A 72,089-nucleotide genomic window follows, 5' to 3' on the forward strand; every position below is an offset into this window, starting at 1 on the left:
AATTTCTACACTTCTGATTCAGAAAAAAGTAACCCTCTCTCTCTCCCTATCTTTGGCCGAACCCACTTTCTCTTTCTTCTTCCTTCAATTTCGAAATTCTTAGTGTATGAGTAGTGCCCACACACAGCAAGTGATACCTCAATCATAGTGAGGAAGATCGTGAAGAAAGACTTTCAGCAAGAAGGAGGTTTCAGCATCAAAGATTCAGAGAAAGAGATCCAGGTTCAGATATTGATAATGCTCTGCTACAGAAAGGAATCAAGGGCTAGATATCTGAACGGAAGGAGTCATTATGTTCCGCTGCACCCAATGTAAGGTTTCCTAAACTTTATATGTGTTTATTTCATCGTTTTAGAAAGTTCATATTTAGGGTGTTAATCAACATAGTTGTGAGTAGATCTAAGATCCTGGTAAAATAATTCCAACAATTTCAGCTTATGTGAAATGAGATCTCCACCATTTATTTTCGTTTGGTCAAGCTCGAAGGAGATCATCCTTTACTTACTATTTGCCAGATAGAAGCTATAGATTCCATGTTTATTTGGCGCTCCCACTCAATTGCACTACCGTGTTCCCAAAATGTACGTATCACCCTGACCTAAAAGTAGGCTTAACTAACAAATCAAAGAACACGAATAGCCTTTCGAGATTGAGCCTAATCATAACAAGATTAAGATCATTTGATCTAGGATCAACTAGGCGATATTGACTTGAATAGATATTACGGTAAGTTTAATAAATCTAAGTCAAAGTTCAATATCGGTCCCTTCCGATGCATACTCCATGCATCCAACCTGAGCTTTACTTTAACCAATGCTCTGGAAAGAACATAGCATTTCTCCAAATGCAAGTAAACTCTTGTTGTAGATTATCATATCAGTAAAACCCTGTGTTTGATAAATCTAGGAAACTTTATTCACATAGTCATGTTCACTTTCCAATGTGTTGACAGCACAATAAACAGGATCAAGTATGTGAAAAGGGTTTCAGACGAATTCATACATTATGTACATATAATCATGAAATAAATCATGTGAACCATGCAACATTAAATGTTATTTCTGATCTATATTAATAAGCGAATCTGATTATATTGAAATGAGTTTTATTTAGGGCATAAAACCCAACACCCACCCTATTAGGAGCCAGTCGCCGCGGTTACCCATCCCCACGGTATAAATTTCCATCTCTAGAAATAGGGTCATTTACTTACATTTCTTATATGATTTTTTCCCATATTTTTATGTTTTTTTTTTAAGAAAAACAAATACCATATTTAGTATAATCTCTCTCTCTTTTTTTTTTTTTTTTTTTTTTTTTTCCATATTTTTGTAAATAGCCCAATGTATCCCTACTGCTTAATTAGCTTCAGTTAGTTGTGAAGATCTAAAGTATACCCCTGTTGAACACAATGAATCAACACACGGGTGGTGATTGAGCTTTGGCTTCCCATGTAACTCTTAAAGTGGTTTAAGAGTAGTGAGCTACTACCTCGTCAAAGTTCTCCACAATCTGAGCTTCCTATGTTCAACCCTTCTCTTCTTAATGCTTGCATGAAAATAAATAAGAAGGTGGACCATTTTTCTGAGACAATAATTAATTGTTATAATAAAGGCCCCTATAACTAATTTTGAGTTTTGAGTTTCTTTATCTGAAGTTTAATTTGATTAATGAAGTGAAAACCCCAACAACACCCACTTTACCGACTTAGATATGTGTACCTAAATCATGTTATTGCCGTAGCGTGTTAGGTTTTCTAGTGTTACCCATGTTTTTCAATTCAGCATACGAAAGATCCATATAATATATATAAAAATACATTGAATTACGTAGATCATGCCAAATGTTTAAATCACTCTGCAGCTCCTATATAAAAAATAGATACGAGTACAAAACTCCTATAAAAAATTATGAAAATAATCACATGTAACCCTCAATAAAAAGGGTTAAAAGAATGAAGTCATAAATATCTTTTTAGTATAATTGAATCAGGCTACAAAATTTGGAATGAAACATGATGATATATCTGCAACCCCAAGATGAGTTTGAACCCGAGATTCTAATCCTGAAAAGGAAAGAATAAGAGAAAAAACAACAAAAACATATTTAATTCATCTATAAAAGTCATCTTTAACTACCAACTAAGTTATTCAAGATGAAAAAGAAAAAGAAAATATTAACATTGGCACATAAAATGCTACGAAGATTTCAAAGTTGATAAGTAGCCTCTTCTAACAACACAAAGGTGTTGTGAGAAAAAACATATAAGCTTACTGAAAAAGCAATAATGATATTTTACCAATAATTTTTTATAGGCTAGAGGAAAGCAGCTTGTACCTCATGATAAGATGACAAGACCCAAATACATTGATCCACAAAGAAATGTAAATGATATCATTCCCCTGCAAGTGTAGTTTATTGCATTAATATTAGTAAAAAATCATTTTACAATGAGAAAATATACATACTCTTTTTTTGAAATGCAATCACAACTATTAAAATTGATTTTGCTACCAAATATTCGCAATTCAGATTAACACCAGAGTTTCCATCAAGTTTGTTGTTGAATTTAAAATTCTGAAGCAACCTAACTTTTGAAAAAGGTCTAGAGAGCAACAAAAGATTAATATAAATGAGTTTTAAACAACATGCTCACTCACCATATGACTCCCCATCCAACACCATTGCAACAAGGACAAATTTCAGCAAATTTCTCAGCATCACTGGAGTTAACTCTTCGAGATATTAAATCATCATATATATCTGTCATATGCCTTTGAATATCAAACACAAGTGTAGAATTGGTAATCAATAAATCACTTACTAAAAAGATGAGTGTTGGTACATACCATATACTGAAAACAAGCTGTTCATCACACCTGCAATCAACCAAATCAAACATAAAGTAGCTGTAAATTCCAATCCAATAGATGTAATAATACATGTAAAAAGTAATAGAGGAGTTTGACCACATAAATAATAAGAAGAAAGTACCTATGAAAAGAATAACGTAACGAAGGATGCGAACTGTTGTCATTTCTTGCAGAACCCAAATTAAGGCAAGAAAAATGATGAATCCTGATAGATTTTCAACCAGTCAGCATCAGAACATAACAAGGAAGCATATGAATATCTAGTATTGACCTTACTTTCAAATACTCAATAAAAGTACATACCGATACAAAGTCCACGGAGTGTCCACTGTGTGAAGAATAAGATAGAAAGGAAAAATTAGTATGTCCTCAATTTAAAGTAGCTGAAGAAAAAAATATGCAATAATGTTTGCATGCGCTGAAATATGTGAATTAGCAATCTTACATTTTTAGCAATACAGAGCACCACAAACAGAGCAAAAATTAAACAACCAGCAGCAATTCTTGCAGTGAGGAGATTTGTTGATGCAAGTATCAAAGTCATTCCCCAGAATGATGAGCCAAGATCTGACAATGTAAAATTCATGCATTTTCAGTCAAAGATAAAGCATGAAATGTTTCACTTGCACTTTACAAACTTGATAGTGGGATGTGGACTATAGAAAAATAGTTGCCAGGGAAAAAAGTGCATTACATCCTGCAGGCAATATCAGCCAGTATACACCACCACGCGTTTGTGTGACACCACCCTCATTTGCATGGACTTGGATTCCCTCCACCTGCACATGAGGTCATATTAGTTTGCGCGACTTACTTCAGGAACCATGATTAAATAACTTCACATTATATGCATTGAGTAGAAAAAAGATCTTCTAACCTGACCACACGTGAGTTTGCAAGCAATAGCATGACTTGCTTCATGCAAGAACACTGTGATGAGCTTAAAGGGTGTGAGGAGTACTGTTCTCCAGAGCTACAACATGCACAACGACAAAAATAATATCGTTAGAGCTGCCAAATTAATATCATTAATATCAATAAGACTATCATAAGTTCAGACATCTTGGCTTTTACAAGTATCACTAATAAATAGAGGAAAGAACACAGGAAAAGAAGAGGCAGAAATAGAAAATCAGGAAACAATAGGATTCATATGCCTTACAGATAATCCTAAAATATCTACTGAATCTGATATTATCCTAATCATATTAGCATCCACATAAAAATTTAGGTTAGAAATATCCAGTTATTTACAATTTACTTTTTTGAAAAAGAGACAGAGGTCAAATGTCTTAGACTCTCCTAAATTTATTAAGGGGTAACATAATAAAGCATTAAAGAAATAGCTATAAGCTATAACATATAAAGCCTAATCTCTGCTGAGGTCTTGGAAGGATAGACCATCAAATATACAGCTGTTTACAATAGCCCAGTACTATTTTAACATTTCCTGTCATTTGTATATAATTAATAATTCTCTGGGGTTGGTACGTTGATTCTTCTTTATAGGATCACACTCCTTATGACAATTGATTTTTCCTTTTTGAGGTAGCTAGGTTAGTTGTATCTAGTATGTCTGCAAACTTGGAAGTCATTTAAAGGTGGATTGGTCAAACCAACTTGTTGAACATGTTAAACTCAAGCTAACCTAATAAATCTTTGCAACCATCTCTTTGTCAAATTTCACTAGCCTCTCTATCATTTGATTTGGCTTAATTCTTATCATTTTGATCCATGTTCCCTTGATAAAAACTCGTACACTCAGACGCACCACACACCCTAATCAATGCAAGCTCAAAATGACCCAATAAATCTTTAAAAAGTAGCAATTACAATTTTCCATTTCTGTCTATTTCCATACTTATTTGACCAAGTGAATTTCATTGTGTTAAAACCAATATCAAAAGATATATACAGAGGGCCACAAACAAAATCACTTCTAATAACTTCTATACATATAACCATGTCTCGATCATCCCAGTAAGATTAATCTCTAACAAATTAACTCTATTATCAAAATGTCTGCACTCCATTAAGCAAGGCTAAAACTTGCCTGTTTAATCAAGCAAGTTCTAAATGACTGACCCAAATACTAATAATAGTTCTTCTACTATATTTTGCAAGTAAATCTAGCCAAGATTTTACCAAGAAAGAAAAAACTCTTCAAAGAGCCCACAGTTTAACAAGTTCAAGATCACAGAAAATGAATAAATTAGATGGAGAGTCTTAAACTCAAAAGCTCATGATTATTGAGAAAAATGTAGGAGTAATCAAAATCATGGGCGAGTGAGTCCCCTTTCATGGTTTCGTTGACTCCATTTTATTTGTCAAAAAAAGAAAGAAAAAAGTTTTACCAAGAGGATTACGACGGTGAAGACTCCAATAGTTGCCAAGAAGACAACTTGGTTGTGCTGGCAACAGTTCGTCAAGGCCCAATTCGGCATTCTGAATCTTCAATATCCCAGAAATCAGAAAAAAGAAAGTGGAAGAGAATTATTGGGAGAAAACTTTTAAGAGAATAATTAAAAAAGAAAAAAATGGAAACGAAAGCAGTTGGGGCTCTCTTAACGTAACATATAACCAACCAAAAAGGGCAATTGCTTGGAAGCAGTAAACGTGAAAGAATTAACAATTGTAATTTGAAACAAATAGTTGTCGTTTATTGCTGTTGAAAATATAAAGGCTGTTTGTTTGAATTTTGAAGTGGGAGACTGGGTTATGATTAGAGGAATAGAGAGAGAAGTAAAACAATTGGCTACTGGGGTAGACCACATAACCACCAACAGCGCGTCTCGTTTCATCCACTCTGGATCGGATCGGATCTGATCGGGTTTGGACTAACCCACCCGGATTTGTGTTTATTATATGGCCCAGACCCATGTCGTTGTCAGAGTAATCTCGAGTCGAGAGCAGTTCTTGTGCTTTCTTTTCTTAAATAATAATAAAATTATAATGAAAGGCCTAACTCCGGTCAAAATCAAACTCTTTCTTATTTCTTTCATATTTTTAATTATATGTTATTTGTCTTTTTTGTTTCATGTCATTGTTAAGGAGAAAATGCAACAAGAGAACAATTCTCAAAAAGTTTAGAGCATGTTTGGTATTGTTTTCTGTTTTTTGTATTAAAAAATTGTTTTTAGAAATGAGAACAAAAAATAGTTTTTAAAGTTTTTAAAACACAAGTTATGTTTGGTTAGTGATTTTTAAAAACAATATTGACCAAAGGTGGATTGGTTTTTAAAACAGAAAACAACATTTTGTTGTTTTTAAAATTCTTGTTTTTGTAAGCTTTGTTTTACGAAAAGCTTGTTTTTAAAAAACAAGGCCAAACAAGCCAAATTGTTTTTAAAAACAATTTTCTGTTTTTAAAAACAAAAAATAGTTTTTTAGTTATGATACCAAACATGCACTTAGTTTTCCCCGATAAAAGCTAATTTATTAGTCATTAATTAGTTGATCAGGTGCAAAAAAGGAAGTCTTCAAAATTGTAGAACATTGAACCATTCTTTCTTTTTTACATCTTTGATGAAATTATCAAAAATCATTAAAACGTTGTTACATTATGAAATAGTGTAGGGCTTATTAGTAATTGTTAAAGAGTGTGAATTACTATAAATATGTGATTGTGAGGCTATTGTGAGATATGAAATGAGTAAATAGAACTTTGGTTCAATTGGGAGATGGACACTATCTTAAAGAGTGCATTTCGGAGATTTGTCATGTCTTGAAGAGGATTATTAACTAACAATTGGTGCTTTCATTGAGAGAAATTACAGTGAAAGATTCACTGCAAGAACTCTCAACCATGGAAGATGAAGAGATTGTTCAACTCTTCAAATCTATGGAGTCATTTTTCAAGCAAACTTTGGATTCTCAATTTGAGAAGATTAGTTCTATGCTTGAGCAACACTTTACAACTATTAACGATAAATTTGATCAATTATATGTAGCGGCACAACCTACTCTGAGATCCACTCCTGCAGATGTGGAGGAATTCGTGGATGTTGAAGAACTCATTGAAGACCATGTGGTACCTTTAGCATTGGATCCAATGGATGTTTCTTCAGTCGATCATATCGGTATCATTCGAGATGGCTGCGAAGCATTGCCAAGGTTGAATCGCAGTAGAGGAAAAGCTCTCTGCTCGAATGGAGATTGGGGATCTGAGAATCTCGCCACCTCTTAAGCGAGCAATGAGATCATCTTGCGTGTACATAGAAGAAGGTGATGCTGGTGTAGTGTTTGTGGATCGTAAAGTGGTGCTACGAGAGATTGTTTTTCAGTGTTGATGCAGGCACACCATGGGAATGGTTCCACATGCTACTGACAGAACGGAGGTGGATCTTTGATCGAGGACGAGGAGCAAAATTGATCGACGATGGACTGAGCAGGGCAGTTACTGGCGGGCGGAGAGAGGCATGGTCGCGCCGGATTGCAGAATTACATTGGAGAGGTGGAGTTGACGACGATCCCTTACTCTGGATTCATTGGTTTGCAGAAAAAATATATATACATATATACATCTTTTATGGGTTAAGTTCTGCAAATATATATGGTTCAGAGTGTGGATGAAGCTTCAAATTGATGAGAATACATGGAGGTCACGACTCCAAGGATAGTGGTTGTTGTTTTCAAAAAAAAAAAAAAAAACAAAAGAAGCTGAAGGAGAAGTAGAAGGCGGCACATTATGAATGACATGGAGACTCTCTTTGCCCTATGAAGTTTGGGCCTGGGCTTGAAGCTAATTTTTTTAAAAATAAATAAATGTGGGCTTGAAATGTTTTATACTTTGTATGTTTTTGCTGTGCTTGTTTTTTTTTTTAGTCTTCTTTTTATTTTTACCACCTTAAGGACAAGGTGATTTTGAAGGGTGGGAAAGTGTTACATTATGAAATAGTGTAGGGGCTTATTAGTAATTGTTAAAGAGTGTGAATCACTATAAATATGTAATTGTAAGGCTATTGTGAGATATGGAATGAGTAAATAGAGCTTTGGTTCAAATGGGGTTTGACACTGACTCGAAGAGTCAATTTTAGGAGATTTGTCCTGTCTCGAAGAGGACTATTATCTAACAAACGTCCCTTTGACAAAGTAAAGCACATATTTGTCTCAAGGCATTAAAAAATAATGCTGAAATTAATTAGTTTAGCAAAGCTTGATCCCATTCATCACCAATACCCTATTATGTTGCTTCATCAATCATCGGTCGATTTAGTCAGTTTTTTTCTATATAAAAATTTAAAATTTGGTTTTCGATCTGGATTGATGCAATCTGAAAATCGACCGACCAATCCAGAACCTGTCTTAAAATCGACCGTTTTGAACATCAGTTTGGTCGGTTTAAACTGCCCAAACTGAACTTTTTTTTTCTATAAAATATGATCCAATTTATTCTATAAGCACATTATTCTACATTCTACAACTATAACGATATAGATTAATTATTCAAAAACTAATTATCTTATTCTTTTAACTTTAATATTAATAAAATAATAATATATTATTATATATTATTACTAACTACAATACATAAAGAAAAAAAAACTTTATAAATTAATACATATGTATAACGGTCGGCTTTGATTTTTTCGGTCGGTTTATTACCCAAAAAAATCGACTGTTCAATGGCAGTTTTAACCGTTAGCAATTTTTTTGGTTTTTGGTTCCGTCAGTTTTGGTTCCAGTGGTGTTCGGTAGGTCAGTTTGAATGGTTTTTTCGGTTTTCTGTATTTCATGCTCAGCCCTACTTCATCCTTTAATTTTTCATCTTCATATATCATTGCCATGTATCATGGGCTCACCTATTCAGGCAGTGGAACACCCGTGCAGCACCTTGACTTTTCAAGCCAAGGTCAGCTTTCCAACCATCCGAGTAACAATGAGCTCATTTTTTGCGCGACTGTGCCCCTCGTGCACACTTCTTTGTCTCGAACAACTCCCGTCGAGTCATGCTCGCAAGCATCCATGAGTGCATCCATGCATTGAGGCTCTCTAGCCAAGATACCCGTACTATCCATAGGTTGCCACTATGATAAGGCAAATTCCAACACCATCGCTCACCTAGTCACTCGTGACCAAGGTAGCATGTGTGGCAAGATGCCAAACCCAAGCTGACGTGCCAACGCTTTTAATCATGCTCCATTCGATACTGTCTGAATGGTCCCCCTCATCGTTCAAGGATTCCCATACGTCCATGGTCCAATCCTTAAGGCACCATGGGTAATGCCCTAATCTATAGCGACGCCACGTGTGTGATTTTGTAAACTAGTTTAATACTAATATATTAATTAATTATTAAAAAAAACATGATAATATTAAAAACTTGACTAAAATAAAATACTAAAAACGTGATAATATTAATTATAATGACATAAAAAGCGTGTTTCGGGGATCCCTATTATAAAAATCTTTACGAAAGAACTATATACTGTTGGGTTTTATGCCCTAAATAAAACTCATTTCAATATAATCAGATTTACTTATTAATATAGATCAGAAATAACATTTAATGTTGCATGGTTCACATAATTTATTTCATGATTATATGTACATAATGTATAAATTCATCTGAAACCCTTTTCACATACTTGATCCTGTTTATTGTGCCGTCAACACATTGGAAAGTAAACATGACTATGTGAATAAAGTTTCCTAGATTTATCAGACACAGGGTTTTACTGATATGATAATCTACAACAAGAGTTTACTTGTATTTGGAGAAATACTATGTTCTTTCCAGAACATTGGTTAAAGTAAAGCTTAGGTTGGATGCATGGAGTATGCATCGGAAGGGACCGATATTGAACTTTGACTTAGATTTAATTAAACTTACCGTAAAATCTATTCAAGTCAATATCTCCTAGTTGATCCTAGATCAAATGATCTTAATCCTGTTATGATTAGGCTCAATCTTGAAAGGCTATTCGTGTTCCTTGAATTGTTAGTTAAGCCTACTTTTAGGTCAGGGTGATACGTACTTTTTGGGAACATGGTAGTGCAATTGAGTGGGAGCGCTATCATAAACATGGAATCTATAGCTTCTATCTGGCGAATAGTAAGCAAAGGATGATCTCCTTCGAGCTTGACCAAACGAAAATAAATGGTGGAGATCTCATTTCACATAAGCTGAAATATCATTTATACGGGGTCAAGTGTTTTAAGGATAAAATACATAGTAGGGTGTTACGGTAATTTAATCCCTTTACTGTGTAGATCATTCATATAGAGGATCATTGATCACATTAGGATTATAACAATGGATAACTAATGATGTGTCTATATGGTGGAACATATAGAGCATTCTATATACTGAGAGTGCAATTCTAAGTTCTATGCGTGGATTCAACGAAGAATTAATAAGTTAGTGAATTTTAGTGCTAAATTCTTGATCTACTTATTTGAAGCTCGGTTATATAGACCCATGGCCCCCCCCACTAGTTGAGATAATATTGCTTGTAAGACTCATGTAATTGGTTTTGATTAATCAATTATAATTCTCAAATTAGACTATGTCTATTTGTGAAATTTTCACTAAGTAAGGGCGAAATTGTAAAGAAAGAGTTTATAGGGGCATATTTGTTAATTATGATACTTTGTATGGTTCAATTAATAAATATGATAAATGACAATATTATTTAATAATTATTTATAGTTATTAAATAGTTAGAATTGGCATTTAAATGGTTGAATTAGGAAATTGGCATTTTTGAGAAAATCAGATACAAAAGGTGTTAAAATTGCAAAATTGCAAAACCCAAGGCCCAATCCACTAATGCTTGGCCGGCCACCTATTGTAGTTTTTTAAGTTTATTTTTTTCATTATTTTAATGCCATATAATTCAAATCTAACCCTAGTGGAATGCTATAAATAGATAGTGAAGGCTTCAGGAAAAATAGACTTTTCTTCTGACACTTTCTGAATCAGAAAAACTGAGCCTTCTCTCTCCCTATCTTTAGCTGCCACTTCTTCTTTCTCTTCCTTTGAATTTCGAAATCCTTAGTGATTAGAGTAGTGCCCACACACATCAAGTGATACCTCAATCATAGTGAGGAAGATCGTGAAGAAAGATCATCAGCAAAGGAGTTTCAGCATCAAAGATTCAGAGAAAGAGATCTAGGTTCAGATATTGATAATGCTCTGCTACAGAAAGGAATCAAGGGCTAGATATCTGAACGGAAGGAGTCATTATATTCTGCTGCACCCAATGTAAGGTTTCCTAAACTTTATATGTGTTTATTTCATCGTTTTAGAAAGTTCATATTTAGGATGTTAATAAACATACTTGTGAGTAGATCTAAGATCCTGGTAAAATAATTTCCAACAACTGGTATCAAAGCCATGGTAATTGATTTACTTGCAAGAAATTTGGACTTTAAAACGATTGTTTGTATGTTCTTTGGATGGTATCATGTTGTATTGAGTGTTATTTGATGATTGATTGATGTTTGTAAATTTTCGTGAAAAATAATTGCGATTTTGTTTATGGAATTATTTTTATTGGATAGTATGGGAAAAATTAAGCAAGTTAGCCTTTTACAGAACTCAATTTCGATTTTATTTGAATTAGTTATGAATTTTTGAAGATTTGAAAAAATCGAGTACATGTCTTTGAAATTTCCCTGCGATCGCGAAACTGTCCGTACAGTTCACAATTTTTTTGTTTTTCTTCGATTTTTCATGTTTTTTCATGGAATTAACTTCCGATTTTTGGTATAGTTTTGTATTTATACTATTACTATTCCTAATTCAATTCTAATTATCTTTTTGAATTAATTTAATATTTTTTAAATTTAATTCAAGATATTAGTGTAATTTGAATTTGAATAGAATTAGTATCTATCTTCTTGCTTAAAAATCTATCTTATTTTAAAATTTGATTATATCTTATCTTATTTTAAATTTAAAAATAAGATATTTATAATCATGTAATTTTTAAATGATATAAGATATTTTGCTAATTTTTTAAATTTTGTTATTTTATTTATTTAAATTACATTTAAAATTTGAAAAAGATATTTATTTATCTTTTCTAATTTTTTATTTAATTTTTATTTATAAAATAACATTTAAAATTTAAAAGTAGTTAGCAAATTTTTGAAATGATATTTAGGTTGGTTGAAACCTAATTTTTCAAAAATTGTAGGTTTAATTTTAAATTTAAATTTTTTAAAAATTTTCGAATTTTTCAAATTTTTTTTAAATTTTTGGAATTTTTTTTTTATTATTTAATTAATTATTTTTGAAATTAAATATTTAATTTAAAATTTAATAAATCCTACATCCAACTATCCAACTAACCTTGTTGCAGGAGTATGTGTTTTAGCTTATGTGTAAGTTTTCAAAACCTATTATTACTTGATTGCAAATAGCCATGGTTACTTTTTGCCAGATCTAATGATCTGATGGCTCCCTTGGTCAAGATAATAATTTGTAACAGGTATATTTACAATCTTCTTTCATCTGTGTATGACCTAGCAACATGATAGGACCCATCCAAAGTGTGCATGTGTGAGCCTATGTGTTTAATTTGATTATAGATACATATAGGTTGTTGTTGCTAAAATAAATTATCATATTTCTTGATAGAATTTATTTAGGCCCATTTAGTTATTGGGCTTATTCAATTAATAACAGTTGTTCTTATTAAGGTTAAATTCCTCTCTTTTGGGACTTGTGTGAGAGTTGGGAGCCATAGAAGTGGGTACGACATACTGAACCCAGCACCCCCTCACACAAACCACCCCAATTGTGAAGGCCCATTTGCCTGATTTGAACAACTGTACTAGGTTAATTAAACTAGTTTAACCTAATAAAATTGATTAGCAACATAATTAATTTCATTTATTTTGAAATTAATTTAAGAAAATTATAGTTTAAAGAATTCTTTATTCTAAGCTAAACTATATGTATTTTCTTGTATTTAATTAAATATAGAATTATAACCATCTAGATTCTTTCTGGAACTTAATTTAAATTTTTCATCAAATATTCTTATTTAAGTTGGTTAGTTATCTATAACTAACCAACTTAAATCTGAATATCTTTTGAATTTCAAATTTCAAAATTAAGTTGAGGAATTTTAGGCATTGGTTATTAAGATTCTTTAGATATTTTTTAAGTTAATATCTTTTCAAATATTAACTTAAAATGGAATATTTTAGATATTTTTTAAGTTAATATCTTTTCGAATATTAACTTAAAATGGAATATTTTCAAATTAAGTGGTTACAACTTAATTTTTGATATTTAATTAAATTTAAATTTGAAAATATTTAAGTCTAGATTTTTCTACTACAACTTAAATTAGATATTTTTTCAAATTTTGTGGAAAAGATACTTAGTCAAATAAGATATTTTCTAGATAGTTATTTCTAGACTACTTATTATTTCTAATATTAAATAGGAAATATTATTTATTGTGAAATTAATTATTTATTAATTAATTTTGGTACAATTTATTTTAAGTATATTTTTCCTAGTATTAAACTAGAGATTAATAATTAAGCCTTCTCTACACTTAATTATTTATTTCTTGAATTTAATACATTTAATTAATTTGAAAATTAAATATCTAAGTTGATTTTTATCATCATACTTAAATATTTCTTTTTCATGACATTTAATTAAATAGAAAATTATTTTTAGTTGAAATTTATTTTTTCAACTAAATTTAAATAATTTTCAAAATATATTTTTTCTTTATTTTATTAATCAATTTTCGAAATTTCATTTCTTAAATGCTAGAATTTCGAATTTTATCTTGAAAAATAGATTAAGTTGTAAATTAATTATTTATTTTAATTAATTCTTGGATCAACTTAAATCAATGATTTTTTCATTTATTGATTAATTTAAAATAAATTGAATTAAAGTATATTATTAGAAATTGAATTAATTAGTCAAAGGAAAATCTAGATAGATGATATTTTTGCTTGAAGTATTTTTCTAGTGTATTTAATTAAATAGAAAATTAATATTTAAGTTGATATTCACCATCATACTTAAATATTTGAAATTTTTCTTATATATTTAATTAAATAGGAAAATTATATTTTTTGTTGTAAATTAATTTTATTAATTAATTTTGGGCCAACATTAAATTAGAATAATTTTTCCAGGATTTATTTTTTATTTTAACATGCATTTTCGAAAATTGTATTCTTAAATACTTTAATTTTTCGAAATGCAATATATATTTATAGAAAATAAAATTTTAGTTGTAAATTAATTTAAATTAATTTTGTAACAACTTAAATTGGTATTTTTCTAAATATTTATTGGAAATTATTACTAAGATGGAAATAATTCATGTTATTTCATATCCATCTAAGTAAAATTTATAAATATTAAATTAAAATTTATATTTAGAATTTTTCATTCTAAATTGGAAATTTTAATTAAATAAATATATATTTAAAATAAATAGAATAAATAAAGAGATTCAAAGAAAATACAACTCTTATTAAATAATGAGCTTTATTATTAAGACATTCGATCTCCATTGTGGGTTTTACACCGCGTTTGTTTTAGTGAGTAATCCTCCCTAATGGAGGAACGTTCATTAGCAATTTCGCACCGTTTAACCTCGCATGATAAGTAGTTTGTAAGTGTTTTGTATGGTATGGATCACCCTAATGGTGGCGACCATACTTGACTTGCAAATTATGAAACAATGGTGGAAGCTCATAAGATAGAATTGCCTTGACTCTCGCCTAAACGGGACAACGCTGAATTCCAATCTTGATCGAATAAAAGGTTGCTAGAATGGTTATCATTTTAGATGAGCTGACAACTCTATTCAATGGATGATGCTTTGACTCTCGCCTAAACGGGACACTGTATCAGTTTGTTGAAAAACCTTGGAAATTTTTTAGGATTGTATGTTTTAGTATTTTCACTTGTCATTCCTACTTGCTATATGCTTATAATTTCTGAATTGTGTATGAATTTATATTGAACCATGTTATTTTCTGTTATTAAGTTGTAGTTTAATTTCGAATCTTCATTGTTGGTCCAACATGTTTGTTTATCTAATGAGATAAATCCCTAGTGGATTTTCACCATTAGACATACATAATAGTGTTAGATCTCGAAAGATAAATATTGTAGATGCGACATCTAGCTGTTCATCAATTGATGACACCTTAGACTAGTATTTTTACAATATGAAACAAGAAGATTACATAAATAAGATTACTTTGTCTTTCGCTAATCGAAGCATCGTTGGATTCTTATTTGTAAACGAAATTATCCTAATTCCTCTTCGCTTATTCATTTCGAATTAGCTCAAAAACATATCATTGGATGAATGGTCTATAAATCATTTCATGTCATTCTATATTTTCTCTTAAGAAATTAAATGACACATATGATTATAATCCCGAAATTCTATTCCCAATTGATATAAATCCTCAATCTTAGAAATCTCCTACTTGTATGGGCAAATCTGACTTAGAGTTTGTATTAGTAGTGCTGGTCCAAGATAGAATTACTCATTATATTTGGTATAAATTTAAGTCTTTGACTTTAATTTTGATTCCAAATAGAAATTTTCTTATATTTCTAATTCTAAAATACAATACAGTTACACTTTCTCAAGTGTTTAATATCCATCTTCTATTAATGGATTAAAACTGTATGGAATATGAGTTAGGTATTCTGTGACCAGGATCCACTTGCAGTATTCTAAGAACTCTTTGATGTAACTAAACCTATGTCATCAATAGACACTACCACATTTTTTTTAATCTATGGCATTTGTATCTTGTTCATAGTGGATTTGACAAGATCAATCTCTGCAAAGAGTTAATATGCCTATATCCACTGAAATTAGTTCATCTGATTCGCAGATGGATGTACATTCAGGGGTGGATATGAGTTTTTCGTTGTATTCTTAAAACGATAACTCTAGATTATACCTTTTAGCAAGAAATTTGAAATGTTTAAAAAATTTCATTAATTTCTAGCAATGGTTAAAACCATTAAGGTAAGTGGTTAAAGATCTTGCGAACTGATAGGGGTGGAGAAATAGTTAGTAGATATGCAGTTCAAAGATCATTAAATTGATTTTTGAATTATATCCAAACTTACCTCCCCAGAAATTTCGAGTTGCATATTGATGATTAGTTACTAGTCGTTGCCTAAATCCTTCTATGGTAATTCAATTTCAGAATGATGTAATGGTTGGGTACTTAATGTAAATCATTACTAGATTCATGGATGACCTAATCAAAATCTTAAGAAAAGCTAGAACTGTTAACCATGGTTTGTTAGCTATTCTAAGTGATTAGGGGTGGACCATCCCATTGTCAATAGATAAGAAAATGTTTGTTCAAACAAATACTACTTTTCTAAGATAATGACTAAGTTTGAAAACAAGTAGCAAATAAAGGAGATATTTTTCTTGATTCCAAAAGTGTTCTATCATCTTATATAACATATGATGATCCCACTGCCTCTGTTGTCTTGTCACAACCGAAGAGATCAATACCATTTAGTTTTCTTCGACATAATTCACGGTACCTTGTCGTAGTGGGAGAGTTTCTAGGAACTCACCTTCTTATGACTTGGGAGACACTAATGATTAAAATCCATTGTGAGTTTAAACAAGTAATGGATTGTCAAGATAAGAAACTAAGAAGAAAAGCCAATAGAACTATGGTTTAATCCATTCACATGGAACAACCTAAAGTTTTCTATTATAAGGACATAAAAGGAAATTTCGTTTATAAGTCTATTCAATGGACTTAACAAAAGTTCCTGTTCCTAGTATTATAGGTTTGAGTTTATCTAAACCTATGGCTTATGGTATACCTGGTAATTACTTACTCTAATGCAAGCAACTTACTTTAGTAAGATCTTTGAGAAGCATTTTCTTTCTAATGGCAATCTATAGAAGCTTCACAACTTCTTAGGCATAGATTTTATTTATCTAAGGAAAAGTCTCTACTATTCCAGAAAAGATAAAGCCATGAAAGAATTTCTTAAATCAACAGTGAGAGGTCTTAGATATGCTTTTGTATGCCTTAGACCAGACACATGCTGTTGAGTGGGAGTAATGAGTAGGTATCAGATTAATCCAGGAGAAGAACATTGGAAGACAATCAAGTAAATCTTAAGATTAAGAAGAGGAACTATATGTTAGTCTATAAGGGTGTGTTTAAAACTCTTAGACTACACCATATCAGATTTCAAAATTTGCCTTTGTGCTAAAAAATCTTTCTGATAAGATGGTGGTTACTCTGGGGGTGGAATAGTGATTTTGGAGAAGTGTAAAAACCTATCTGAAGTCTCTAGGTCTACCAGAGAGAGACTGAATGTTAAAGCTGCAGGAAAGGTACTTATTCAGTCTAAGGAAAGTTTTATACATCTTTGGCACCATTCCAAATTGCCTTAAACTACTGGTGTTAATTCCTCGATTAACCAAAAGTAGTTGCCAAAGGTATAGAATCCAGTATCCCAAGAGAGTAGACATATAGAGAGGAATTTCACATTATCAATGATTTTGTGATTAAAGGAAGAGTAATGGTGGAGAAAAGGTTGTGTTTAATTCAACCTTTCAGATCCTATTACGAGGAGTTTACTACTACTACACTTGATTTGTATATCAAGGTGTTGAGATTATTTGAAACGCACTTTTTGTTTTATATTAGTGCAAGTGGGAGTTTGTTGGGTTTTATGCCCTAAATAAAACTCATTTCAATATAATCAGATTTACTTATTAATATAGATCAGAAATAACATTTAATGTTGCATGGTTCACATGATTTATTTCATGATTATATGTACATAATGTATAAATTCATCTGAAACCCTTTTCACATACTTGATCCTGTTTATTGTGCCGTCAACACATTGGAAAGTAAACATGACTATGTGAATAAAGTTTCCTAGATTTATCGGACACGGGGTTTTGCGATATGATAATCTACAACAAGAGTTTACTTGTATTTGGAGAAATACTATGTTCTTTCCAGAACATTGGTTAAAGTAAAGCTCAGGTTGGATGCATGGAGTATGCATCGGAAGGGACCGATATTGAACTTTGACTTAGATTTAATTAAACTTATCGTAAAATCTATTCAAGTCAATATCGCCTAGTTGATCCTAGATCAAATGATCTTAATCTTGTTATGATTAGGCTCAATCTTGAAAGGCTATTCGTGTTCCTTGAATTGTTAGTTAAGCCTACTTTTAGGTCAGGGTGATACGTACTTTTTGGGAACACGGTAGTGCAATTGAGTGGGAGCGCTATCATAAACATGGAATCTATAGCTTCTATCTGGCGAATAGTAAGAAAAGGATGATCTCCTTCGAGCTTGACCAAACGAAAATAAATGGTGGAGATCTCATTTCACATAAGCTGAAATATCATTTATACGGGGTCAAGTGTTTTAAGGATAAAATACATAGTAGGGTGTTACGGTAATTTAATCCCTTTACTGTGTAGATCATTCATATAGAGGATCATTGATCACATTAGGATTATAACAACGGATAACTAATGATGTGTCTATATGGTGGAACATATAGAGCATTCTATATACTGAGAGTGCAATTCTAAGTTCTATGCGTGGATTCAACGAAGAATTAATAAGTTAGTGAATTTTAGTGCTAAATTCTTGATCTACTTATTGGAAGCTCGGTTATATAGACCCATGGTCCCCCCACTAGTTGAGATAATATTGCTTGTAAGACTCATGTAATTGGTTTTGATTAATCAATTATAATTCTCAAATTAGACTATGTCTATTTGTGAAATTTTCACTAAGTAAGGGCGAAATTGTAAAGAAAGAGTTTATAGGGGCATATTTGTTAATTATGATACTTTGTATTGTTCAATTAATAAATATGATAAATGACAATATTATTTAATAATTATTTATAGTTATTAAATAGTTAGAATTGGCATTTAAATGGTTGAATTAGGAAATTGGTATTTTTGAGAAAATCATATACAAAAGGTGTTAAAATTGCAAAATTGCAAAACCCAAGGCCCAATCCACTAATGCTTGGCCGGCCACCTATTGTAGTTTTTTAAGTTGATTTTTTCATTATTTTAATGCCATATAATTCAAATCTAACCCTAGTGGAATGCTATAAATAGATAGTGAAGGCTTCAGGAAAAATAGACTTTTCTTCTGACACTTTTGAATTAGAAAAACTGAGCCTTCTCTCTCCCTATCTTTAGCTGCCACTTCTTCTTTCTCTTCCTTTGAATTTCGAAATCCTTAGTGATTAGAGTAGTGCCCACACACATCAAGTGATACCTCAATCATAGTGAGGAAGATCGTGAAGAAAGATCATCAGCAAAGGAGTTTCAGCATCAAAGATTCAGAGAAAGAGATCCAAAATTTTCCGCATATTGATAATGCTCTGCTACAGAAAGGAATCAAGGGCTAGATATCTGAACGGAAGGAGTCATTATATTCCGCTGCACCCAATGTAAGGTTTCCTAAACTTTATATGTGTTTATTTCATCGTTTTAGAAAGTTCATATTTAGGATGTTAATAAACATACTTGTGAGTAGATCTAAGATCCTGGTAAAATAATTTCCAACATATACGACGATGCCTAAAAAACAAAAAACCAAAATACACAATAGATACAGTCCAAAATAACTCCTGACAACTGGACACGCAGACCGACAAAGTCAATGTGTACATTGTTGGAGAAGGTAGATGCCTCATGGTAGCTCTAACTTTCCTTACCCTTACCTGCACCACATAGCACCCGTGAGTTACAAGGACTCAGCAAGAAAAGTAATAATAATAATCATATAGTTTATTATTCGAATATTATCATTAATACACAACTAGAATCAAACTATTACGCATTGTTCGTAAGATGAAATCCAAATCACTACTGGTATCTGCCATGAATAAGCATAAGTATATAGATATTTAGTAATACAAAACCATAACATTCAACAGTAGGTAATATAACCAGCCATATGCATAGAAATATGTATGCTCATATAGTTGCATTGGCTAATCAGGCAAACCCATGTCATAATGCAATATCATATACAATATCATAACCATAACATTTGACAGTAGATAATATAACCAGCCATATGGATAGAAATATATATGCTCATATATTTGCATTGCCTAATCAGGCAAGCTCGTGTCATAATGCAATATCATATATAATATCATTGCACCACCTAATCAGGTGAGCCCGTGCTACAACTTGGCACTAATATATTGCATCATCTAATCAAACGAGTCCGTACCTACGCCCGGTACTTATCATATGTCATTGACGCCCGTACTTACGCCCGATACGTTGCCAAGAAGAATTCCAACAATGGTTTCAATCTATGCCATAACCAGGCAATTTCATATCACTGACACCTGTACCTACGCCCGATACGTGGCCAAGAATATCGCATCACCTAATCAGGTGAGCCCGTATCTATGCTCGATACTCATCATATGTCACTGACACTCATACCTATGCCTAGTACTTCGTCAGGTATATCGCATCACTTAATCAATTGAGCCCATAGATTATGTTCATAGTTGTTGGGATTTTATGCCCTAAATCAAACACATTACAATCTAATCTGATTTGTTATCAATAAAGGATTAGAAGTCATTTATGTTTACAGGCTGTTTTTATGTTTATGGTTTAATATATATACAAAATTTGTTAAGTCTACAACATATAGTCATTCACAATTACAGTTGATGTCAACACAGTAGAATGTGATTGTGATTATATGCTTCGAAAGACAAAGTCCCTGTTTCATCAGTGCATTGGATTTACACTGATGTGATAATCAGCGATGAAGTGTACTTACACTTTGTACAAGTGTTATGTTCTTTCCAGAACATTGGTAAAGTATACTAGTCTCGAATGTATGGAGTATACATTGGACTGGACCGATATTGATCTTAGTAAAGATATTATAATACTTACCGTTGTATCTTTCCAAGTCAATATCACTAGTTGATCTTAGATCAAAAGATCTTAATCCTGATATGCTTAGGTTCAATCTCAGGAGTACTATTCATGTTCTTTGATTTGTTAGTTAAGCCTACTTTTGGGTTAGGGTGATACGTACATTTTGGGAACATGATAGTATGATTGAGTGGGAGCGCTAAACATAGATATGGAATCTATAGCTTCTATAGGTATTTAGAGGTAAAGTGATGATTCCTTCGACCTTAGCTGAATAGATGTAAATGGAAGAGCTCTTATTTCTCTGATTATATTTTAGTTCACTGAAACATCATTTACAGGTAGCTAAGTGTTTTAAGGATCAGAATACATTGAGGGGTGAAACGGTAAATTTGTCCCTACTCAGTGTAAATCATCTATATAGAGGATCTTTGATTAATGAGATTATAATAATGGTTAAATGTGATAGCGCATCTATATGGCGGAACATATAGAGCGTTCTATATGACTGAAAGTGCAATTCCAAGTTCTAAGAGTGGATGCAACAAGGAATTAATAAGTTAGGGAATTTACTTGGTAAATTCTAGTTCAGCTTATTGGAAGCTCAGTAATATAGGCCCATGGTCCCCATTCTAGTTGAGACCATACTGCTTGTAAGACTCAGATAATTGATTTTAATTAATCAATAATAATTCTAAAATTAGACTATGTCTAGTTTATGAATTTTCACTAAGCAAGGGCTAAATTGTGAAGAAAATAGATTCTAGGTTTTATTTATTAATTGGAAGACTTTATTATGTCTAATTAATAAATATATTAAATTACAATATTATTTAATAATTTATTTTAGTTATTAAATAATTAGTTTTGGCATTTAAATGGTTAGAATTGAAAAATTGGCATTTTTGAAAAAATAAAAATGAAAATTGTCAAAATTGCAATATACTAAAGTGGGGCCCACTAACTCATGGCCGGCCACTTAGTGAGGGTTTTTCAATTAATATTTTCATTATTTTAATGCCCAATAATTCCTAACCTAAACCTAGTGGTTACCTATAAATAGATAGTGATGGCTCACACTTATTAAGAGATTGAAAAACAGAAATTTTGGCTTCAGAAAAATTTGAGCCATCATCTATCCTTCTATAGCCGACCTCTCTCTCTCTCTCTCTCTCTCTCTCTCTCTCTCTCTCTCTCTCTCTCTCTCTCTCTCTCTCTCTCTCTCTCTCTCTCTCTCTCTCTCTCTCTCTCTCTCTCTCTCTCTCTCTTTTCTTCTTCAATTTTCGAAACCCTGAGTGATAGAGTGAGTGCCCACACACAAATCAAGTGGTATCTCAATCATAGTCTAGAAGATTGTGAAGAATCCAAACTTAAGAGAAGGACATTCGGGCTCAGATCTTGGTGATACTCTGCGACAGAAAGGATACAAGGGTTAGAGATCTGAGCGGAAGGAGACATTATATTCCGCTGCAACCACTGTAAGGTTTCTCATACTTTATATGTGTTTATTTTATATCGTTTTAGAAGTTCATATTTAGGATGTTAAACAACATACTTGTTAGTAGATCTAAGATCTTGGTAAAATAATTTTCAACAATAGTATCATCACATTATCATTGTTTAACCAATCAATTTTTTTCATTATATAACAATATTAATCATATTTTGATCTCAATATTTATTAATTCATAACAATATTAATTGTATTACAATACAACATACTATGAAGTACAATATACTTTTCTTACCTCTAATTCAGATTCATACATGTCGGCCAACCCAAGTGGAGAACTATCCCCAATGATCTCAGCCCTATGTTACAGCAATGGTAAACCAATAAGTGTTTATCCTAAAACACTGCTTAATATTCACATAAGACAATCTAGGGTTTTTTATCAAATCCCGCGGTATAAATACACTAAAATAAAATTTATATTTTATCTCTAAAACATACACCATACTCTAGAGCTCGTCGCAAGCTTTGAAATGGTATATAGAACGTCTAAAACGGACATCCGAGTGAAAAGTTATGACAAAAATACGATTTCTGATCTCTTAAGAATTTCTAAAAACAGTGAAACTCGAAAATCTCAAATTTTGCACTCACCGAAACACTACCAAAACTTATCCAAATCACTCAAAACTTCACAAGACACATATATACCATAAATATTACCATCCTTATGTAACAGAAATTAAAATCGAGCCCTTAAATAAAAAATACCATTAACGTTCAGACTAAGCTTTAAAAAGTTCCAAACTCGATTTCTAACTCAAAATGATCTCAAATTTAACAAGTAAACATCAAAACTAATCCCATAACTACCAAAGAACAATTCTACAAAGTCAAAATCTCCATAACTATTCTAATTCACAAAGCCACTATATAAAACCAATCATTTTTAGCTTAAAAAATAATTAAATCATGCCTTAATCTTCTCTCTTCAAGGATCTGCTATCCCGTTACTACCAGAGCTTAGATTGCTAGGTTTTGGGTTGAAAATCAAAGAAAATAAATATAGGGAGAAAAAGTTTTGTTAAAAGGAGAGAATGAGAGTTTCGTTCGTATTGTTTCTTCTTATATAAACTTATAATATACTAGTTGCAAAGCACATCCATGGGCTGTGCTGCCATTTTTTTTTTGGCTAACTTGAAATTTAACCCCCTGAACTTTGACATGTAGTAAATCGTGCCCCCTGAACTTTTTTGGCCGTTAAAAATTCCCCCCGAACTATTGAGATTGTTAAATTTAGGGGCTTTTGTATAATTTCATTCAATTTTACTGTTTCAGTAATTGTTTATGTACTAAATCATGCTCCCTAGATTTTGATATCTACCAAATCATGCCCCTCAAACTTTGATATGTACTAAAACATGCCCCTTGAACTTTCATCCATGTTAGAATTTTTTACTAAAATTAGACAAAAGTCCTTAATTTTAACAATCTCATTAGTTCGAGGGGAATTTTTAACGGCCAAAAAAGTTTAGGGGACAGATTTAGTACATGTCAAAGTTCAGGGGGAAAAATTGCTAATTAGCCTTTTTTTTGGGTTTTTTTTTTTTCATTTTTTTCAACTTTTAAATAAATTTATTATTTTTAATTATTTTTTTTTTTAAAATAAGAAGTAAAAATTAAAAATTTATAACAAACAAAAAATAGTTATTATTATCACGTCATCACTAAAATTGTGTGGCTAAATAATTTATTCAGATAAAAAACAGAAGAAAGAAGATATGATATTAAAATTAAGCTCCAACAACTTTAAACTTATTGTTTAATTAATTTAACAATTTAAAAAATGAAATTTGGATACAAAAGAAAAACTTAAATCAAAGAGAATTAAAAAATATATAAATGTCAGTAAAAGAAAAAAAATACAATAATTTCTTTTCATAATTATAAAATAATTCAAATTCATATAATAATGATTATTATTATTTGGATAAATATCATTTTGAATTTTGTGTTTTACAAAAATTAGCGATCAAACTTTCAATTTTTATAAATGACAATTTAAACCTTCTATTTTAAAATAGAAGAGAAATAATATCCTGAACTCATTTTTTGTTAATTAATTCTTAAATATAACTAACCTCTAAATCAAGTTATTATTATGATCTATTTTGACATAAATTGAGTTCATTATATTATTTTGTACCATTTTAAAAATAAATAGTCTGAATTGTCATTTAATTAACAAAAAATTTGATATGTAACTTTTACAAAATACTAATTATAAAATATTATTTACCTTTAGTTTGTTCTCTAAATAAATATTTGCTAAGATATTATTTATTCTTATAAATAAAAAAGTTATTAAGTGATTTATTAAATTATTTAACGCAAAATACATCAAGTATTAAATTTTTACCATTTTAATTTTTTTCATGCCAAATTAAATGTGATATAGTGTTTGTATTGTAAATAAATATTTCTAGGTGATTTAGAAAAAAAATTTAATACAAAATATAGAGTTACCTTTTAGCAAATTTTATGTGCATGTTAAATATAATGAAAAATAATGAAGGAAAATTAATTACATCATGTTGAGTTTATTGTAGAGTCTAAATGATATTGTAAAATATATTTTTGTATCCTACAAATAACTATAGAAAGTTATTAAAAAATATATAAATATAACTATAGAAAAAAAAATGTTTACTATATTGACATTATAAAAGACAAGCACCTAAGAGAAAAATAGTCATCGATTATTTATTAAAGTGCATTGTTATGAGACACCTATAGTGTCTAGTATTACGATGAAGTATCACTTTATAATTGGTTAGCTATTTTGTATAATATTTATTAAAATAAAATAAGTGAGATCTAATATTAAGTTGTACTAATATTGATAAATGCTATTTTGGCATTTCTCATTTATTGAATATATACACTTTACACACATATAATATATAATGTTAATTAAAAATAGAGACAAACACTAAAAAAAAAAAATATCAATGGAATTAACTAAAATGTTTAGACAAATTTTTCATTGAAAGGGTATATACGCTCTTAGGGTAAACTATAAAAAATCTTACTTTTAGTCACAACAAAACTTGTGATTAAAAGTGAAAAAGTTGTGGCTAATTATAAATCATCATTTTTATGCTGTAACTAAAAGGTCCGTGACCAAAGATATTAGTCACGAAAATTACAATTTGTTCTGACTAAATGTATTTTTAGTCACCATTTTGTTGTGACTAAAATTAAATTAGTGACAGCTTGTATTTAAATACTATATTTTATTCACAAGTAATATTTTGTTGTAGCTAAAAAGTTACATTTAGTCGCAAAAAATTATGTTGTGACTAAAAAATTATCATTTGCTACACTAAATCTTCAGGTGGCTTGGGGTTCAGGAACATTTTTTATTGGAATTTGGCAACTATATTCAAGTACGTTTGGGCCATTGCTAAAAAAGCGGATAATCTATGAGTGAAGTGGATACATAACGTGTACATAAAGGAGGAGAGTTGGTGGTCTTATAAGACCACCCCAGCTGCCAACTAGTATTGACGCAAATTGGCAACTATAAAAGATAGAGCAAAAGAGCTTTTTGACTTGAATCAAGCCTCAAATGACAGCTACAAAGTGCTATCAGTTTTCATGCTCTTCGACCTTCCACTAGCAAAGTAGAGTGGAGTTCTATAATATGGAACCGAATGAACTTGCCCAAACATAGTTTCATTTTTTGGCTTACCATGCTAAATAGACTCAAGACAAAGGATAGAGCGCAGATGTATAAACCAGTCAAAACCACAAAGTATTTTTCTGCAATGCCGAAGAAGAAACAGTGCACCACCTCTTCTTTGGTTGTCCCTTCTCTTTGGATTGTTTGAGGAGGATTAAAGATTGGCTCACTTGGACGATGGCTACTAACACCCTTCACAGAATAGTCAGGTGGATCCGAAAAGCCAAGACTAGCAAGGTAAAAAAGATGATGCTAGCTGATGTCATTGCAGCTCTTGTCTATAGCTTTGGCATGCTAAAAATAATATTTTGTGGCAAAACTCAATACCAAGTATAGATAGTATAGCGAGCAAAGTAAAAGAAGTTTTTTTTTAAAAAATAATTACATGTACATGGCCAAAGAAAACAACCATTAGTGCTAAAGAATGTTTAGATACATTGTAAAGTTTATTTTTGTATAAGTTCTCCTATTTATGGAGAATGCTATTTGTTTGTATAAAGAGTTTTTGAGCAATGAAATTCACTTGATTCATAAAAAAAAATTATCATTAAAGGTAGTAATTTTTTGTAATGGTATAGTAATATATACGTGGTATTATTGTAAAATGTGATATTTTATGAAATAAAAAAGTGATATTATCGTAAAATGTAAAATATGATATTTTATGAAACAAAAAAGTCACACTAAAAGTTAATCATAATAATAACAAAACATTGGAATAAGTGGTATATAATAATACTAGTATGGGCGCACGTGCCTTTGTTTTGATGGTGATAATATAGTGTGAGTCAAATATTTTTTATATTTGTGATGAGGACAAAAAATAATTGTATGTTATTTTTTTTTAAAATTTTGTAAGAAAGCACATAAACTGTTAGTTTAAATTTGTATATACATATATAAATTATTTTTAGAGAGAATACATAAATTTAAGATCATTAGTAGAAAATTTATTTATAAACATGGAAGTCAGTGACTTCATCAGTCTGTATTTACATTGTGTGTTATATGTCCTGATAGTTACTATTTCTTGCAAAAGGTAACATAAAAGGATGAGATATTGGTCTTGTTAAAGTTAAAACATAAAAAAACAAGATATACATGTAGACCAATAGACTATTAGTTATAGGCAAAATGCTATATTTGTTGGTGACTTTATCCACTTTCTACATCATGGAGTGCATCTACTATGTATTTGCACTTCATCTCTCCAGCATATTCTTTTGTTGATGGTTTAAGCTTGATGTTGTATTATTTTTCTGAACAAGGATTGATGATGTTTTTGATATCCTCATTGCCATTCTATGAGTAAATAAATAATATTAATTAGTTTATAGATATGTAATTTATGTAATGTAAATTGACATATAGTAGATTATACCTCTGTTATTTGTTGGAGAAGTTGAGCTGTATAGCAATTAAGGAACTTATGGCAATGGAGCCAAATAAAGTTGCTGGTAGTGCATTTGTGTTGTCTTTTAGATGGACTTGCACGCAAGATCTACCAACTCCTTTTCCTTCATGTCCTTTTATGCAATCGAAAGTCTCTTCAAGCTCAGCACCAGTTGATATGTTACATTTATTGCATGCTATGTAAGCAAATCGTTGCTAGAAATTAATGAGTGCTATGGAAGCTTTTACCCAGTAATAGTCACTCTGAAATATAGTAAGTTGAAATTAAAAGAGATACAATAATAATGAAGATTAAAGGAAGTTGAAGATGTTTTATGTGAATACCTTGTTAGTGGTTGATTTTATTGTGGAAAGATCTTTGAAATCACCAGGTGGTGGTGGTGTGTCAGATGAAGAGGAAGAGTCATCATTTTTAGATAATTGTTGAAGTAAAAATTCCTTGTTCACTTCACACCTATATGTCACATAGTACAATATAACTTTTATTAGTTTTGAGAATGAATTTGGAAAAGCATTATTATGTAGGTTGATGTTGGAAAAAGAAAATAATAAGAATAAGAATATACCAGTCCTTCATAATATCATCAGCAGGTATCTTAGGTTCGAGAAGTAAGGAACTATGTGCATTAGTTGCTAATGATATACATGTGTCAATAAAGAAGATATACAAGAAATTCAATCATTATGTGATAATATAAGAGAAAGATTAGTTAATATTATGTGATAATACACAACTACAACTTTATTACCTTTATATGATCCCACTTTAAGATGCTTAGCAAGTAAACTAGGAGTGTTTTTAATTATCTTTCTAATTTCAGCACACTAAGCATCCAAGAGGCTATTCCACATTGTTAGCATGATTTTTTGTTTCCTAAAATTTGAACAATATGTATAAATATAAGATAAATTATATCATAGTAAAAATAATTTGAGTTGATGGTAATGAAAAGAATAACCTACTCTGTATTAACTATTGTGATCTCTTTGAGTTTTGTTGGACCATGTATTGTTTGTATATCTTTTGGGTCCTTAATAGCAACAACTATTCCCAAAAGATTTGAAATATATTTTAAATTTATGGAGATAAAAAAATATACATTATGATCAATAAATTTTTTGTGCTAATTGTGTATAATAAGAACATACCGATTTCTGTATTAGTCTTGACGTAATTTTGTAACTCTGAGAAAGGGACAAGTGAGCATTGAGGAATAGTAATAACAGCTTAAGTTTCTTTTGCTTCTTCAATTAGGGTGCTGCTGTTGATTGTCCATTGAAATACATTGTTTGTTAGAGTATGACTCTTTGGTGCATGCTTGACATATGCATTTGATATATAGTAGGTCCTGTGTAATTTGAGTTTATCTCTGAACAAGTCAATACTATCTTCATAGAGTGTTGCTTGGACTGAGTAGCGCTGTTTAAAAAAAAATTCTAGTGATATACTTAATTTTATTTTATTTAAGGATACCAGTATTTAATTAGCTATAATAATTTACTGATTCTAATTTAAGAGAAAAGTAAAACACATAAAACTTGATGAGATCAAAGTTATATGAACAATAAAAAAAATTATAAAAGAATACCTCTGAATCAGATAGGACCATGTGCTGGTGTCTATTTGAAGTATGTTGTGAGCAACGTTCAGTAAATTTTTTAGAGACAACAACCCTAGTTGTCCATCGTTGTGGTCCATTAGTTATTTTGTTAAAAGGTGTTAACTGTTTTTTCATTATATCTATAATTAGAAAATAATAGTTATATATTAATAGAAAATAATAAATTATATATGATTGATAAAAGAAGAACATAAATAATAGAAAGGAAAATAATAGAAAAAATAGTTTGAAGACAAATGAAAGAATGAAGTAGATTGTCAAAAGAAAAATGAAAAGAAAAGGTGTGAGTTTGAGAAGACATAAATAAAAAGTAGAATTTGTATAAAGTGACAAAAAAAGTATGAATTTGAAAGGGGAAGAAGATAAGCAAAAGAAAATTTGAGTTCGAAGGAAGAACATGAATGTATAAAACATCAAAATCTTACCAACTAAAAAGAAAAATGGTGAAGAAGCCAATATTCTGCTCTCTTAACTTTGTTTTATGTTTTCTTTGAAATGCATGCTTTTCTCATGGGTAGAAGTGGAATGGTAGTATAAGTGTTGAAGTAAAAAAACAACACATGTAATACAGATGTAAAACAAATACTAATGATAATACTAAGTATTTTTTAAAAAGAAAAGAAAATTAGAATAAGAGGAACATTTTGTTAAGAAGCTTTTTATGAATTATATAAAATATTAAATTCAAATAAAATTATTAATTTATAATTTATTATATTTGTCTTTATAATTTGTTATTTTTTTAATTAGTTTAATTAAAATAATAATAATAACAATAAAATTTATAAATGTATAATTATATTAAAGAAAATAGGTAGAGACGGAATGGTGGTATAAGTGTTGAAGTGAAAAAGTAACACCTGTAATACAGATGTCAAAAAATATTAATTAGATTAAATAATTAAAATAAATGTTAATGATAATACTAAGTATGTTTAAAAAAGAAAAGAAAATTAGAATAAGAGAGGATTTTGATGAAAAGATTTTTTATGAATTATATAAAATATTAAATTTAAATAAAATAATTAATTTGCAATTTATTATATTTGTTTTTGTAATTTATTCTTTTTTTAATTAGTTTAATTAAAATAATAATAATAATAACAATAAAGTTTATAAGTGTATAATTATATTAAAAGAAAAATATATAAATTTATAAGTGTATAACTATTTTTGTTTAAACAGCTATACAAGAGTTAGTAATTAAGAAATGAGAAAAATTTATTATTCTGTATTGCATGGTCATTTGATAAAGTGATTGAATTAAATCAAAATTAATTTGATCCAAAAGACATTAATGGGAATTAAATTAAAAAAAAGCAATTGGAGATCAATGATTTTTTTTTTTTTTTTAAATTACTTGTATATTTACATGGTAGAGCACTTCATCTACAGAAGCCCCACAGGTAACACCTTGTTTGTCATCTTCTTCTTCCTCTTCACCACTTTCATTCTCATCCTTTGGTGGTGGAGACATTTTTATTCCCACCTTGACACAGGTAGTAGACTGCTCCTTTGATTGTTTGATGACACTTCCTGTTAATACTTCAAATATGGTGGTCGGGAGATCATTTATCATTTGAAAAAGTCTTTTCCTGCAAATTCCAATCAAACAAGTGAGAACCTTGTAACTTAAGATTTAATATGCTAATAATGGTATATTTGCACATTAATCTTAGGTGGCAAGGAGAAGGCAATATTTTCTAAAATGGTGTAGAATTTCAAATAGTAAAAAGCTCATAATAGTTGATAGTATCTAATACAGATTTGTCTTCCAAGTATTTAAAAGTTTTGTCAGCCAATTACACAAGAAGGAGTAGGGATGCACATTTTCCCCATGGAGATGGGGCCCCGCTCCTAATGGGGCGGGGATTCCTCGTCTAAATGGGGAACGGGGCGGGGACGGGGATCAAATTTTGTCCCCTAATGTTAAACGGGGCGGGGACGGGGATGACACTCCCCGCCCCGACGGGGACCCGTTTAATTTATTAATTATTTTTTATTAATATTTTATATTTTATATATGCGTTTGTATTTTTTTAGTATATTAATATCATTTTTACAATTTTTGAAGTTGTGTTTTTGTATAATAATTACTATATTGAATAGTAAATAATATGTAATATTTTATCTTTTATGTAATTTAATAATTTTATACATTTAAATTTTTAAAATAAATTTTATTTTTACAATAGGGGATTCCCCGCCCCGTCCTCGCCCCATTAGGGGATTCCCCGCCCCGTCCCCGATGGGGAATAAGCGGGGATCGAGAGTAAAATCCTTAACGGGGATGGGGACGGGGAGAGCACTCCCCGCTAATTACCCGCTCCGTGTGCATCCCTAAGAAGGAGACATCAAAAAAATAAAATTCTAACAAACTAACAAGACACTAATTTATATAGCTGCATTTCTCACAACCAAAAATATACTCTGCAGTCATTGATGCAAGTTAGAATAAAAAAAAAGGAAAGGAGCATTCCTTATATATCATAAAAAGTAAATTATGTTGGATTTAATGCATAAATTAATTGTCTTAAAAATTGAAAATATACAATTGATTTGTACAAGACATGCAAGATTCTCTTAGTTTCCTAGCACCTGAATCTATATAAAACACAAATCAAATTATCAACATTTTAGTTGCAGACAAAGTCAATATAAGATGAGTCCAGAGACTTGCCAGAGCTTCAACCAGAAAAATAATAATATAGAAATATATACGAACTTTTTTAATTAAGCAACTTCTGAAGTACCATGATAGTATTGTCTAAGTCACACCAATTCAACATTCAATTAAAAAAAAAAAAGAAATTTCCCAATTAAGAATAAAAAAAATAAGTGTTCCATATTTATTATTCTTTTAATTGTACTAAGTCAATACTACTATACAACTCTTGTCAAACCCTTTTAAATTACCACAACTAAGAATAGTACTTCATAACAACAATAAATGATCATTTTAGAATGTGAAAACATAATGTAAACAAGCAACTCTAAGTAGAATAAGTTGTACGCTAGTAATTGTAGTATCTACATTGATTGCAAACATCCTACACTGAAAGTTGTACAAAATTACTATACTAAATCAATTTAACAAGTCAACTTATCAATTTTAGTAGCCTGATATGAGTGTAGACACTTGGCAGAACTTCAAAAAAATAAAAAAATAGTATAGAAATATATACTATTTTCTTTAAGCAAGCAACTTCTGAAGTACCTTGACAGTATTGTTCAAGTCACACCAATTCAACGTACAATTAAAAAAGAAGACATTTTCCAATCAAGAATAAAAAAAAATAAGAGTGTTCCATATTTATTATTTTTTTTTTATTGTACTAAGTCAATACCACTGTACAACTCTTCTCAAACCCTTTTAAATTACCACAACTAAGAACAGTACTTCATAACAACAATAACTAGTCCTTTTTTAGAATGTGAAAACATAATGTGAACAAGCAAATTTAAGTCGAATAAGTTGTACGCTAGTAATTGTAGTATATACATTGATTGGAAACATCCTACACTGCAAGTTGTACAAAATTACTATACTAAATTAATTTAACAAGTCAACTTATCAATTTTAGTAGCTTGAGCTGAGGAAAAGAAATTGAAATTTGATTCAAAATATAAATGCTTAATAATTTAGCCTAAAGCATAGATGCAAGAATAAAAGTGTAGAAGTTAAATCTCATGATCATTAAAAAATAATAACTCTGACAGGTGACGGTATGAATTTTCTAGTGCAAAGATTTTGTCTTTTCCAAAGTGGAAACAAAACAAAACAATTTTGTCCTACAACATACAATTCTACAAGAGAATGTTAGGTTATATTTAGCCTACGTTTCGTGTCTTTAAAGTTAGCATTTTCTCGTCTATTGGTGTCTTTTGGAGCAGTTTTACACTTGATTTTCACTGTTTCAGGTTCCCGGGGTGTTAAAGTTCAAATACAGTCAAATGGTGAAAAACTGGGACAAACTGGAAAAAAATTGGAAAATTCAGCTCCAAACGCGCCAGTAGTCGCGACCTTCAGAGAGCTAGGTCGCGACCTTTTTTCCTGGTCGCGACTCTGGTCGGGACTTCGAGATTTGGCAGAACCTCTGATTTTCGAGGTTTGCCTGTAGTCGCGACCAGCTTAAATGCTACTCGCGACTAGGCATGGAAATCGCAGATTTGACCTAATTTTGATTTTTTCTCAAATTGGAGGCACACCTCTCATCATTATATAAGGAATACGACACTGAAGGTCAATCTAAGCAGAAAAAGACCTAAAAAGTGGATGAAGGTGGAGAGGAAGCTATCTTGAAGACCCGGAGCGATATCACCTTCTAGTTTCTTTCTTTTACCCTTAATTTCTTCTTTTATGTTTAGTTTTGTTTCTGAATTAATCATGGATGTTTTTAGAGTTATGATGAACTAAATTTCCCATTAAGGGAGGATGATGAATGTTGTTTAAGTTTATGCCTAGTTAATAAATAATTGCCATTCCTTCATCTTGTGTGTGAATACTATCTATATTTGTGTTTAATTCCATGTGCAAGCTTGATCACCTTTTACATGTTTAATCATCTCAATTTGAAATCTGAAAAGTGAGAATTGAGAATGCTAAAATTGGATAGTCTAGGTTCTGATGTGAAACGAAAGTATTTACATAGCCTCAGTGACAAATAGATTATTGCTTAATGCTGATTTTGTGTTGATTTAATTAAGAAGTTAATTAGAGAACATATTATTTAGAACCTAAAAGATCTGAAAGGAGTTAGGTTAATTTATAATCTCTCATTCACATTAAGATAAGGATAGCAATTAGGTACTAACATTGGTAACTTATCAACAGGATTCACCTCCCTAATCTCTCATCTTGATTAATCGTCGTTTATTTTCTCTTTAATTTTCTTAGTTATTTACTTTTAAATTGCAAAATTATTATTTTACCAAATAGAATCATAAGTATAGTTTAGTAGTACTTAATCCAATTTCCTGTGGTTCAACCTCACTTGCGTGAGATACTACTTGATTGCGTATACTTGCGTAGTAAACATAAAATTCGTAACAAGTTTTTGGCGCCGCTGCCGAGGAATTGTTTAAAGATTAATATTACATAAAATTATACTAACTTCTACTTTGGTATATTTTCTCTTGCTGATTTTCTAACCTTTCTCTTGCAAAACTGTTCTTATCTATTTCAGGTATTTTGAGTGCATGCGCCGCCAAGGGCAAGCAGTTATACTACCCATTGACCCTGAGATTGAGAAAACCTGTAGGAGGAACCGAAGGAACAAGAGGCAAGAAGGAGTTTCAGCAACTGCTGAAACAACAGAAATCAGGGCTGCTAATGTGGATGTGAATCCTGTAAATAACGGTAATAATGGTGGTGCCATGGAAGATCAAGCTAATGGCCGTAGCTTGAGAGATTACATTCTCCCTACTCTGACGGGAGTGCAGTCATGTATCAGGCCCCCGGCAGTGGATGCGAATAACTTTGAGATCAAACCTGCCATACTTCAAATGGTGCAATCTTCAGTTAAGTTTGGTGGCCTCCCTTCTGAAGATCCTAATCTGCATCTCTCTAACTTCATGGAACTTTGTGAAACTTTTAAAGTTAATGGAGTTAGTGATGATGCCATTCGACTGAGACTGTTCCCATTCTCACTCAGAGAATGAGCCAAGAGTTGGTTAAACTCCTTGCCACCCAACTCTATTGCCACCTGGAATGATCTGGCAACAAACTTCTTGTCAAAGTTCTTTCCTCCAGCAAAGTCTGCAAAGCTAAGGAGAAATCAACAACTTCTGCCAACAAGATAATGAATCTCTTCATGAGTCTTGGGAGAGGTTTAATGATCAGATCAGAAAGTGCCCTCATCATGGTATAGAAAAGTGGATGCTGGTCCACAATTTCTACAACGGGTTGGTTGGTAAAACTAGAACTCTGATAGATGCAGCAGCTGGTGGAGCCTTTATGAGAAAGAGTGCTAATGAGGCTTATGATCTATTGGAGGAGATGGCTCTAAACAATCAGCAGTGGCCAACTGAAAGGAGTCAAACTAAAAAGGTAGCTGGTGTGTTAGAGGTTGATGCCATCACAAAGTTGACAGCTCAGGTTGAGGCATTAACAAAGCTAATTGCAGGCCAAGCTAAACAAGCCCAAGTTGTTTGTGAGATATGTAAGTCATCACTTTTCAGAGTGTCAAGTACATGTGGATGATTTGCCAATGGATGAAGCTAAAGCCATTGGAAATTTTTCGCAGAATAACAACAACAATTATGGGTTCAACCAGGGTGGTAACCGAAGAAACAGTGGGTTCTATCAGCAACGAAATCAGAATCAAACACAGAACCAACAGTTTAATCAGCAACAAGCCTCTGATGGAAATTCTAGTTTGCAAACAGATTTACTGTTACAATTCATGACTGAAACTAGATCTTCAATCAAAGACCTGCAGACTCAGATGGGCCAATTAGCAACTCAGGTAGCAACCCGTCCTCAAGGGAATTTGCCTAGCACTACTGAAGTCAATCCCAAAGAAAACTGCAAAGCAATTACCCTGAGAAGAGGTAAGAAATATGATGGTCCTGAATTGCCACAACCAGCTGATGGAGATAAGGAGAATAAAGCTCAACCAATGCCAACCCCAACACCAACATCAGAGAAGGCTACTAACAGCCCAACACAACCACAAAAGTCTCCACCAATTAGCATTGATCACCATGTGAAAATACCCTATCCTTAGAGGCTCAGAAAGTCACGTCTAGACAAGCAGTTCACCAAATTTCTAGAAGTCTTCAAAAGACTACACATTAACATTCTCTTTGCTGAAGCTTTAGAGCAGATGCCAAGTTATGTGAAGTTCATGAAGGAGATTCTGTCAAAGAAGAGAAAGATGGAGGATTATGAGACAGTGGCCCTAACTGAAGAGTGCAGCGCCATTCTACAGAAGAAACTCCCTCCCAAACTCAGAGATCCAGGGAGTTTCACTATTCCTTGTACTATTGGGAGAATTGAAGGAATAAATGCACTATGTGACTTGGGAGCCAGCATTAACTTGATGCCTCTGTCAGTGTTTAAAAGATTGCAGCTGGGTGAAGCAAAGCCAACCACGGTAACTCTCCAATTGGCGGATCGATCACTAGCTCATCCTAGAGGAGTCATTGAGGATGTGTTAGTTAAAGTTGACAAGTTCATCTTTCCAGCTGACTTCATTGTTCTGGATATGGAAGAAGATAACAATGTCCCAATCATTCTTGGGAGACCATTGTTGGCAACTGGCCAAGCCTTGATCGATGTTCAGAAGGGTGAATTAAAGCTGAGAGTCCAAGGAGAAGAAGTGGTCTTTAATGTGCTAAAGGGTATGACATATCCAAAGGCAAGTGATAACTGTTTCTTCATTGATTTCATTGATGAAATTGTGAGTGATAAAAAGCTGCTAGATGATCCTCTCGACCTGAGTTTAACTGAAGATGAATTGACGGAGCAAGAGGGATAGGAGGTCATGGTTATGTGAAGTGGCTTGATTCCTATGGGCCCTTGAACAGAAGGTATTATGAGGAATTGGGAGCAGTTCCAAAAGAGCTGATGCCATCTACTGAAAAGCCTCCAGAACTTGAATTGAAGGTGCTTCCTAGTCACTTGAGGTATGAGTTTTTGGGTGAATATAAAAAGTTGCCAGTTATTGTGTCAGCCTCTCTTTCTGATGTGGAAACTGATAGACTACTGAGGGTACTCCGAGCTCACAACAAGGCCATCGCTTGGACACTAGGTGATGTCAAAGGAATCAGTCCTTCAACGGTGATGCACCGAATTCTAATGGAAGACAATGCCAAACCGACAATCGACGCTCAACGAAGACTAAATCCACCCATGAAGGAAGTTGTCAGAAAAGAAGTAGTCAAGTGGTTGGATGCTGGAGTGGCTTATCCCATTTCAGATAGTAAGTGGGTTAGCCCGGTGCAAGTGTTTCCAAAGAAAGGTGGAATGACTATGATCAAGAATGAAAAGAATGAGTTGATTCCTACGAGAACAGTCACTGGTTTGGGGATTGCATCGATTACAGGAAACTCAACAAAGCAACCTGGAAAGATCACTTTCCTTTGCCCTTCATTGATCAAATGCTAGACAGATTGGCGGGGCAAGAATATTACTGCTTTCTTGATGGCTACTCTGGATACCACCAGATAGCTATAGCACCTGAAGATCAGGAAAAGACTACTTTCACATGTCCCTACGGTACCTTTGCTTTCAGAAGAATGCCATTCGGTTTGTGTAACACCCCTGCTACTTTTCAAAGGTGTATGATGGCTATCTTCTCAGACTTGATTGAATCTTGTATTGAAATCTTTATGGATGATTTCTCGGTCTTTGGTTCCTCCTTCGATCATTGTTTAGAAAATTTGGAAAAGGTGCTAACTAGGTGCGAGAAGTCTAACTTGGTGCTAAACTGGGAGAAGTGCCACTTTATGGTAACAGAAGGAATTGTTCTTGGGCACAAAAATTCAAAGGTAGGAATTGAGGTGGATAAGGCTAAAGTTTCAACAATAGAGAATTTGCCACCTCCAGTTTCTGTAAAAGGAGTGAGGAGTTTCCTAGGACATGCTGGCTTCTATCAAAGATTTATCAAGGACCTCTCAAAGATCTCAAAACCTCTGTCCAGTTTACTTGTCAATGGTGTTCCATTTGAGTTTGGGGAAGATTGCTTAAAGGCGTTTAAAATTCTAAAGGAAAAATTTATTTCAGCACCAATAGTCACTTCACCAAATTGGGAGTTCCCTTTCGAGTTGATGTGTGACGCGAGTGATTATGCAATTGGAGCGGTCTTGGGTCAAAGAGTTGACAGGGTGTTTCACACAATCTACTATGCTATTAGAACTCTGAATGATGCTCAATTAAATTATGCCACTACAGAAAAAGAAATGTTGGCAATTGTGTTTGCTTGTGATAAATTCCAACCCTACCTGATTGGGAATAAGGTAATTGTCTACACAGATCATTCAGCGATCAAATACCTTATGACCAAGAAGGATGCAAAGCCGAGACTGATTCGGTGGGTACTTCTACTTCAAGAGTTTGATTTAGAGATAAAAGATAAGAAGGGCACTGAAAATCTGGTAGCAGATCACTTGTCAAGACTAGAGCTGGAAGAAAGTCAGAAGACAAAGGAGGTACAGATAAATGAGAAATTTCCAGATGAACAACTCTTTAGTGTGAGGGAAAACCTGATGGTACCATGGTATGCTGACTATGTCAATTTCTTGGCTGCAAAAATAACCCCTCCTGAGCTTTCGTGTCAATAATTGAAGAAGTTCTTTTTTGAGGTGAAACATTATTATTGGGAAGAGCCAATCCTCTACAAGCACTGCGCCGATCAGATAATTAGAAGATGTGTGCCTGAAGAGGAGATGTATTCTATCCTAAATCATTGCCATGCTTTACCATGTGGAGGACATTTCAGTGGGACCAGAACTGTTGCTAAGGTGTTGCAAAGTGGATTCTTTTGGCCAACGCTATTCAAGGATGCTACTACCTTTGTGATGGCATGTGATCATTGTCAACGGACAGGTAATATCTCAAGAAGAAACGAGATGCCTTTAACATGAATTTTAGAAGTGGAATTGTTTGATGTGTGGGGGATAGACTTCATGGGTCCTTTTCCTTCATCTTTTAGCAATCAATACATTCTATTGGCTGTCGACTATGTGTCTAAATGGGTTGAAGTTGCAGCTACACCACAGAATAAAGGTAAGACAGTTCTTCGCTACTTACAAAAGAACATCTTTACTTGGTTTAGTACTCCTCGAGCAATAGTAAGCGATGAAGGGAGTCACTTCTGCAATAAACAGTTTGAAGCACTCCTTTCAAGATATGGTGTCCGACATCGAACTGCTTTACCATATCATCCCCAAAGTAATGGCCAAGCTGAAATTTCTAATCGGGAGATCAAGATGATTATAGAGAAAATAGTGCAAAGATCAAGGAAAGATTGGTCAAGAAAATTAGATGATGCATTGTGGGCATACAGAACTGCTTTCAAAACACCAATTCGCATGTCTCCATATCGATTGGTGTTTGGGAAGGCTTGTCATCTGCCGGTGGAGTTAGAGCATAAAGCTTTTTGGGCCATGAAGACTCTTAACATGGAATTAAAAGCTGCAGGGGAGAAAAGGCTGCTACAGTTGAATGAGCTAGAGGAGTTTCGAAATGAAGCCTATGAGAACGCAAAAATCTACAAGGAGAGAACTAAGAAGTGGCATGACCAAGGTCTAGTAAGGAAGGAGTTTCAACCTGGGCAGCAAGTGTTACTATTCAATTCAAGGTTGAAGGTGTTTCCTGGAAAGTTGAAGTCAAGGTGGTCAGGACCATTCACAGTAGTCAAGGTGTTTCCTTATGGAGCGATGGAGTTAAAAGGTGATGGTCCAGCAACTTTCAAAGTTAATGGACAACGTTTAAAGCTCTACTTGGGAGGTCAATTTGACCAAGCTAAGTCCGCCATGATTCTGGCGCCACTTTGAAGAACACAGCTCAGCGTCCGGCTATATCACGATAAAGACAGCGCTCTTGGGAGGCAACCCAAGTGTTTTTTTTTTTCTAATTTTCAGACTTTTTGATTATGTTTTTAGTCTATGCTTTAGTATTTTTAGTATTTTCAATTTTAGATTAGTACCAGACATTATTCTTTTTAGTTGAATCGTGAAAAACGTGAAAAAAAAGTTTATTTTCGGACTGGAGCCCAGTGGTCGCGACCTGGTGGTTCCTGGGTCGCGACCTATTTTCCAAGTCGCGACCCCAGTCGCGACTTCCCCCTTTTCCAGAGACAGCTTAAAAATCAATCGTAAGGTCGTCGCGACTAGCCTTTGGCCAAGTCGCGACCAGCTCACGATTTTTCTATAAATTCAAATTTTCCCCCCCTCATTCAACCCTAAACCCTATTCAAATATTTTCAAACACTTCTCAGCCGAACCCTAACCGTTTTTCTCTCAAAAATTCAAATTTTCTTCACCAAACTTCAATTCTTTCATCTTCAATCCAATTTCTCAATCCCAATCCATCCTAAAACCTAATTTCTCTCATCAATCTACACTTTCCATCAAAAACAACCCAAATACTCATCAATTTCACCCCAAATTCGAAAATACATTGGTTCTTCATCTTCAACCTCAAACATTCAAAGATATTCAACAATGGAGGTGGAGTAATGCGTCTTCGGGTTTGTAAGTATTATTCTCTATTAAATTTGAAAAGTTGCATGAGGCTTTTGAGTATTTTTTGTGATTATTGTTGGAATTATTGATTGATATAGGAATTGTTAGGTTTATAGTGTGATTTGGGAATGTGGATGTAATTGTGTGGATTAATTGGTGAGTTTTCAATTTTTGGGATATAGAAAAGTTAAGGGGAGGTGCTGCTCAATTTTTTTTTAGCAATAGTTAGAAGAAAAAAATCAGAAAAAAAAGAAAAGAAATCCGAAAAAGAAAAAAAAAGAGGAAAAAAAAGTATTCTATTTTTGCTAAAAAACAATGGCACCTAAGAGAACTAGGAATGTGGAGGAGGGTTCGTCTTCAAACCCACCAACTACGGGTTTTGATAGAACTCGATTTGGTAACATAGAGGCCCAAAATCGATTCATGAGAATTAAGAATAGGGCTTATATTGAAGATCGGGGTATTGAATTCCCCGAGAATCCTTTTAGACGACAACCACGGTTTGAGACAATTCGAGCTCAAATAGAGAGGATGAAGTGGGGGAGCTTTGTGGATGCTCGGGGTCGGGCTAATGTTACTATGGCCTGTGAATTTCTTGCAAATTGGCTCGACCGCCGAAATGGGGAAGTAAAGGTGCGGGGCAAGAAGGTTCCTGCTACTGCTGATGCTTTTAATGTGATGTTCTCTATCCAAGATTACAATAGGGAAGAGCAACGCCTCCGAATTATTGAGGAGGAAGAGCAGTTTGATTTGGTGGATGTCGCTGAGACAGTGGGATTTCCTGGGTTAAGGTTCCACGACAACGATGGCACAGAGGGGTCGCCAAACTTTCTATACCGGTGTGAATTGAACCCGGTGGCGAAAACATGGCTGTACTTTGTAAGTGCTCGGTTAGTGCCAAATAAGCACTTCTCCGATGTCCAAATGGATCGGACAAGTCATCAGGCATAGTATTGATCACATCGTACAAGGAGCCACGGGAGGTGGTTTTGGTTTGGCGGGAGTTATCACAGAACTCTGCGGGGCATATGAAGTTCCCCAATTGGAGTATGACAACACGGTGTTGCCACTTCGCAAGATGGACATCGCCTTTGTCAACAGGCTGAAAGAGCCACATCCCTATGGCCAACCTCCACCTGATGCACCGCAAGGACGTAGGCGGCAACGAGAGCCTAGTGTTGAAGAAGAAGAGGAGCGGCCCCTACAATTGCCTGGGCCTATCGATCCCACAACGCAATACACTCATGCACAGCTGAGTTATATAATTCAGCAGAACAACCACATGCAACAATACATGGTGCAGAGGAGTATCCATGATGAGGGACAAGTTCAGCAACTTAACTCTCTCATCAACAGAATGAACATCGGGATTGATGACCCGAATTATTTGGCGCAACCTCCTCGGTTCTACCCATATGACCACCCGCCACCACCCAACCCTTTCTGAGAGGGTCTCAGGTAAGTCTCTTCTCTCTGCATGTTACTGTATACATTGGGGACAATGTCATATTTAGTTTGGGGGGAGAGACTTAAAATTTTAAAATTCTGCACTTTAATTTCTGCATTTTAATTTTCTGTTTTAGTTTTGTTTTAGTTAAGGAATGGCAATAAGCTTGACGATAGTTGTATACTGCTGATTAGTGTGATGTGATCTGAAACTGTAAAATAACTGTGTGCTTGATTCTGTTAACTCTTTGGATTAGTTTGGATGCTTAGAAACCTGTGTTTATCGGCAAATACTCAATCTGTGAAAATTGTTATAATTGTTTTACTATGGTTTGTGGTAACATTGACAGGATAGCTTAGAACTTGCATGTTTATTCTTTTGAGACGAAATCCTTGATAGTGTTCAATTGGAATATAATTTAGGCATTTGTTGGATAGTTTGAGCCTTTCAAGCTTACCGTAATAATGTGTATCCCTAGTTAACCTTTTGAGCCTAAACCTGTTATGTTTTTCACCCATTGATTTGAAAAATTGCAACCACACTATTAATTTTTCTTCACCATGTTATCCATGATATCATAAGCTACATAATTAGTTTGGGGGAGGAGAAACATTTAGTGTGAGGAAATAGTGAGACGGAGAAAAACTTGCAAGATTGAGAAGAAAAAAAATTGTGTAAGTCAATGTCACTGAAAAAAAATGATGAAATATGATGAAAAAAAAACACAATAAAAAGTAAAAATATGTGTGAAAAGAAAAAAAATATTCAGTGATGTTGGAAAAATAATAGAGATGTCTTCTATCAATCTTGGTAAATTTGGGAACATGATGGAGTTGTAGAAAAAGAAAAGTAAGAAGCTTGTGGGTTCTGTTTGTGTGCTTATGATATCTTGAGCCAAAAATTGTCTTTTGCCTATCCCTGAATATCTGAGCCATATTACCTAAGCCTTGAAAAAACCTAATGATTCCAAAGAATACTGTCAACATTAGTGGAGAAAGGTAAGCATGCAAGCCTATGAGTTATCGGGCTGTGGAACTGTTGGAAAGAGTAAAACTTTTATAACAATGTTTCACATTTGAATAAATTTTTGTAGTTGTACATAGTGTTATGAATTGATCATCTGAGTTAATTGTTAGAGTTAGTAGGATCAAAATTCTAGTTGATACAAGGAAGAAAACAGAGCATGATTCAAGAGCGTAGTAATTATCAAATAGCGTAGTTAGTTTTTTTTTACCTTACTCCGGGGCGAGTAAGAATCTAGTTTTGGGGATTTTGTTAGGTTATATTTAGCCTATGTTTTTGGGTCTTTAAAGTTAGCATTTTCTCGTCTATTGGTGTCTTTTGGAGCAGTTTTACGCTTGATTTTCACTATTTCAGGTTCTCGGGGTGTTAAATTTCAAATTCAGTCAAATGGTGAAAAACTGGGACAAACTGGAAAAAAATTGGAAAATTTGGCTCCAGAGAGCCAGGTCGCGACCTTTTTTCCTGGTCGCGACTATGGTCGCGACTTCGAGATTTGGCAGAACCTCTGATTTTCGAGGTTTGCCTGTAGTCGTGACCAGCTTAAATGCTAGTCGCGACTAGGTACGAAAATCGCAGATTTGACCTAATTTTGATTTTTTCTCAAATTGGAGGCACACCTCTCATCCTTATATAAGGAATACGACACTGAAGGTCAATCTAAGCAGAAAAAGACCTAAAAAGTGGATGAAGGTGGAGAGGAAGCTATCTTGAAGACCCGGAGCGATATCACCTTCTAGTTTCTTTCTTTTACCCTTAATTTCTTCTTTTATGTTTAGTTTTGTTTCTGAATTAATCATGGATGTTTTTAGAGTTATGATGAACTAAATTTCCCATTAAGGGAGGATGATGAATGTTGTTTAAGTTTATGCCTAGTTAATAAATAATTGCCATTCCTTCATCTTGTGTGAGAATACTATCTATATTTGTGTTTAATTCCATGTGCAAGCTTGATAACCTTTTACATGTTTAATGATCTCAATTCGAAATCTGAAAAGTGAGAATTGAGAATGCTAAAATTGGATAGTCTAGGTTCTGATGTGAAACGAAAGTAGTTACATAGCCTCAGTGACAGATAGATTATTGCTTAATGCTGATTTTGTGTTGATTTAATTAAGAAGTTAATTAGAGAACATATTATTTAGAAACTAAAAGATCTGAAAGGAGTTAGGTTAATTTATAATGTAACACCCTAACTAACATAGGCGTATTACGTGATTTTTAAACGTACTGTGTAGCTCGTTGCTAATCAACGAGGTTTATGGAAATCGTGATTAATTAAAATTTTTGCTTTTTAATTAAACTTATAAAATATTTCACACAAAATACTGTGGGATCCCATTTACAAAAGCTTTACAAAAGTGTACTGACTAATCAAAATACTTGTCGCCTAGCGACTAATTACAAAATAGCACTGCTGTCCCGAGGATCGTACGCTCCAGCCCTAACCGCCCCGACATGTAAAATCTTCACCGGCTCGCTCTCACGGTTCTTCAGCCTTGGCCTTTCCCTTACCTACACATAAACATAGCACTGTGAGTCGACAGACTCAGTAAGAAAATCATAAATCATAATCATACATAAATCCCGGGTAATGATCAGACGCCCATACCCCTGACCATAACCCTAACTGCCGTGTCCCACACGATACTGAGTCCCGAACGTTCATAAGACGGTACTATTGACAAGTAATAGCTTAGACTCGGTACACTAGTCATACTCCAGCTGCTAGTCATACTCTAGCCCATACCGATGTGTTACAGTATCAGCCTATACTCAGTTCACTGGTCATACTCCAGCTGCTAGCCATACTCTAGCCTAACCGATGTGCTACGGTCACATAGCACTGTACCACCAACCCTAGTATCAGCCTATACTCGGTGTACTGGTCATACTCCAGTTGCTAGTCATACTCTAGCCTAACCGATGTGATATGGTCGGATGGTACGAAGCCAACATACATATCTAATGTAATCTAACAGGCTTCCTAACATGCACGCTAAACATGTAATATATATGCATACTGTTATACTAATCTTACCTCAATTCCGAATTCAGGTGTGCCGGTCAACCTGACTGGAACGAACTGCACGACGGTTCACATGCTCCTAAACCATAACAATCACAACACTAATAAGTGATACGCTAAATCACTTCCCGGGGACTTAAACTAGAAACTAAAAGTTTCCCTATCGATAAAAACCATGGCAATACCCCAAATAACATAAAAACAAGAAAATCTATGGTTTCTAAAAATTACCCAACCGGCAGACCGGTTGCCCAACCGGAATTCCGGATGCACAACCGGAATTCTGGTTCCTCGCAGAATTCAACCAAAAATTCATGACTTGCTCAAAATCTAACCAATTCAAACAAAACCTTCCAGACCTGCTATATAGACCCTAAGGAACAATTCTAAAGCATAAAAACCGAGCTTCATGCAAACAAACCAAAATCACCATTAAAGCATCAAGCTTTGAGTTCCAAACTCAAACTTGATTAAACAAAACTAACATGCATTCAAATCAGCCCAAACGTACTTAAACATGCATAAAATAACCTCTGAAAACTACAACAAACATCAACAAAACAACAGCAACAGATTTCAACACTTCTCTTTGAAAACCATAGTTTTGAGCCAAAATTTCATATCTTAATAAAATCAAGTAATAACCAACCCTATCATGCTTGAATCAACATTTTAAATTATAAATAAACCTCTGAAATCAACATCAATACACAGCAGTAAGAACAACTCAAACTAAGCATGCAACACTCATCTTTTTCATCAAAAATTCAAGAAACTAAAAGACCAAGATGAAGAAACTTTACCAACAATTAGAGATTGCAAAATCTTGCTAAAAAGGGCTTGAATCACCCAGAAAATTTCCACTTCCTTGCTGCTCAAGGAGGGCCGAACAAGAGAGAAAGAGAGAGCTTGAGAAAATTTTGGGTTTTTCTTTTAACTTTTCTAATTTTGAAATAAAGGAAAATCATGCAAACTCAACCTTATATTCAGCTAACACTTTTCAATTAAAACCATATAATTTAACCAAATAAAGTCCGGTAAAGGACAAACTAACATTGGGTCAAAATGACCATTTTGGCCCTCCACACTAAAATAACATAAAGGGCATTAAAGGGGTATTTTGGAAAAATTCTAAATTCTCGGCCAATCCCGACATTCCCAATGTCTAACAAACCGTCCCACAATACTAACATACTAAGTTGTGATTTTACTGAGCCAAACACCGAGTTCCATGTTACCGGGCACCGGAAATGCAAACTTATGAAAATCACTATATGACATAAAATGCATTTCAGAATTCAATAATAACAGTATAAATAATTATATAAATATCTATAAATAATTTTCCTTAATTAAACATAGTTAACTGCTAATTTCCAAATTAAAGTAAGCGGTCTTTACAACTATTCCCCCCTTAAAAGGATTTCGTCCTCGAAATCTAACCTGAATAACTCTTGATATTGAGCTCTTATATCTGACTCTAGCTCCCAGGTGGTTTCCTCCACCTTGCTGTTTCTCCAGAGTACTTTGACCAATGCTATGGTCTTATTCCGAAGGAGTTTATCCTTTCTATCCAGGATGCACTGGCTGTTCTTCGTAAGTCATATCTGGCTGCAGTTCAAGGCTCTCATAACTTAGTATATGAGAGGGATCTGAAACGTATTTTCTCAACATAGAGACATGGAATACGTTGTGAACTACTGATAAAGCTGGAGGCAATGCTAATTGGTATGCCACTTGACCTATCTTCTCGAGAATCTCGAAAGGTCCTGTAAATCTAGGGCATAACTTGCCTCTTTTCCCGAAACGTTTGATCCCCTTCATTGGAGATACCCGTAAAAACACATGGTCCCCTACTCGGAAGTCAACATCTCTGCGTTTCAAATCTGCGTAACTTTTCTGTCTACTCTGTGAGGCAAGCATTCTAGCTTTTATTTTCTCAATTGCCACATTTGTCCGCTGCACTGACTCCGGACCTAAGTATTACCTCTCCCCTGTCTCATCCCAGTGGATGGGAGATCTACACTTCCTACCGTATAACAGTTCATAGGGAGCCATCCCTATCGTACTCTGATAACTGTTGTTGTAAGAAAATTCTATCAACGATAGATATTTATTCCAAGAGCCTTCGAAATCCATAACACAGGCTCGTAACATGTCCTCCAATGTTTGAATTGTCTTTTCGGACTGACCATCTGTCTGAGGATGGAATGCTGTACTGAATTTTAGTTTTGTACCCATTGCTCGTTGCAAACTCTGCCAAAACTTGGAGGTGAACTTTGGATCTCTATCCGAAACTATAGACTTCGGTACCCCGTGAAGTCTTACAATCTCTCTAACATATAATTCTGCCAACTGATCCACTGTAAAGGTTGTTCTAACAGGCAGAAAATGAGCAGATTTCGTGAATCGATCCACCACTACCCAGATGGAATCGAATAATCCTGTGGTTCTAGGTAATCCAACCACGAAATCCATCGTGATATCCTCCCACTTCCATTTAGGTAGGGTTAAAGGCTGCAACAATCCTGTTGGCCTCTGATGTTCAGCCTTAATCTGCTGACAGGTGAGGCATCTTGATACGAATTCTACCAAATTCTTCTTCATACCGCTCCACCAGAAGTACGGTTTAAGATCTTGGTACATCTTAGTGGTGCCGGGATGCAGAGAATAAGGGGTAGAATGAGCCTCTTCAAAGATCTCATTCCTGAGTTCCACACTACTCGGAACACAAACCCTAGCTTTATACAAAAGCATCCCGTTGTCTGACACTGAAAAATCCTTGGCTTGACCAGCCAAAACCTCATCTCTGATTTTCACTAACTCTGGATCAGTCATCTGAGCGGCTTTAATTCTTTCCAATAGATCAGATTGCAGCGTCAAGTTGTGAAGCTGACCTACCACAAACTCAATGTTGGATCTAACCATGTCTTCTGCTAACTGAGGTGAGATCTGAATCATGCTAGCTACCTGCCTGGGACCCTTCTTGCTCAGGGCATCGGCCACTACATTGGCCTACCCAGGGTGATAGAGAATCTCACAATTACAATCTTTCACTAATTCCATCCAACGCCTCTGTATCATATTCAAATCTTTCTGAGTAAAGAAATACTTGAGACTTTTATGGTCGGTATAGATTTCACACCTTTCTCCGTAAAGGTAATGCCGCCAGATCTTCAATGCAAAAACCACCACGGCCAACTCAAGATCATGAGTCGGGTATCGCTGTTCATAATCCTTTAACTGACGGGAGGCATAAGCGATAACCCGATCGGCTTGCATCAGCACACACCCCAGACCCTGTCTGGATGCATCGCAATAAACTACAAATTTCTCGTTGTCTGAAGGCAAAGCTAGTACTGGAGCTGTAATCAACCTCTGCTTCAGCTCCTAAAAACTAGCTTCGCAGTTATCTGACCAAATAAACCGTTGATTCTTCTTCGTAAGTTCAGTTAAGGGTGTTGAAATCTTAGAAAACCCTTCCACGAACCTACGATAATACCCGGCTAAACCCAAGAAGCTTCTAATTTCTGTCACTGTCTTCGGTCTCGGCCAATCCTTGACGGATTCTATCTTCCCGGGATCCACCTTGATCCCATCTTTGCTAACGATGTGTCCTAAGAAGGACACCTGAGATAGCTAGAATTCGCATTTCTTGAATTTGGCATAAAGCTTGTGTTCCCAAAGCCGTTGCAATACCATCTGAAGATGTAACTTATGCTCCTCTTCTGATTGAGAGTACACAAGGATGTCGTCGATAAACACGATAACACAGATATCGAGGAAATCCTTGAATACCCTATTCATCAAATCCATAAATGCTGCAGGAGCATTGGTTAGTCCAAACGACATAACCAAGAATTCGTAATGTCCATACCTAGTACGGAAAGCCGTCTTCAGAATGTCCTCCTCTCGGATTTTCAACTGATGATAACCCGATCGAAGATCAATCTTGGAAAAGACCGTCTTCCCCTGAAGTTGATCAAACAGATCATCGATTCTAGGTAGTGGATATTTATTCTTCATTGTTAGCTTGTTTAACTCCCGATAATCGATGCACATCCTCATAGTTCCATCTTTCTTCTTGACGAACAGAACCGGAGCTCCCCAGGGTGACACACTAGGCCGAATAAACCCGATGTCAAGCAACCCCTGAAGCTGAATCTTTAATTCCTAAAGTTCAGCTGGAGCCATTCTATACGGAGCCTTGGAAACCGGTTCCACTCCTGGTGCCAAATCTATAACGAAATCAATCTCCCGCTGAGGTGGTAACCCTGGAAGTTCTTCGGGAAAAACATCTAGAAATTCCCGAACCACCTCGATGTCCTCTGGCCGAATGGTATCTGGCCGAGTGGTGTCCATCACCACGGCCAGAAACCCTAAACAACCTCCATGCAGTAATTCCTTAGCTGACATGGCCGAAATCACCGGGATCCGCGATCCCCGAACTGAACCAACAAACACAAATGGTTCTTCACTTTTCTGTTGGAAGATGACCATCTTCCTCTTGCAATCAATACTGGCTGAGTATTTAGATAGGAAATCCATTCCTAAAATAATATTGAAATCTACTAAGCTCATCTCTATCAAGTCAGCACTTAACTCTCTACCATCTATTCTGATCGGCATAGACCTAATACACCTTTTGGAGATAACTAACTCTTCGCCAGGTAAAAGGGTTCCAAACCCTGATTCATACCTATCACACGGTCTATCCAATTTATTAAAGATTTTGGCTGCCACATAAGAATGTGTGGCCCCAGAATCAAACAGCACTGAGTAAAATGAATTATTAACCGAGAGCTGACCTGTTACAACTGAGGGGCTGGCATCTGCATCAGCCTGCGTTATGGCGAACACCCTAGCTGGAGTGGGTCTCTCCGGAGCCCTAGGTGCCTCTGGTCTGAGCTGGGGACAATCCCTCTTGTAGTGTCCGGGCATGCCACACTGAAAGCATCCCTGACCTCTGCACTCACCCTGATGGTTCCTTTGCAACTGGGGCACTCAGGATAAGAAAACTGGGTCTCTGCACCACCCTGACGGCTACCTCTACTCTGGTTCCCCCGGAACCTCTTGTTCTGACTCGAGCCACCAGATGCAGTGGATGTTCTCCTCTTCTGATCCATGGCCGAACCACTACCTCCCCTGCTAAAGCCTGATGCAGGAGGGGTAGGAGCCTCGCCACTCACTGGAGTCCTAGCCGACTTCGACATACATCCAACTGCGCCTTTAGCTCGCAGTGCCTTCTCCACCATCTGAGCATAGGTGGTCTTGTCGTCAGTGGTGATCATCAGGTCGTGTTTGATCTTCACATTTAACTCGTCCAGATACTTCTCCTTCTTGCTGAAATCGGTTGGCACTATTCCCGAGGCTAACCTCCCCAACCGGTCGAACTGGGTGGTATACTCTGTCACGCTCATGTTTTTCCGCTGGGTCAGGTGGGTGAACTCTTTTCTCTTGGCACTTCTGACTGCCTCGTTATAATATTTTGCGTTGAAGAGTTCCCGGAACCTTTCCCAGGTTATGGTGGTGACGTCATGAATCTGAGACACCATGTCCCACCAAACTAGAGCGTCTTCTTGGAACTGGAAGGTGGCACACACCACCCTGTCATTTCCGGTGACACCCATAAAGTTCAGTATCTTGGTTATCACTGTTAGCCACTGCTCGACTTTCATGACATCCGGACCTCCCAGAAAAACTGGAGGTGCTTGCTTTCGGAACCTTTCATACAATGGTTCCATTTTGTTTGCCACTACCACTATCTCGGCCTGGGCAACAGGGGTGGGTGCCACTGGAACTTCTGGCACAGGCTCTGCAGGAGCCCCCTGCTGCCTCAATCTCTGTATCTCAAGATCTTGCTCCTCTATCCTTGCTTGCATTTCAGCAAACCTAGTCTCCCAATTCTGGGCTTCCTGATCGGCTTGGGCAGCCTAGGCAGCCTGTGGCGGGTTATCGTCACCCCGACCACGAGCTCTGCGCATGGGACCTCTACCACGACCCCTAGCATGCGGGGGAAACTGAGCTCCCTGACCCTGATTTGACCCTACTCAGTTGCCCTGGCTCCTGGTGTTCCGCCTAGCGTCCATCTAGTCTGAACAGCCTGCGAAACCAAGAGTTGGCACATCAGGTCATGATCAAAGAGAGCTTACTAATGCCGCTTCATTTGGAAATTAAAACCAAAACATGCGCCTATTCTACTATCAGGCTTCTAACATGCTTCCTATCAGGCTTTTCTTATTTCATAATAATTAAATAAGCTACTAAAGCAATAAAAGCTTACTGAACCGTAGAACGAGCTAACTGCTGATGACGATTGTACATGTCGTGACGATCTTCGGAAAACAACCTGGCAGCTCTGATACCAAATTGTAACACCCTAACTAACATAGGTGTATTACGGGATTTTTAAACGTACTGTGCAGCTCGTTGCTAATCAACGAGGTTTATGGAAATCGTGATTAATTAAAATTTTTGCTTTTTAATTAAACTTATAAAATATTTCATACAAAATACTGTGGGATCCCATTTACAAAAGCTTTACAAAAGTTTACTGACTAATCAAAATACTTGTCGCCAAGCGAATAATTACAAAATAGCACTGCTGTCCCGAGGATCGTACGCTCCAGGCCTAACCGCCCCGACATGTACAATCTTCACCGGCTCGCTCTCACGGTTCTTCAGCCTTGGCCTTGCTCTTACCTACACATAAACATAGCACTGTGAGTCGACAGACTCAGTAAGAAAAGCATAAATCATAATCATACATAAATCCCGGGTTATGATCAGACGCCCACACCCCTGACCATAACCCTAACTGCCGTGTCCCACACAATACTGAGTCCTGAACGTTCATAAGACGGTACTATTAACAAGTAACAGCTTAGACTCGGTACACTGGTCATACTCCAGCTGCTAGTCATACTCTAGCCCGTACCGATGTGTTACAGTATCAGCCTGTACTCGGTTCACTGGTCATACTCCAGCTGCTAGTCATACTCTAGCCTAACCGATGTGATACAGTCACATAGCACTGTACCACCAACCCTAGTATCAGCCTATACTCGGTGTACTGGTCATACTCCAGTTGCTAGTCATACTCTAGCCTAACCGATGTGATATGGTCGGATGGTACGAAGCCAACATACATATCTAATGTAATCTAACAGGCTTCCTAACATGCACGCTAAACATGTAATATATATGCATACTGTTATACTAATCTTACCTCAATTCCGAATTCAGGTGTGCCGTTCAACCTGACTGGAACGAACTGCACGGCGGTTTACAGGCTCCTAAACCATAACAATCACAACACTAATAAGTGATACGCTAAATTACTTCTCGGGGACTTAAGCTATAAACTAAAAGTTTCCCTATCGATAAAAAGCATGGCAATACCCCAAATAACATAAAACAAGAAAATCTAGGGTTTCTAAAAATCACCCAACCGGCAGACCGGTTGCCCAACCAGAATTCCGGTTCTGGGAATTTCAGAACCCCATCCGAAATTTCTGGATGCACAACCGGAATTCCGGTTCCTCGCAGAATTCAACCAAAAATTCATAACTTGCTCAAATCCTAACGAATTCAAACAAAACCTTCCAGACCTGCTATATAGACCCTAAGGAACAATTCTAAAGCATAAAAACTGAGCTTCATGCAAACAAACCAAAATCACCATTAAAGCATCAAGCTTTGAGTTCCAAACTCAAACTTGATTAAACAACACTAACATGCATTCAAATCAGCCCAAACCTACTTAAACATGCATAAAATAACCTCTGAAAACTACAACAAACATCAACAAAACAACAGCAACAGATTTCAACACTTCTCTTTGAAAACTATAGTTTTGAGCCAAAATTTCATATCTTAATAAAATCAAGTAATCACCAGCCCTATCATGCTTGAATCAACATTTTAAATTATAAATAAACCTCTGAAATCAACATCAATACACAACAACAAGAACAACTCAAACTAAGCATGCAACAATCATCTTTTTCATCAAAAATTCAAGAAACTAAAAGAGCAATATGAAGAAACTTTACCAACAATTAGAAATTGCAAAATCTTGCTAAAAAGGGCTTGAATCACCAAGAAAATTTCCACTTCCTTGCTGCTCAAGGAGGGCCGAACATGAGAGAAAGAGAGAGCTTGAGAAAATTTTGGGTTTTTCTTTTAACTTTTCTAATTTTGAAATAAAGGAAAATCATGCAAACTCAACCTTATATTCAGCTAAAACTTTTCAATTAAAACCATATAATTTAACCAAATAAAGTCCACTAAAGGACAAACTAACATTGGGGCAAAATGACCATTTTACCCCTCCACACTAAAATAACATAAAGGGCACTAAAGGGGTATTTTGGGAAAATTCTAAATTCCCGGCCAATCCCGATATTCCCAATGTCTAACAAACCGTCCCACAATACTAACATACTAAGTTGTGATTTTACTGAGCCAAACACCGAGTTCCATGTTACCGGGCACCAGAAATGCAAACTTATGAAAATCACTATATGACATAAAATGCATTTCAAAATTCAATAATAACAGTATAAATAATTATTTAAATATCTATAAATAATTTTCCTTAATTAAACATAATTAGCTGCTAATTTCCAAATTAAACTAAGCGGTCTTTACATATAATCTGTCATTCACATTAAGATAAGGATAGCAATTAGGTATTAACATTGGTAACTTATCAACAGGATTGACCTCCCTAATCTCTCATCTTGATTAATCGTCGTTTATTTTCTCTTTAATTTTCTGAGTTATTTACTTTTAAATTTCAAAATTATTATTTTACCAAATAGAATCATAAGTATAGTTTAGTAGTACTTAATCCAATTCCCTATGGTTCGACCTCACTTGCGTGAGATACTACTTGATTGCCTATACTTGCGTAGTAAACATAAAATTCGTAATAGGGAATACACATGCATACTGAAAGAAGTAAAGGAAACAACAGAAATAATACAATCAATGATGCCTAAGTATTTGTAATATCCTGAAAAAATAAATAATATTTAAATAGACATATTTTATTAAATCTATAATTATTTTGGTAACGAAGTAAGATTATCATCTTGCTTAGGGTAATTGTTGAGAATTTACTAAATGAAATAAATAGCGTAATTTAGTAATTACGGAGATTATATTGGGATATGTGAGTACCGAGGATATCAATTTCGAAATAAAATATTTTTCGAGCCCGACAATTGTAGAAATTTTACGATGTGGTTAGTAATGTCACGACATTAATGGAAGAATTATTTGAGAATATTCCAGATTAGGTTAGAATTTTATTAGAATGTCGGATTGATGGATTAGTGAAATTACCAAAATGCCCCTAGATTATTTTAAAGTTCATTTTTTCATTGGGGTAAATTAGTCATTTTTTTTAGGTTTTTATCCTTTTTTATTTTTGCGCTGATTAAAAAAAAAGAAAAGAAAAAAAAAATAAAAACCCTATTTAAGAGAGTTAGCTTCCAAGGCAAGGAAAAAAAAAAAGAAAAGAAGACAAGCTTCTTCTTCTTCTCCTTCCCTTCGTGTAAACCAAGCCAGCCCACTTTGAGGATTTTTTCTTTAGCCTCTACCTCCATTTCAAAGCAGGTTCTTGCCCCAACTCAACCTAGGAGAGCTTGAAGGTAAATTCTTAACCTTTTTGGATTGAAAACTCAAGGTTCTAAGATTGCTTTTAAGGTAGGGTTTCGCTCTTTAGTTGATGTGAGAATTAAACTGAGTTTGGATTGTGTTTAGGCTAGGTTTTTGAGTATATTAGAGTTTGTTTGAGAGGCTTCCATGGCTGGTTGACTTAGAGTTGTGTTGGTTGAAGCTAAAATCAAGTTTTTCTTCACTTGAGCATATGATTTTGGGTTAGAGATTGAACTACTGTAATTTGAAGCTTGGGATATGTTATATTTATGTTATTATACTGTTCTGGAAGGTTTGAGCAGGTTTGGTGGAGGTTGGATTGGCTTTTGGGGTGAAAAAACCAGAATTTCCATGGCTGTCAGGAAAAAAACGGCAGACCGTTTTTCAGGCACCCAGAAAAACGGCCGACCGTTTTTGCCAGTAAGGGGAAATTTCAGGTTTTTCTCCTCAAGTCTGATCTGATTCGGGGTGTCTTTCGGAGTGAAATTCAGGGTGTTTTAGAGATGGTTTAGCTAGTTTGAACTGGGGAAAGTAGGGTGTGTCCAATAGTGAGAATTAAAGTCAATTATCAAAAATTTGATTAAGGTTTTTATTGAGTTTTGGTTGTTGTGACATAGGACCGGGATTTCCTAGCTTGTTTTCCACTCGAGTCGGCCCGTACGCTTAAGTTCAGAACTAAGGTAAGAAAAGTGGTAATCACTGTATATGGCTAATTATTAATGATTGAATGGTTATGAACTTGATTATTATCAAGACTTTGATTAGATATTTGTTCAGCCTAGGTTATGACCTAGGGTTGGAAACGGTTAATACCGTTACGAGTAATTACTCTTGAAACCGTGGATAGGTTTCTTACTTATCGTTTACTTCATCGGGCAACGATAGTGACATATACAGCTCGTGGTTAACGAGTGGTAAAAGGGGTACTTTATAAAGTACCAAGATTGTGCTTTTATGATGTTATGTAAATGTGTAAGCATGCTGACACGAGATTGAATTGATGGTTATTATCAGTTATTGTCTATTTCACTTTTCTTGCTGAGTCTCTGTGACTCACGGGTGCTTTATAGTAAGGGGAAAGCAAAGGTTGAGCAGCCATGAGTTTGAGGTCGTAGCAGCAATGTACATATCAGCCGCAGTGTATCGGCCCAATGAATAAGATGTTTCATTTTGATAGTATTTTGGGATTACAAAGTTTATGTTGTAAAAGTACTAATAAACTAGTTTGTAATATTTTGAAAATTGGGGGTCCCCATAGTTCTCACTACTTATCTTCTACTATAAAGAAGTTTTTACACGCTAATTTTTTTAATTATCAAAATTTAATTACCCACACTTTTATTTTTGATTAGAGAACCCCTGGAAGCGCCAGGGGGCGCGAACAACAAAACAAGGCACAAAGGCCATGCAAACTGCCAAAACGGCAACACACAAGACACAAACCAAAAACAAACTAAAAAACCAGCAATAAACAACAGTAGACTAAAGTAAGCAAAGAACAGTTCAGCTAACAATTAGAATAAAGATAGGGAGAATTCAAGTCATCAAGCTCAGAGAGAACCGAGCGTAAGGGACTATTCTCGAGGGACAAATCAAATCGCCCAAAAGAGTTGTTGTGATTTGCCCATTTGGCCACCGAATCGGCCACACCATTGAAGTTCCTGGGGATCCAAGAGACTTTCGAAAGAGTGAAGCTGCCCTTTAAACGATTGAATTTTTGCACCAGCTCCTGGATGTTGAAGTTGAGTGATCCAATGTCCAGTATCTTAGCCTTCAGAGTCGAAACTGAATTGCAGCAGTCACTTTGGAAAATTACTTTCCGGTATCCCTGCTTAATTGCCTCCTCCGCTCCCTTGCAGATCGCCATTGTCTCTCCGAGGAGCGGATCGCAGACAGTGAGGCGGAAGGTGATGCAGTTAATGAAGGCTCCATCTTCATTTCTGAACACAACAGCTTTGACTGCTTGGGAGTTGCTAATGGAAACATCTGAATTACACATAACCCAGCCCGGAGGTGGGGGGAGCCACGCTTTCAACTCCACATCCTGGGGCCTTAAGTCCTCCGAGATCTCGCCGATTCTTATATTTATATGCTGGAGGATGGAACAAATGGGAGTAGCAGAGCCTCCATGAGAAAGGTTATTTCTCTCGCGCCATATACTTTCAAAGATTACAGCAGCTCCTCCTAGGAAAAGGTTGAGATGGATGTGTTGTGGTCGATGGGATTCCACCGAGAACCAATCGATCCAACTTTCCCAGCAATCAAAGTGGTTCGTGGTAGTTCGGATCTGCCAGCAGCAGCCAAACCAGACGGCTCTGGCGAAATCGCAGCTCCAAAAGAGATGCATTGAAGTTTCCATCTCGCCACGGCAAAGGGGACAGCTAGGGTCAATTGAGGGAATAAAAGGACACAATCTATCTTTGGTGGTAAGACCATTGGCAAGAATTTTCCACCATAACATTTTCAATCTCTCATGGATCTTAGCTCCCCAAATTAATCTCCATTTCCTGTCTCCATGCGCCATAGAATCCATGTTCTTGATCAGCTTATAGGCCGATTTAATGGAGAATCGTCCATTGTTTTCTGGGAGCCAGAGCCATGTGTCCTCACAAGGTGTGTTAGGAAGAGTGATATTTAGTATGCGTTTAGCATCATCTTCCTGGAACCATTGTCGGAATAGAGGTTCATTCCAGCAGCCTTGGGTGATGAAGTTACTAACCATGCTCATTCCTGCGGAGGCGTCGAATTTAGGCATAGGTTGGAGCGTGCCCCCCGGTACCGAGGAATCGAACCAGATGGAGGTTAGATTACCATCTCCAATTTTGCGACAAAGCTCCTTCTCCAAGGTTGTTCTAGCTCTTAAAATTGCCTTCCAAAGAATGGAATCCGTTGGTTTCAAAGCTCTGTCAAGGAAACTTTCATCTTTGATATACTTAGCCTCCATGAGTTTTCGCCAAAGGCTATCCTTATCCGTTAGTATCTATATAAGAATTTTATAAAAGCACACACGTGGCATCCCTGTTGGATAGGGCCTTACAGTATTACTATATGAACAAAATAATTTAATTTTTAACGGACCATCACTCCCCAACTTTGCAACATAGTAAACCATTACTAATTTTCTGTACTCATTTCCTTGAAAAAAAACACAATTCTGTCACGGAGTTTCTATTTATGATTATCAAAATAAAAAGATAAAAAGAATATAATAAAAACAAAACATTCCACATGTAATACAAACTTGGGAGGAAACTAATTGCATACCAAAGAGCATATGGAAGACATGATATATCATAATGAACTAAGGCATTCTAAGTAGCATATACCACAAGACAAATCAACAAACATAAATCAGAAGAATAAAAAAAATGAAAAGTTACTATAAAAATAAGTTCTATAATGTCAAATCACATGTTGTATAAGTGCATAGGTTACGAAAAATAGACTATACCTTTCACTCTTACCAAAACCAAAGCGGGCACCAAAATAAAACGCAATAGCAAGCAACCATGAATTGCTGTGAACTGCGACCAATGACAACCAGCCCTTCTCTTGCATCCAATCCCTTGCAAAGTTTACACCCAGGGCCAGTTCAAAAAGCTTGGGAAGCACCTCTTAAACAGGTAGGTTAACTTCGCTTCCATACAAAATTTTTTTCCTTTTATGTACAACACAATGGCTAAGGACCTATTATGTGAAGCTGAAGTATATATTTGATGGTTGTTGAAAACAATGCAATGAAATTAAAATGTGAATGGGTTAAAACTAAGTTAGAAATTTACAATTTAAGCATGAATTTTGCACATAAAGGAATATAACAAGATTATTAAAATGGATTCAACAACATATTATAAATGGAGGCAGAAGAATAACTTGAGACATTAGGAGAGGAGGATTCCCAACTTGGAATATTATCCTCACTTAAGAAAAGTAAATTATGATCTAAGATGATGGAATAAAATAATAACTGTCAAAATTTTAGATAGAAATAAAAAGCAAAAAAAAGGCAAGAAAATACACTATTTGTTTACAGACTTTTGTCTATACAAATATAATTGATACCTAAATGTTTGATATTTTCTTGATATTGGTCATTGAAGTCTTGAGTTAGTCACTTACAATCATATCTACAATGAGAAGAAAAGAAAAATAGAATGAAAGAATAAATAAAACTATGAAATAATAAATAAATGAACTAAAGTAAAAAAGAAAATAGAAGATACCATAACTGAAGAAATTATCGAGAGATAGATATGCAACTTATAAAATTAAAGATAGTATTTCATGATATACAATATTTTGAGTATGCCTATAATTGCTTGGATTTGCTAAGTCAGGTCGATAAGAATTTTTTACAAGATTAGATGACTTTGCTCTTGATAAAGCAACATATAGTTGTTCATGTGAAAATACAGGTTTTGGTAGATAAATGCCAACATAATCTAATGTTTGGCCTTAAGCTTTATTTATTGTCATTGCAAAACATAAACGAACTGGAAATTGGGTTCGTTTAAAAGGAAATACTGTTCGTTCACCATCTATGGGTGTGAATGAAATTCTTGGAAGGAAAACACGTTGTCCCATATGGTCACCGCTTTTAATCTCAGCATCAATAACATTTTGACTCAAATGGAAACAAATTAAACGTGTACTATTACATAGACCTTCAGATGGATGCAGATTATGTAACAAAATAATTGGACAATTAATTTTAAGTAATAATTCATGTGGAGGATAGCCACTTGGCAAGAGGCTGTTGCAAAAGTCTTCTTCGAAATAGTTGTCATTTATGTCTATCATAACTGTAATATGAAACAACATCTCTAGGGAACTGTTGTATAACCAAATTATTGACCTCATCAACACAGTCGTTTTTGGGGATTAAGATGACACGATTTATCATTGTGCTAATACTAGCATTATATTGATCCAAGTCTTGGAAAACATCATTTATAAGAAGTTGAATTGAGGATTTATCATTTATGTATGGACTTATTATTGAATTTGGTAATTTAACAGGATATATATTTGAAGTACTATTTTTTCCTTCTCTGATGCACAAAAGAAAATCAATGAAAGTTGGATCTGAGTAAGCTCTAACATTTTGATTTAAATGAAGCTTTGTAAATAGGGGCCAAAGATAAGACTTTGCTAAACTTGCATTGATAATAACTTCTTTTTGTCCACGTTGTACAACAGGCAAAACTTGTCTAAAATCACCCCCTAACACAACAACATTTCCTCCAAATGGATGTCCACATTCAGTGCTATCTTGTAACATATGGTCAAGTGCTTCAATAGTTCTTCGATGGCACATAGGAGCATCATCCCAAATAATTAAACTTATACGACGCAAAAGTTTTGCTAATCCTGATTATTTACTAACTGAACACGTAATGTCCTTATCAACAGCATGTGGAATTTTGAATCGAGAATGTGCAGTACGACCTCCAGGTAAATGTTGCTAGGACAATTAAATGTTGTGATCGAATTGTTGCTAAAATAGACTTATATAGAAATGTTTTACCAGTTCCACCAGGGCCATCAACAAAAAATATACCTCCCTTCCTTGTCATGACTCTCTCAAAAATAATATCATAAGCATTTTTCTGCTCTACATTTAGAAAGGACACTAAAGACAAATCTTTTTCGGTAACGACAATATTGAGTTCTTCATCTATGTCTTTTACAGTGTTACGCTCATCATTTTCAAGCACATGGTAATCAACTAATTGGAAATCATTTATATCATTATCCATAGATAGCAAAGCTAATCGAATTTGTTCTAAGACAACTCTTCTAACTGCTTCTAATGTAATGTTTTTGTGTACATAATCTTCAGCCATTGCACGATAAAAACTTTCGAATAAAACTCTTGGATTTCCTGGTTTACAATATACTAAAATTGTAGAAAAAAAAGGCGACGTAATGTATACGGTAATTGGTATATAGATGCCTCTTCAAGGCAACTGTGAAATGTTGCATCAGATGTTAGTAAACGATGTAAATAAGCAGCCTCATAAAATGTTTTTACAGTGGTTGAATTAATAGTTTTCAACTCATCAAAAGAGCGCGGACCTTTGATGTGATTCAAAAGGACCCTCAAGTAATATCTTTCACCTTCCATTGGAGATGTGCTAACAATTCGGCCAATGATATTTCCTCATTTTCGCGGAGTCCATATTTTACTATTAGAATCCCAAACAAAATGTTCTGGGAATTCTCTATAGAACAAAGTCCGTGCAAATGAATTCACTGAATTTATTCTAAAGAAATCAATAAGCATTGATCTTGCAAAAAAATGTGACGACACAATATTTGAAAGATCATTTCTATTATCAAAGGTAATAAGTTGTTTATTCTCAAGGTGTAAAGGTAAAGAGTAATAAGTAGGATGTATTTCATTCATCACAAACATATAAATGCGCCACATTGCTTCAGGAGCTGAAATCCATCGACCAGCTTGAAATGTATCAATTTCATTAATGGTAGTAGCATTATCAGAATCGGTAAGGTTGAATGCAACACGATCATGGCCTTTGTATATATATTTATAAAGATACTTAACTGCCTTTATAGTAGAACAAACTTCTACATTCATATGATAGTTAAATTTTGCTAGTAAATATGGATTGTATGGAACAACCCAACAATTATCCAATAAAATTTTACGGACTGTTACTTTATGACCAGTGTTACGACGCCTATAAATAGCATATAAATTGTCACCACGGGTTGTTGTCGAAGAAAAAGGCTTAGGATACTTACTTTCGCAAGTTTTGTTTTGTAGCATACAAACATTTGTTGGATTTAAAGTTCCACAAGGATCATGCATCATATGGCGCAAAACCAATGCATGTAAATGAGCCATTTAAAGTTTGTCAAGAATTTCAGTTGAAACAAATCTATCCCAACTTTCAGGAGAGTAAATACGAGAAGAACTTTTCAAGATTATAAGAAAGTGAGCATGTGGAAGGCCGCGTTTTTGGAATTCAATGACATACATAGTGTTGGGTTCTGTGCCCTAAATAAAACCCTTTACAATCTGATTAGTTATCAATATAAGAAATTTGAAGTGATTTATGTTTGCATGAATTTTACATGCTAATGGTTTAATATGTTTATTACATTTATACACAAAATCAGTTAAATCCAGATCATATGTTTATTCACAATTACAGTATCGTCAACATAGTGGAATGTGATTGTGATAATATGAATCAAAAGACTAAGTCCCTGTTTCATCAGTGTTTTGGATTTACACTAATGTGATAATCAGCGATGATGTGTACTTACACTTGGAGTAAGTGTTATGTTCTTTCCAGGACATTAGTAAAGTATACTAGTTTCGAATGTATGGAGTATACATTGGACTGGACCGATATTGCAACTTAGTTAAGATATTATAAACTTACCGTTATATCTTTCCAAGTCAATATCAGTAGTTGATCTTAAGATTAAAAGAATCTAAATCCTGATATGCTTAGCCTCAACTCAGGAGTGCTATTCATGTTCTTTGATTTATTAGTTAAGCCTACTTTTGGGTCAGGGTGATACGTATATTTTGGGAACATGATAGTATGATTGAGTGTGAGTGCTGAACATAAATATGGAATCTATAGCTTCTACTGGTGTATAGAAGTCAAGTGATGATTCCCTTCGAGCTTAGCTAAATAGAATTAAATGGATGAGCTCTTGTTTAAGTGAATAATTCTTAGATCACTAAACATCATTTACAGGTAGCTAAGTGTTTTAAGGGGCAAAATACATTGATGGGTGAGAATGGTAAAATTATCCCATGTCGATGTAAATCATCTATGTAGAGGATCTTTGATCACAATAAGATTATAACAATGGTTAAATGAGATATCATATCTATATCGTGGAACATATAATATGCTCTATGTAAGTCTGAGAGTGCAATTCTAAGTTCTAAGAGTGGATTCAACGAAGAATTAATAAGTAGGAATTTACTTAGTAAATTCGGTTCACTTATTGGAAGCTCAGCATATAGATCCATGTTCCTAATTCTAGTTGACACTATACTGCTTGTAAGACTCAATAATTGGTTTGTGATTAATCAATTATAATTCTAAAGTTAGACTATGTCTGATTTGTGAATTTTCACTAAGCAGGGGCAAAATTGTAAAAAGAAGAGATTCTAGGTTTATTTATTTATTAATAGACTTTATATGTCTAATTAATAATTAAATTAAATGACAATATTATTTAATAATCTATTTTGGTTATTAAATAAATAGTTTTGGCATTTAAAAGGTTAGAATTAGAAAATTGGCGTTTTTGAGAAAATAGAAATAAAATTTGTGAAAACTGCAAAAACCAAGTGGGGCCCATTACACACCATGGCCGGCCACTTAAAGTGGTTTTTCAAATTTGATATTTTCATTATTTTAATGCCAAATAATTCCTAACCTAAACCTAGTAGTTGCCTATAAATAGAAAGTGATGGCTTAGTCAAAATCATAACTTTGAATAACCTTTTTCTGTCAGAAAATTCTCTCTTCAGAAAAACTGAGCCTTCCCTTTCTCTTCTATAGCCGAAATCCGCTTTCTCTTTTCCTCTTCTAAATTTCGAACCTTAGTGATAGAGTAAGTGCCCACACACAACAAGTGGTAACTCAATCATAGATTAGAAGACTGTGAAGGATCACACACAAAGAGAAGGACATTCGGGCTCAGATCTTGATAATACTCTGCGACAGAAAGGATACAAGGGTTAGAGATCTGAGTGGAAGGAGACATTAATTCCGCTGCATCAATGTAAGGTTTTCTTAACTTTATATGTGTTTATTTATCTTTTTAGAAAGTTCATATTTAGGGTGTTATACAACATACTTGTGAGTAGATCTAAGATCCTGGTAAGATAAATTCCAACAACTGGCCTCAGAACCATGGTAATTGATTTTCTTGCAAGAAATTTGGACTTTGAAACGATTGCTTGTTATTTGGATGGTTCCATGTTGTACTGAGTGTTATATGATAATTGATTGATGTTTGTGAATTTTCGTGAAAATAATTGAAATTCTGTTTCTGGAATTATTTTTATTGGATAGTATGGAAAAAATTAAGCAATTTACTTTCTTACAGAACTCAATTTTGATTTAATTTGAATTAGTTATGATTTTTTTGAAGTTTCAGAAAAAATCTGGGTCGTGCAACAGGGCTCCGCGCGCGGACAGCACGCGTTCAGACAACTGCTTGACATAGCCGCCCTTCTGCGCGCGCGGAAATCTTGCAGCCCTCTCCCTGCACCGAGGTTTCTCGGTCAAGCACTCCCCTTGCGCGTGCGGACATGTATGCACAGCATACTGTCCGTACAACTCGCATTTTTTTTTCGTTTTTCTTCAATTTTTTATGGATTTAACTTCCGATTTTTGGTGTAGTTTTGTATTTAGACATTTACTATTCCTATTTCAATTCTAAATATCATAATTAAATTAATTAATTTTTTTTTTAATTTAATTCATGATATTAGTGTAATTTGAATTTGAAAATAGTAAATATCTATCTTTTTGCTTAATTATCTATCTTATTTTTAAATTTGATTATATCTTATCTTATTTTTAAATTAAATGTCAGATATTAATTTTTTAAATTAAATATTTTTCTTTAAATAATTTGACCTTATTTAAATTTAAAATAAGATAACTATAATCATGATATTTTAAATATAAGTAAGATATTTTATTAACTTTAAAATTTTGGTATTTTATTTATTTAAATTAAATCATAAAATCTGAAAAAATATATTTATTTATCTTTTTTTAATTTTTTATTTATAAAATAACATTAAATTTTTTTAAAAGTAGTTATCAAATTTTGAAATGATATTTAGGTTAGTTGAAACCTAATTTTTCAAAATTGTAGGTTTAATTTTAAATATTATTTTTAAATTAATTTCGAAATATATATATATTTATTTTTTTTAATTTCGAAATAAATATTTTTTTAATTATTAATTTAATTTTCGAAATTTAATTATTTAAAATTAAATAAATCCTACATCCAACTATCCAACTAACCTTGTTGCAGGAGTATGTGTTTTAGCTTGTTTGTAAGTTTTTAAAACCTATTATTGCTTGATTGAAAATAGCCATGGTTAACTTGTTGAGAGATCCAATGATCTGATTGTAACTCATGGCTCCCTTGGTCAAGTAAATAATTTGTAACAGGTAAATTTTACAATCTTCTTTCATCTGTGTATGATAGGATCCATCTAAATATGTGCCTGTGTGAGCCTATATGTTTATTTTATTATATAGATGCATATAGGTTGTTGCTAAATAAAATGTCACACCATGACAGATTTTATTTAGGTCCATTTAGTTTTTGGACCTATTCAATTAATAACAGTTATTTATTTTAAGGTTAAATTCCTCTCTTTTGGGCCTTGTGTGAGAGTTGGGGGCCAATAGAAGTGGGTACGACATACTGAACCCAGCTCCTCCTCACATGAACTACCCCAATTGTGAAGGCCCATTTGCCTGATTTGAATAACTGTGCTAGGTTAATTAAATTAGTTTAACATAATAAAATTGATTAGCAACATAATACACTTTTAAAATATATGAAAATTTATTTTCATTTTAATATTTTAAAGTTAATTTTAAGAATAACACTTTTAGTTTTAGATATTATTTCTAGACAAACTATTTGTATTTTTCTTGTATTTAATTAAATAAGGAATTTTAACTAACTAGATTCTTTCTAGAGCTTATTTAATTAACTGAATTTTCATATCTAACTTAAATTTGAATATTTTATTTAAATTTAAAATTAAGTTGAGGAATTCTAGGCATTGCTTATTAAAGATTCTTAGATTAGTTTTAAACTTAAAACGGAATATTTTTCAAATTAAGTGGTTATAATTTAATTTTTGATATTTAATTAAATATAAATTTGAAAATATTTAAGTTCTAGATTTTTTCTAACAACTTAAATTAGATATTTTTCATTTTTTTTAAAAGATACTTAGTCAAACAAGATATTTTCTAGATAGTTATTTCTAGACTACTTATTATTTCTAATATTTAATAGGAAAATATTATACATTGTGAAATTAATTATTTAAATAATTAATTTTGGTACAATTTTATTTTAGTATATTTTTTCCTAGTATTAAACTAGAGATTAATAATTAAACCTTCTCTACACTTAATTATTTATTTCTTGAATTTAATACATTTAATTAAATTGAAAAATTAAATATCTAAGTTGATTTTCATCATGATACTTAAATATTTATTTTTCATGACACTTAATTAAATAGAAAATTATTTTAGGTTGAAATTTAATTTTTCAACTTAAATTTAAATAATTTTCAAAATATATTTTTTCTTTATTTTATTAATCAATTTCAAAATTGCATTCTCATTATGCAAGATTATTTTGAATTTATCTTGAAAAATAGATTAAGTTGTAAATTAATTATTTATTTTAATTAATTCTTGGACCAACTTAAATCAATGATTTTTTCATTTATTGATTAATCTTAAAATAAATGAATTTAAATATATTATTAGAAATTGAATTAATTAGTCAAAGAAAAATCTAGATAAGTGATATTTTTGCTTGAAGAATTTTAAGTATTTATTATTTAAATGTTTTCGAAAAATAGTATAATTTTATACTTTCTTTTTCAAAATACAGTAAATATATTCTCATGAATTTTTTTTTTGAGTTGCAAATACAACTTAAATTAATTTTCTTAATATTTATATACCAAAATTACTATTAAGATGGAAATAATTCATTTTATTTCAATCACCATCTAAGTATAATTTTATAAATATTAAATTAAATTCTAATTTAGAATTTTTAATTCTAAATTCGATATTTAATGAATATATTTTATTAAAATAATAAAGAAAATACATTTTAAAGAATGAGCTTTATTATTATTAAGATATTCGATCTCCATTGTTGGTTTTACATCGCGTTTGTTTTAGTGAGTAATCCTCCCTAATGGAGGAACGTTCATTAGCAATTTCGCACCGTTTAATCTGGAAAGATAAGTAGCTTTGTAAGTGTTTTATATGGTATGGATCACCCTAATGGTGGCGACCATATTTGACATGCAAAATATGAAACAATGGTAGAAGCTCATAAGATAGAATAGCCTTGACTCTCGCCTAAACGGGACAACGCTGGATTCCAATCTTGATCGAATGAAAGGTTGCTAGAATGTTTAACATTTTAGATGAGCTGACAACTCTATTCAATGGATGGTAGCTTTGATTCTCGCCTAAACGGGACACTGATATCAGTTTGTTGAAAAACCTTAGAAATTATTTAGGATTGTATTTTTTTTTTTAGTATTTTCTCTAATCATTCCTACATGCTATGTGCTTATAATTTCTGAATTGATTTTGTGTTAAACAATTTTTGATTTCTATTTATTATTTTGTAGTATCCTGCATAACCTTGATTAATTCCATGTTATCACTGTTGATCGAAAATAAGCTAAATGGATCTAACTTTCCTAAATGGAATGAGAACATTAATATTGCTCTCATAGGAGAAACTGCCTTGTTTGTGTTAACTGAGCCGTCTCCAAAAGTGCCGGGGGACAATGCATCCAAAGCTGTGAAACAAAAGTATGAGCGTTGGCAGAAAGCAAATGACAAAGCTCTATACTTTATGCTTTCCAGCATGGTTGACACCCTTAAAACTCGGTTTTTTAAAACCGAAAAGGCTGCTGAAGTAATGACGAAGTTAACTGAGCTATTCGGTAGGGCATCTCTTCAGTCTCACTTTGACGCGACTAAGAAGTACATCAATGCACAGATGGAACCCCATCAAAACGTGCGTGATCATGTTCTCCTCATGGCAAGTTATTTCCAAGAAGCCCAGGATCATGGTGCTGAAATGGACCATACTACTCAAGTAAGCCTTATCTTGAATAGTCTGACTCCAGTATTTCTGCCCTATACATCAAATTATGCCATGAATAAAAAGGACATAGACTTTCATGAGTTAGTCAATGACCTTCAGACATATGAAAATTTGATTAGAGGACCCAAGAAGAAAGGGAATAAGCCTCAAAATTCTGGGAATGGTAATGGGACGGTCAAACATGAGGCAAATATTGCCTCTGCTTCTAAACCCAAATCGAAGAAGAAGTGGAAAAACACCAAGAAGCGTGCCAAAGCCATGAAAAACAAAAAGGCTGCAGCTTCTGGTGATACACTCAAAGGAAAGTGTTTCTACTGCAATGAGAAAGGTCATTGGAAACCCCAATGTCCTAAACTTCTTGCAAAGAAATAAGGTATTTCTTTCTATAAACTTTAAGAGTTTTAGTGAATTATTATCCAATTGGATTTATGATTCTGGACTAACTTAGTTTATTTGTTTCTTCTTCTTATAGGCCAAACTACTTGAACTCAAAAGAGTTGGATCGGAAAGCTGGACAAAGGGTGAAGATCGTCCAAGTTGGAGATGAAGCTCATTTATCTATTTTTTGAATTAATTGTTTTTAGTTTAAAGACAATTTGGATTTTGAATTTTAGTTAGGGATTTTTATCCCTATTTTTCTCATATTGTTGCAATATATTTTTTTTATTATTATTAATAAAGTTTATTTTATTTTCTATTCAAACCAATTGCAATTTATGAGATTGAGCTTCATTTACTTTATCTTAAACAACAATTACCACATTATATTTATATGTTTGTATGTGTAAGTGTTTTTATTATTGATGCAAATTCTATAATATTTACAACTCTTCATAGAGTTATATTAAATAAACAGTAGAAAATTATTTCTATGTTTATTAATAATTGTTAATTCTAATACAATTATTAAGAATTTGTTTAATAAAAGGATCTTTTGATCTGATAGGGGTAGAGAAAAGTTAAGAAAACTATGCAGTTCAACGATCTTTTATATCTAATGAACTCTGGATTGTATTCAACTCCACATAAACTCTATCACACTTAGAGAATCATGATCTTTACAACCTTTAGGGGTGGATCATAATCTCTATATACTTAGGGGTGGAATTTTTTCCACAATAACCTATGTAACACATATTTTCTTTAAACATGGAAGTAATATAATGACTTAGCTATTATCAATATAAATCCTTGATCTTGATTGTATGTTCCAATTTAGTTTTACTGTTGTAGTAAAAATGATACCTATAAAAGTTCTTTGATAAAGTTTCACACTACCTTAATTCAGTGGGAGAATTTTAAAATTCTATACCCATCTTCATTAGGTTGACACTTGTGATAGGAACTTAAGAACACTACTGAAAAGCAAATCTAACAATTCATGTGGATACATATAACTTATCAAAATTATGAGAATAAGATAAAAGAACTCTAGTTTAGTCTATTTGAATGACTTGAACCAAGAATTGTCAATCCTCATAAAATTTTATGGTATCTTAATTTTGATTACTTAGTCTCTAGTAAGTATTTTTCACTTCAAATACTAGTCTGCTATGTTGATGACTTAGTCTTAACTTAAAGTTTCAGACTAATACAAAAGTCACAACTTGATAACTCTCCAAACAATAAAGAGGTTAAATGCATTATTTAACCAGACATCTGCTATTGAGTGGGAGCTATCTGAGATGTAATCAAATATGGAACATTAAAAGATATTCAAGAAATATTTATGAAAGTGATCTATATGTTAGATATTAAGGAACTGTATATCAGTTACCCTTGTATCTTCACCAACTAATTCGAAATTATGAGATGGTGGTTACTTTGGGGGTGGAGGAGTTATTCTATAATGATTCAAGCTCTACTGGAAAAGAATTATAACTTTGTAAATTTGAAATTACCAGAAAGTTATATTACTGAAGAAAAGTCTACACTGTATTATCTCAATTCCATATTTTAAAATATGAGAGATATGTCTTCTGTTTATTCAGATGTACTTTAAAACAGTAAGGATTTCAGTATCCCTTGATGAGTAATGCATATAGTAAAGGATGTTTCGTAAATGTATTTATGAACTAGTTTCCAGAAGTTTGGGTGGATTCAAATATACTACACTTGATCTGAAGATCAAGACATCAGATTGACTTATTTACACACTTTGTTTTATGTTAGTGCAAGTGGGAGTTTGTTGGGTTCTGTGCCGTAAATAAAACCCTTTACAATCTGATTAGTTATCAATATAAGAATTTTGAACTGATTTATGTTTGCATGAATTTTACATGCTAATGGTTTAATATGTTTATTACATTTATACACAAAATCAGTTAAATCCAGATCATATGCTTATTCACAATTACAGTATCGTCAACACAGTGGAATGTGATTGTGATCATATGAATCAAAAGACTAAGTCCCTGTTTCATCCGTGTTTTGGATTTACACTAATGTGATAATCAGCGATGATGTGTACTTACACTTGAGATAGCATATCGATATCGTGGAACATATAATATGCTCTATATAAGTTTGAGAGTGCAATTCTAAGTTCTAAGAGTGGATTCAACGAAGAATTAATGAGTACGAATTTACTTAGTAAATTCGGTTTACTTATTGGAAGCTTAGCATATAGATCCATGGTCCCCATTCTATTTGAGACTATACTACTTGTAAGACTCAATAATTGATTTGTGATTAATCAATTATAATTCTAAAGTTAGACTATGTTTGATTTGTGAATTTTCACTAAGAACGGGCGAAATTGTAAAGAAAAGAGATTCTAGGTTTATTTATTTATTAATAGACTTTATATGTCTAATTAATAATTAAATTAAATGACAATATTATTTAATAATCTATTTTAGTTATTAAATAATTAGTTTTGGCATTTAAAAGGTTAGAATTGGAAAATTGGCGTTTTTGAGAAAATAGAAATAAAATTTGTGAAAACTGCAAAAATCAAGTGGGGCCCATTACACACCATGGCCGACCACTTAAAGTGGTTTTGCAAGTTTGATATTTTTATTTTTTTAATGCCAAATAATTCCTAACCTAAACATATATAGTACTTGCCTATAAATAGAAAGTGATGGCTCAGTCAAAATCATAACTTTGAATAACCTTTTTCTGTCAGAAAATTCTCTCTTCAGAAAAACTGAGCCTTCCCTTTCTCTTCTATAGCCGAAATCCCCTTTCTCTTTTCCTCTTCTAAATTTCGAACCTTAGTGATAGAGTAAGTCGTTAGATTTTATGCCCTAAACAAAACTCCATTTCAATATAATCTATTTTATTCAACATCAATAAAGAAACAGAAGTATTTTTCATTCATTTGTGTATGTTTTGGTTCACTTTATCAATTTCTTGTCTATTTGATTTATAAAATCATCTTAAACCCTTTTCACATACTTGATCCTATTTATTGTGCTGTCATCACATTGGAAAGTAAATATGACTATGTGAATAAAGTTTGCTAGATTTATCAGACACAAGGGTTTTACTGATATCATAATCTACAACAAGAGTTTACTTGCATTTGGAGAAATGCTATGTTCTTTCCAGAACATTGGTTAAAGTAAAGTTTAGGTTGGATGCATGGAGTATGCATCGGAAGGGACCGATATTGAACTTTGACTTAGATTTAATTAAACTTACTGTAAAATCTATTCAAGTCAATATCGCCAAGTTGATCCTAGATCAAATGTTCTTAATCTTTTTATGATTAAGCTCAATCTTGAAAGGCTATTCGTGTTCTTTGATTTGTTAGTTAAGCCTACTTTTAGGTCAGGGTGATACGTATATTTTGGGAACACCATAGTGCAATTAAGTGGGAGCGCTAGCATAAACATGGAATCTATAGCTTCTATCTGGCGAATAGTAAGCAAAGGATGATCTCCTTCGAGCTTGACCAAACGAACATAAATGCTGGAGTACTCATTTCACATAAGCTGAAATATCATTTATACGGGGTCAAGTATTTTAAGGATAAAATATACAGTAGGGTGTTACGGTAATCTAATCCCTTTACAGTGTAGATCATTCATATAGAGGATCATTGATCAAATTTGGATTATAACAATAGATAACTAATGATGCGTCTATATGGTGGAACATATATAGCATTCTATATACTGAGAGTGCAATTCTAAGTTCTATGCGTGGATTCAACGAAGAATTAATAAGTTAGTGAATTTTAGTGATAAATTCTTGATCTACTTATTGGAAGCTCGGTTATATAGACCCATGGTCCCCGCACTAGTTGAGATAATATTGTTTGTAAGACTCATGTAATTGGTTTTGATTAATCAATTATAATTCACAAATTAGACTATGTCTATTTGTGAAATTTTCACTAAGTAAGGGCGAAATTGTAAGGAAAGAGTTATTAGGGGCATATTTGTTAATTATGATACTTTGTATGGTTCAATTAATAAATATGATAAATGACAATATTATTTAATAATTATTTATAGTTATTAAATAATTAGAATTGGCATTTAAATGGTTGAATTAGAAAATTGACATTTTTTAGAAAATCAGATACAAAAGTGTTAAAATTACAAAATTGCAAAAAGCAAGGCCCAAATCCATCAAGCCATGGCCGACCACTTTTGTAGGCATTTTAAACTGATATTTTCATTATTTTAATGCCAAATAATTCAAACCTAACCCTAGTGGAATGCTATAAATAGGTAGTGAAGGCTTCAAGAAAATTACACTTCTGCATCAGAAAAACTGAGCATTTCTCTCTCTACCTTGGCCGCCACCCTCTCTTTCTCTTGTTCCTTAAAATTTCGAAATTACCTTAGTGATT

At 33.6% G+C, this 72,089-nt stretch overlaps 1 protein-coding gene and 2 non-coding genes across 4 annotated transcripts; all 3 read right to left on the minus strand.

Annotated features, from left to right (window-relative positions):
* Positions 1-1,801: 1,801 nt before the first annotated feature.
* LOC115721848 (uncharacterized) lies at positions 1,802-5,762 on the minus strand. 2 transcript variants are annotated; one of them, XM_030650934.2, is made up of 11 exons: positions 5,459-5,653; positions 5,228-5,324; positions 3,751-3,846; positions 3,568-3,652; positions 3,319-3,440; positions 3,177-3,201; positions 2,995-3,078; positions 2,850-2,879; positions 2,661-2,763; positions 2,338-2,402; positions 1,802-2,065 (listed from the first exon to the last, which is right to left on the minus strand). In XM_030650934.2, the coding sequence occupies exons 2-10, from the start codon at positions 5,315-5,317 to the stop codon at positions 2,339-2,341; spliced, it is 699 nt and encodes a 232-aa protein (XP_030506794.1). In that variant the 5' UTR covers positions 5,318-5,324; positions 5,459-5,653; the 3' UTR covers positions 1,802-2,065; position 2,338. The 2 variants fall into 2 exon arrangements, with proteins under 2 accessions (XP_030506794.1, XP_030506793.1); XM_030650933.2 differs by having other exon boundaries at positions 5,228-5,762.
* Positions 5,763-26,917: 21,155 nt separating this feature from the next.
* Positions 26,918-28,040, minus strand: LOC115712218 (uncharacterized). The gene is made up of 4 exons (XR_009684498.1): positions 27,960-28,040; positions 27,718-27,847; positions 27,362-27,636; positions 26,918-27,282 (listed from the first exon to the last, which is right to left on the minus strand). It is a non-coding gene; the product is annotated as an uncharacterized LOC115712218 (transcript).
* A 6,738-nt stretch (positions 28,041-34,778) lies between these two features.
* On the minus strand, positions 34,779-34,883 carry LOC115724286 (small nucleolar RNA R71). The gene has a single exon (XR_004013084.2). It is a non-coding gene; the product is annotated as a small nucleolar RNA R71 (small nucleolar RNA).
* Between the last annotated feature and the right edge of the window lie 37,206 nt (positions 34,884-72,089).

This window comes from Cannabis sativa, chromosome 9 (assembly GCF_029168945.1).
Source record: "Cannabis sativa cultivar Pink pepper isolate KNU-18-1 chromosome 9, ASM2916894v1, whole genome shotgun sequence".
Lineage (NCBI taxonomy): Eukaryota > Viridiplantae > Streptophyta > Magnoliopsida > Rosales > Cannabaceae > Cannabis > Cannabis sativa.

Coding starts and splice junctions, on each gene's coding strand:
- LOC115721848 (XM_030650933.2), bottom strand. CDS start 5,317: ATGCCGAATTGGGCCTTGACGAACTGTTGCCAGCACAACCAAGTTGTC. Junction 3,653..3,750: donor GCAAACTCACGTGTGGTCAG/GTTAGAAGATCT, acceptor CCTCATGTGCAG/GTGGAGGGAATCCAAGTCCA. Junction 3,079..3,176: donor ACTCCGTGGACTTTGTATCG/GTATGTACTTTT, acceptor AAAATCTATCAG/GATTCATCATTTTTCTTGCC.